A 72,089-nucleotide genomic window follows, 5' to 3' on the forward strand; every position below is an offset into this window, starting at 1 on the left:
AAGACTCTCAGACTGGATCTTTATTGTTCTTCACTTTAGCCTTTACGTGTTTGAGAGGTTCGGCTGGTTCGTGTGTCCAGCGTTAAACACTCGTCAGGCTTTAGTTAATGGTCATCATGTGATGTTCAGTTGTGTGTTTGTGTTTTGGGTTGTCAGGGAGCGTTTGATTCGCCTGCAGCACGAGAATAAGATGCTGAAGCTGGCTCAGGAGGGCTCTGATAACGAGCAGATCGCGCTGCTGCAGAGTTTACTGGAGGACGCCAACAGCAGGAAGAACGAGCTGGAGACCGAGAACAGGTGACCGCTTTAGACGGATCAATGTCTGTAGTGGTGAACTGAGACTACAACAAATATAATTTACCTTCCCATTTGATCCAACAGCAAAAACAATCCACATTAGCATATCTGTGACTCTCCAAAAGAGGAAAAACGGCAGCGCTGACTAGCTTACTGTAATTTAATATAATCATTTTTGAATGAAAATATAAATGCTTTGCTAAATTTTATTACGGTCTGGGAAAAGAGTCCATTATCACACAGATCTAATGTTGTAAATACAGTTCACTCACTTAAAGCGATATATATCAAATCTCAGCTGCTTAATTGTTTATTTAATCTCATAATGTAACTATATTCAGCTCTAATCTGATCATGTGACTATAAGACATGAAAACATTATAAACATTAACATCATGATTTTCTGTAAAGCTGCTTTGAAATAGTGTGTGTTGTGAAAAACAAAATACAAATATTGGACACACTGTCACACACACACACACACACACACACACTCACACACACACACTCACTCACTCACACAGCAGGTTACACAGGTGAATGAACTGAAGTGTGTGTGTGTGTGTGTGTGTGTGTGTCAGGCTGGCCAATCAGAGGCTGCTGGAGGGTCAGTCTCAGGTGGAGGAGCTGCAGAAGTCTCTTCAGGAACACGGATCCAAAGCAGATGATGTGAGTCGAACGTTTCGTGACGTCAGTAGAGTTAGTCGTGCTGCTGATCTGAGTGTCTGATGGAGCCGGAAGCGCGAGCAGCTCATCATCCATATTCACTAACGCATGCCTCACACACCACATGACCAGACACAGCTTATCTGCAAAACAGTTCCTAAAGAGATCAAAGCGCTGGAGAGTCGAACCAGAGCTGCTGCATTTCACATTCTTGTGATTCTGAACACTTCCTCAACCTAAACTTAACTTTAACTTTTCAATTTTTTTTAATGTTTTCTTTTCTTTCAGCTTTATTTCAGTGAACAACAATGTTTTTGATAGTTATAGTTCAACGATAATAACCCTGGTCTAACACACACCTGACTGTGTCACGGCTCCATCACGCGTGTGTCGCACTAACGCCCTGCTGTGTGTCTTCACTAACCTCTTTCTCTTCACTGTGATGTCACTCGTGATGTAGCATGATCCAGGCTTGCCATTGGTCGTCCTGCCGGGTGATGCCATCATCATCGTCCTCATCATCGTCTTCATCAAAAGCACATGTGTGTGTTACTTTAGTCTGACCGCCTGCTTCATTTGATCATCCCTGTGTGTGTGTGTGTGTGTGTGTGTGACAGGCGTCTGTTGACTCAGGTCTGCTCTCTTCTGTCTGTCCATCAAATCTCTCTCAGTCTGCTGTAAGTACAGTCCAGCATTTTGCAGCTTTGTGATTGATTGTTTCCGCTCGATCGCATGCGCAGCTCACACACGCGTGTCACAGATCTGCTGCCGGATCCACCAGACGAGTCGTCTGAGCATGATCGATCCATGCGTTGATCATTTGTAATGCTCTCGCTGGGTTTTTCTGTTGAATGTGAGTTTCACGAGACCGAATGCTGATCTGGAAGCTGTTGCTCAGATGATCAGGTGTTTGAATCGTCCTGCACTGCATTTTCAGTTTGATTTCCATAAATAGTTACACTGATGAGGTTTATGTCAATACAGAGTAAAGTTAGATTTATTATAGTAGCCTCGACAGGTGTTTAATCTTCACAGCAGGTTGACTGAACAACTAGTCAGCTGGTTCATGTTCACCAGAGACTCTCTCTCAAAACTACAAATAACACATAAATTCACTAGCCGACCTCACTAACCCACTAGTCAGCTGCTTCATAACTAGTATGACTATAATCTGATCACATTCGTACAGTGTTTATATGAAACATTATCCTCTGTGTGTTTGTCTGGTGTTGGTCGCTGGTGATTTTGAGCTCGTCAGCGCCCTCTGCTGGATCACTGCAGTGTGAACGACATCCGGCTCTCTTCAGCACTCTCAGTAGTGATCACTGTGAAGGGCTCGTGACGCTGCAGTGTGTGAATGCGGTTTGTGTCCAGCAGGAGGCGCTGCAGTGTTTCACTTTAATGCATCGTGACAGTGAATTTGTGTTGGACCAACTTTAACATCATCTTCTTCTTCAGATGGTGTTATTGAAGAGGAAGCTTCAGGAACATCTGTGAGTATCAGCAGATATTGATGGTGTTTATCACCGTGACGGACTTCATCATGAGTGTGTGATTCTTCTTGGTCTTCAGAGAGAAATTAAGGGACGCCACTAACCAGCTTCAGGAGAAGAGCGCAGAGATCGAAGAGCTGGAGAACAAACACAGCTCCAGCGGTGAGACTCGTGATCAACACACAAACATCTAAACGCTCTTAAATCAAGATGCATTTACTGGAGAAGAACAATGACTGAAGATATTAAGACTCGATTAATGAAAAATGTGTCAGTGTGCGTCTCGATCAGATCAATCAGTCGTGTGCATGAATTCGGGCACTAGTAAGAGCGCACGAGGACACTGACGACTCTTTTCCCAGGGACATGACAACGTCCTCGATGTACAACGTCAAATAAACGGATCTTGATTTAAGAATGTTTAGATGTTTGTGCTGAAAAACACGACAGAAACACTGAGGAAGAACATGATTTTCTGCAGTGTATACATGTAAACGTGTGTGTGTGTGTGTGTGCTGCAGTCCGTTTAAACGAGAGTGTGTTGAATCATTTCAGCTCAGAGGATTGAAGAGCTGGAGGACGCGCTGAAGAAGAAAGATGAAGACATGAAACAGATGGAGGAGAGATACAAGAAATACCTGGAGAAAGCCAAGAGCGTACGTCTGACACGCCTGTGTGTGTGTGTGTGTGTGTGTGAGTGTGTAAGCGTGTGTGTGATGCTGATGTTGTGTGTTTGTGTGCAGGTCATCCGTACGCTGGACCCCAAACAGAATCAGGGTTCTGCTCCTGAAGTTCAGGCCCTGAAGAACCAGCTGCAGGAGCGCGAGAGGATGCTGCACTCGCTCGAGGTCAGACACACACACACACACACACACACACACACACACACACACACTCACACACGCTGTTATGTGACTGTTCTGTGTTTGTCTGTGCAGAAGGAGTACGACAAGACAAAGTCTCAGAGAGACCAGGAGGAGAAACTCATTGTATCTGCCTGGTACAACATGGTGTGTATCAACACGACACACACTGACACACACCGACACACACCGACACACACCGACACACACTGACACACACCGACACACACCGACACACACCGACACACACCGACACACACCGACACACACCGACACACACTGACACACGGCTCAACAGTATGGATGTAATGCACTAGGTGGCGCTGTTACACTAAGCTCAGCTCGAGTTTGTCTGACGGATATGAAAGTTTAAATACTGAACACTAGTCTCCACATCAGTCACGTCAGCTTTACACAACACCGTGATGAACAGGAAAATAACCACATGACGTGTGTTTCAGGGAATGGCTCTGCAGAAGAAAGCGGCGGAGGATCGGCTGGCCAGCACCGGCTCGGGTCAGTCCTTCCTGGCCCGGCAGAGACAGGCCACCAGCACCAGACGGTCGTATCCGGGCCACGTGCAGCCCACCGCAGCCAGGTAGAGCGTCACCACGGCGACCTCAGCACAGCCAATCAGGACGCCCGACTCCACCCCTTAATGTCCTCTTCCTCCTCTCTGCCCATCTGATGAATCAGGGTCTCTGGACGCTCCTGCTCGCTTTAATTATATCAGCATTAATTAATCAACACACTCCCAACAAACGTGTAATTTCCCATCGGACACTTTTTAAAGGAGGCTTTGCAGTATTTTAAGGGTTATTATCGACACACAGGAGACTTTTGAGTGTTTTTATTTGCTACACGTTACGTCACGTCTTTAAGCTGTCCTCTTTATTATCTATGCATTGAAAGAGCTACATGTTGCACCATATGTTTGTATCTTGTGTAGGTCGTCGTGACATTTAGAGGCGCTTCCTGTTGTTTGTTTTTGTTGATTCATTCCCGATGCCTTAATACAGACTCACAGCTGCTGTCGATCACTGTCTGTCGCGTCCGCTGTCGTCACACGAGAGTCCTTCGAAACATGACGCTCTTCCTCGGCAGCACAAACCCGCTTCTTTTTGATGCATTTTTCATTAATCAAGTCTTAATATCTTCAGTTATTCTGTTTCTCCAGTAAATGTATCTTGATTTAAGAATGTTTAGATATTTGTGCTGGAAAACAAGACTGAGGAAGAACATGATTTTTACAGGCCAAATATTTAAAAAATAAACTAAAACTCTGATGTCGAATCAGGCGTGTTGGACGAGGAGCCGCGACTCTCCAGTGACGCTCAGCGGACGCTCGCTGCTGAATCTGTGACTGACACCTGTCAATCTCTCTTTCACAGTGATGTTAAAGCATGAGCGGCAGGGGGCGGGGCTGCATGACATCAGGGGGCGGGGCTGCATGACTGACAGTGATTTGAGCAGTTTAACCCATCGCTGCACACTAACTAACCCATGCTGTCCCAGAATGCTCTGGTCTCGCGCACCGATCGGAAGTGGGCGGGGCCGGCGCGTGTCAATCATCGGGCAGAAGAGCGCGAGCTTCGACTGTTACGCTTTAAAGACGGATGATGTTCCTCACGTCTGTTTAGTTGCTTTGATCATTGTTTCAGTATTTTCTGTAGTTTCTATGAACAAACGAGCCTCTTCATCGTCATCGCTGCATCATCAGCCATTAGAGCGAATGACGGAGGAGCCGAACCCAGTCTGTTACCCATAGTGTTGAACTCTATTTATTTGATGCTGAATCAGTAAGTGCTTTTGATGATTCTGACACAATGTTACAAACTGCTGCAGTAAATCTTCTGCTTTTCTTCATCAGCTGTTACTAAATATTCCCGTAACGCACAGCGATTGCCGGACGAGACGGACGCGTGTCTGCGATCAGTATCTAGTGTTGTTTTTAAGAGGCGATTGATTGAATGTTTGAGGCTTTCTGATCACTGTGGACCGAGTTCAGAGGTTAAACGCTAAAGGTCTCTCGCAACCGTCCATGAGCAGACTAACGCCTCGAACCGAGGAAAACGGTCGTGATCTTGCTGTGTGAGATTGATTTTATCAGAACTTTCATCTGAAGTAGCAAACATTCGTTCCATTTGCCAAGTTTTATATTGCTTGTATACAATATGTACATACTGTATGTGTGCGACGCTGGAGGAACGTTCAGCAGTTCATGGCGAGAACCGATTAGATGCGTTTCATAATGTGTCTCCATTGATGAACTTGTGCTTCCGACGCTGCAAAACTGTACAGTTGTTATTCAAGTTGTAAATAAAGCTTGTATAAAACATTCATGTTTCAAAATCACAGTTGTTCTTTGTTTTATTTGCCTTTGTGGATCTACTTTTCTTCTCTTGACAGGGATATTCATTACTCTTTCATTTCTCCCCTCCAGTGATTTCTGTTTTAGTTTAAAGGAGCCTCTTTCACAAGATGTAATATCAGTCTCTGGTGTCTCCAGAATGTGTGTGAAGTTTCAGCTCAAAATCCCCCACAGATCATTTATTATAGCTTGTCAAATTTGCCCCTATTTGGGTGTGAGCAAAAACATGCCGTTTTTGTGTGTGTCCCTTTAAATGCAAATGAGCTGCTGCTCCAGAAGAGGGCGGAGCTTTAACAGCTCAACAACAACAAAGCTGGAGAATCTCACGCAGCCAAAATGAGGATTGTCAGTAACGGTGTTCAGCCTTACATTGTTCAAACCGGAGTCGACACTGATGGAGAGACTCAGGAAGAAGTTACAACTTTTAGACGTTTCTGAATGGTTAGTGGATAAATTGATGTAGTTGCTGTGGAGTTGATTCAACTCATCCACTAGCATGTGCCGTCATGTTCATCTTTTGTGTTGAATTGACCCTCGTTTGTGAAGCAGTCCGGCGTAAAATGACGGCATGTCAACAACACTCGACTACAACAACTCTTCCTCTTCTCTAAAGCAGCCCAACATGGCTCCGCCCCCTTTGTTGCGTGTTCTCGGGGGCGGGGTTTATGTAAATTTTAGGGTTTGTGATGTCACTAACCTGGGAAGAAGCTCGTTGTAGTCCCTACCAGCCATTTGTTGTAGTCCTTAAAAAGAAAATATCTCTCTTTGCATTGAACTTTGAGTGTTGTAACTTTGCAGATGTTGTTTATGATCAAACGGCAACATTACACACTAACTAAAGTTAAAAAAGTCAAATCATTCCCCTTTAAATCTGCTGCTGTCATGCAAAACAGGGTTATTATCGTTAACTAAAACTATTAAAAAAAACATTTCTGATCATTGAGATAACACTGCTCTTCATGTTCTTCGTCTCCTCACTGTAACATGTAAAGCGCAAATGAATTATGACCCTTGACCCCATGACAGGTGGGCATGTGAGACTGGCTTGACCTTTGACCTTTCGTCCATGAGCGCTGACCGAACATTCGTTCACACTGCGATTGCACGATAAACATCAGTGTTCCTACATGAGAAGACGATCTCCGGCTCTCCTACACCATTACTAGAGTTTCACACCGTTGTTTCTCTGTTATTGTTGAAAACTGAAAACTGCTTGTAAACTTTGGGTTCGTTTGTGTTTGTCAATGGAAGGTCTGAAGTCAGAGATTCAGCATGTGAAATTTCTCCAGATCCTCCAGCTTGGCTTTTGTTTTAAGTCATTAACTCACTCTTTTCAGTGTTCTAGATCAATACAGTTAAACTTGAACAGAGAAAAATAGTAATTGACAAGCTGGTCGTAATCTGATCTTCTGAATCTCTGCAGGATGTTTTTCCGTTCATATGATATTCGATGAAGTTTGTCTTCTCTGTTTATTAAACTCAAACTCTCATCAGGTGTTCACACTGTTTCCACGATCATTACTGATAAAACATCAGGTCTGACGCTCTCATATTCATACACAAACTGAGACTCAGTTTCAGGTCAGCTAGAATGATCGTTTGTCTTTCTTCTGTGGAGCACAAGAGCAGTTTCAACAGTATTCATGCTGCTTTTTCCGTTCACAGTGAGAACAGCACGAGGCCTCGAGGTTCCTCCGAGCGAATTATTGAACACAGATTCACTCGAGCTCATTTGAGTTTTTTCTCATGCAGCCAGAACATAAATATTAGACAAAGGGTTAAGTTCGGCCTGTCAGACGCGTGTTCGGCCCACAGGCGTGTTTAACTTTCCTCGCTCTAATCCGACACCGAACTGATGTCATTTCAGAAACACTCCAAACAAATTAGTGCCGTCATTCAAAGCGTGGCCGAGTAATTATTCTGATCAGTCCAGCCTCAGGAAAACTGGCCTCACAATGTGTGCATTTATGAAACGCTCGGATTTTAATTTCAAATGACCTGAAGCTGACGACAACACAAAGCGCTTATTGACGATCTGCTCGACTGCTGTTGTCTGGCTCTCTGCCTCGATTTCGAAAACACAGCTGAGAGACGCAGGTCCTTTCCACACATTTTCTCTGGATTCGACTCGATTCGAAATGTCACACGCTGATGTTCAAATGAACCAAACCAAAGTCCCTTTAAGACAAGTCATTTCACTCGGCGGCCATCTTAGAAACGCCTCTCGGGCATCCTGGGCATCATGCAGCTCCTATCTCTTTGAATGGGGAAACATCAGATTCTCCAAAACTGTTCGCCAACCTTACGATTAAATTTCATATTTGAAATCACCAATGAAATCTAACAACAACCGACTCATAAATTTAGTTTCTAAACGCTCGAATCATGACAAAAAAAAAAACTTTATTTTTTCAGGCTGGATCAAGCTAATGCGCATGCGCAGACCTAAATGCGCGTCTCTTCGGAGGCGCGCGTCTGACTGTTTCTATAGAAACCGGTGATTCTAACTGCCGCTGAGGTGACGCGATGACTTTAGCAGTCGGCGATTGGCTCTTGGCTTTAGAAGGCGGGACTTATTCCGCCATATTGCGCGTTACACTTTCTCCCATTCAAGACAATACAAGTGACACTTATTGTGTTATTCTATATTCTTTGACCAAACTGAACCAGTGCGTGATCCTCCACTGCCATCAGCTCTTCACATGATGAACACTAGATTCTAGAGGAAGTGAGGTCATGTAGCTAATGTGTTTCCTGACCAGGATGAAGGACGCTTCATCACATCATCTTCAGTCAGTTCATTCAGGTGTAGGTTCTCTGAGGAACTCGTCCTTGGCTTCAAACTCGCCGTTAGCGTGGATGAATGTGGGAAATGAATCGCTTTGTGGCCCAGTTCTGTCCGATAGGAGCGAGGGAGTTTAAAATGCATGGGTAAAAACGATGAATGCATTCCATGGACGACGCTGGGGTTTGATGTATTGTGGCTCCACAGGGAAAACGCTTGCGCTGATCATTCATATGAAGAACACGCGTCTGCAGCCAAACTCTATAATGAAATGAATGGATTCACTAACAGCTCAAACATCTGCTCGTCCTCTGAGCGTTTATAAACTCCATCATCGCTGCCAACAGCAGGTCTGTCCGGTCCGAGAGAGATCCATTAGCGTTGTTCTCCTCTGGCTAGACAGCGTGAACAGCGATGCTAGATAGCTCAGTTTATTAAAGTCATATATAAACTCAGCGGTGTATTTGATAGTCAGCGGTGACAGAGCAGGCAGGCATCTAGTCAGGACAAAAAATATTGTTTTCTGTTATCATAGATCATTTATTTGTGGGCTTTACAGAACATACATTTGGCATCTCTTGTATTGCATATATTCCAATTCATCTTCACGACTTTGATCATACTCGATGACTTACTTATTATGCGGCCTCTGAAAAGAGCCAATCACCGATTGGTAAAGTCATCGCATCATCGCAGCAGCCGTTAGAAGCTCCGGTTGCTGCACATGCGCATTGGCTGGCCCAAACTTAAAGGGTTAGTTCACCCAAAAATTAAAATTCTGTCGTTAATTACTCACCCTCATGTCGTTCCACACCCGTAAGAACTTCATTCATCTTCACAACACAAATTAAGATATTTTTGATGAAATCCGATGGCTCAGTGAGGCCTGAGCAATGACATTTCCTCTCTCAAGATCCATTAATGTACTAAAAACATATTTAAATCAGTTCATGTGAGTACAGTGGTTCAATATTAATATTATAAATCCACGAGAATATTTTTGTTGCGCCAAAAAACAAAATAACGATTTATTTAGTGATGGCCGATTTCAAAACACTGCTTCAGGAAGCTTCAGAGCGTTATGAATCAGTGTGTCGAATCAGCGGTTCGGAGCGCCAAAGTCACGTGATTTCAGCAGTTTGACACGCGCTCCGAATCATGATTCGACACAAAAGATTCATAACGCTCCGAAGCTTCCTGAAGCAGTGTTTTGAAATCGGCCATCACTATATAAGTCGTTATTTTGTTTTTTTGGTGCACCAAAAATATTCTCATCGCTTTATAATATTAATATTGAACCACTGTACTGTAATACACTGTAATAAATGACATTATTTTAATTTTTGGGTGAACTAACCCTTTAAACATATACGCGACACGCGATGATAAAACAGTTTGTGTTTTATTGACATGACATCGCGGATGGAACAACATCTGACAATGATCATCTCTGATCATGTGCTTTATTTAATGTTAGAAGAATTTGATGCGAGTTTTATATCAGTTTACACGATCTTTGTAGTCATATTGAAAGCAACAATAGATAATTTACCTCAGATCTTGAAAATAAAACTAAAGGAAACAAGAACGTTTAAAAGTGTATTCTGACAAAGAATGTTTCAGTCACACAGTATGTATTTTTAATAATGTTAAAATGGCTTAATATTTATTAGTTGATGCACTTATTCATTTGGTCGCAGAGAAACTCCGCCCACACGCTCTTCTGATTGGCTGTGATTTGTGATTGATTTGGTGTCATCTGGTGTGGACAGACTAATTGCTTGTTACTGGAATCTTATCAGACATGGTGTCAGAAACAACACTTATGGGAAAGTTCATGTCAGATTTTGTTGATGATTTGAAATATGTCATTTAAATATTATTGTGGACACCAGTACTGTCCTTCAGAGAGTAGATCCGGATCTAGAAAGTTTACACCAACAGTTTGGAGAGTTGGAGATGATGGCCAAACGAATTTCTGCTACACAAGAATAAAGGACAGCAATAAAAATAAAACAAGCGCAGATGAATCCTGATCGTATCCTCACAGGCAGTGAACCGTTTGTGTTTCTTCTCATTATTGATGACCTGATCATCATGTTACATAAAAGGTGCATCGCACACGAAGAAACCTTCCTCTGAAGAATGAGGCCTGTCGCAGTCTCACGCATGAACACTGAAGACCTACAGAACTTCATGATGAACTTGTTCAGTTTGTTGAGTTTTCCATGACCCCTCGCCTCGAAATGTGCTGCTCCGGTGTGCTCTTCCCAATGTGGAAGCTGCATGAAGGATCTTCTGTGTCTAATGCTCAGGAGGTCATTCACAAAATTGGGGCGTATAGAAAATGGATTGAGGACATCAATGCATGGACACGCTGAACTGTTTGACCGTCAACAACATGATTTGAAGGACTGAATCGAGGAATTCCCTTCGAAGAAGAAGTGGTGAGTGAGATTTAATTCAGTCTATTTGCTGAGCTGTTTCTGGTTTGTTAAACGATAACTCAATACCGTTGTTTAATTTATGTGTTTTTAGCCAGTATGGGTTGATGACATGCGCTCTGTTTCTCTGTGTTTGATCAACACATTTAGTGCGCTCGTTTGAGTGTTTTGGCGAGTGTGATGTGCCTTTAGTGGCTCTTTGATTGATCAGTTGATTGATTACAGGAGCCCGAGGGATGTGTTCGGTCCGGGCCCCGCAAAGACTTCACGCGGCACGGCTGGCGAGAGTTTCTGAGATTTCAGGATTCCTGCATTCGAGTAGATCCAAGTGTTCTTGGATGCCTGGAAACAGACTTCCCTAAATCAGGAATGTGATGATATGAGGAAAGCTTTAGTATTTCAATGAATGTGCAACACTGAACACACGACTTTATTTAGCACTTTTCACAATATCGTTTCAAAGCACGATAAATATTGTAATCTCAGGACGGCATCCCGTAGAAAACAGAAAAGCAAATGGAGAATAATTAGCGTAGCTGCTGTTCCTAACATTTCAAGCAAAGATAGTCATGTGCGTTTGATCTGGTATGAGATGCATTATGTGAATGCTTGGCTAAAGAGATGCGTCTTTAATCTAGATTTAAACTGGGAGAGCGAGTCTGAGCCCCGAACATTATCAGGAAGGCTATTCCAGAGTTTCGGAGCCAAATGTGAAAACGCTCTCCCTCCTTTAGTGGACTTAGATATCCTAGGTACAACCAGAAGTCCAGAGTTTTGTGATCTTAAAGAGCGTGAAGGATTGTAGGGCAATAGAAGATCGGTTAAGTACACAGGAGCTAAACCATTTAGAGCCTTATAGGTCATTAGCAATACTTTATAATCGATACGGAACTTAATGGGTAACCAGTGTAGAGATTATCAAATTGGTGTTATATGATCATATTTTCTTGACCTGGTAAGAACTCTAGCAGCTGCATTTTGTACTAATTGTAGCTCGTTTATTGAGGAAGCAGGACAACCAGCTAATAATGCATTACAGTAATCTAGTCGAGACGTCATGAAAGCATGAACTAACTGAGGTTTCTGAGGTGGAAGAAGGGTAATTTGACACGTTTGAACAGGTTTGTGCTTATTATCAGTCCAGTTTTGATTTCTGGTTTTGACATTAATTAATATATTACTGTTGCTGAATAAATACGATACACTCTTAAAAATAAAGTTTCTGAAAGAATCGCAGTGATGCCGTAGAAGAATCATTTTTGTGCTTTCACTGATCAGTTCTTAAAAGAACCATATTTTCTTTTCATTTTCATAATCTTTTCCCTCTTTAAAGAAGCTTCAGTGGAAAGATTTCATGGATGTTAAAGGTTCTTCATGGAAAGAAACTTTATTTATAATCATGTGCTTTTCATAATGAATCATAGTTTGCAAATTTTAATGATTTCTTTGATAGTATAACAGTAAATGTGAAGAAAGCAGAAGTGATCATCATGTTTTTTGTACCCATTCAATAGACGTCTGGCATTTATACGCGTTATTTACTGTGGTTTTGTGTTTAATTCAGTTTTGATTCACAAAAGCTGTTGTGCATTTAGGGTTATTTGTTCAGAAACGGTCATTATCCTCGCAGGAATCTCAGCGTCCAGACATGTGATGTGGTCGTCCGTCCGGCTCGACTGATTCAGTCCGATTACTGGAAGTTTTCTTTCATGTGGTCGACTCGGACATGACAGCGCTTTAGCTCCAGTGTTTCTTCACGCACGACACTTCATTTATCCTTGTGAGCAACATTTCAAATATGTTTTTCTAGGTTTTACAAGCATGAGCTGCTGTTATACAGTACAGTAAAGCGTGACAGACGGGAGGTCGTGTGTGTCTGAACCCCAAACCTCTGATGACGAGCCTCCGTTACATTCCTGACACACCAGATCAAGAGTTTCCATCTGAAAGTCAGCAGCCGTTTCTTCGAGTCTCTCAGAAGTGTATCAATATTCATCTGTGGGTCAGTGAATATTCTCTCTGTGTCATGCTGAGCTTTTCCATACTGCTGCTCTTTCGAAGGGAAAATCTTTGGCTTTTCCTTCAAGCGTAACTTTAACTTCAGGAGTGAAGGATTAACTGGCTGAATTACTGCAGAAATGATCCCATCTCTCTAGTCTCAACAGCGCTGATTAAATCAAAATGAGATGTTTTTAGTCCGTCTTCACCTTCGAGCACATCTGTATGCTAGTGTACTAGTAAACGCTAACAAAGTTCTTTTGTCAGATTTACACATTTTCATTTGTGGGATAAAAAAAAATACTGATGACTCATCTTGCACTCATGGGCGTGTACTAATTTCATCCAATAAAATGCTCTGTTGAGTGAGCAGGCCCCTCCCCCCACAAACAGTCATAAAAGTTCACTGTATAACAGGGAATGTCATGGAATTTGCATAATTTTGGATGAATGAATCAAAAGTAGGGCTGCACACTGAATCACAGTATGGACTAGTGTCTGTCTGTGTCTGAAATCACCCCCATACCCTCAAACGGCACTGTTTGAAGGGACAGCCATTTCTAGTGTCCAAAACCATAGTGGACATTATCAAGTGCACTTATTCAATCCCATAATGCACCACAATAACGAGTGTCCAATCACTAGACAATACCCATAATGCACTCTGAGGGTCGTGCCGAATGAATTCCCACATCTAGCCAGAAGATGGCGCCGCAGCTGAATCATCCATCCATTTTCCAAACCGCTGGTTCAATGTGGCTACAGCGTAATATTACACAGGTATACATTGCTTTGTGATTGATTATTAAAAGGTTTATACTTGCTAGTTAGTGAATGATGGTATAGGAGGCCATTTCGAACTGTGAATGCCATTTCAACATTTATTCTCACTTTAGAAGCATTTCATCTTTTCTTTTGAGAAAACTATCATCATAAACACACACACACAAACTCAAAGCTCTTCACAACAACCTGCCAGAAGAAACATATTACTATTGTACAATAAAATGTACTTTTCAGTGTAATAATAACAATAATGATACAGTTTATAACATTTTTTTTAAGGAATATTACACAATATCATGAAATGTTTTAATGTTAAGCTCTGTTGTGCAGCACTTCACTAAAAAACACTGAAAGGAATTGTAATTTAATTTGATAACATTTTAAAAGATTAATAAGTTAATAGGTTTATGCATTAATTTGATTACCACCATTTCTCTTAAATCATAAAACACAGAATCCAGAGAAATTAAAACCGCATGGCATTTAAAAAATAAAATAAAAACACATTTCATAGGGCACTATTTTTGTTAAAGTTAGAATCCAGTTGATTTGACTTTTTTTTTTTTTTTTTGGATTATTAAAATGTATTAAACCAGTAAAACAAAATCCATAAAAAATAAAATGGAAAACACAGAATTTGGTAAAAAATAAAACTGATTTCATAGGGCACTATAAAAGGGCAGAACCCTTAAAGAGACAACTGTACCTCATTCACAGGTGTGTATTAGTACCTTAGACTGGTAATGTGTACCAATAAGGAATTATTTTGAACCTCTTTGGGGTAAATACGGTGGAAAGCTTTGGGTTTGGGTTAATGTACTGACCCTGTGACAAACTATTGTACCCCTGAAGCTATAAGTTGTGCTCATTATATCTGATATTGTGTGTTTAAAGTCCCTCATGAGTGTGAGCGAGTGAGAAAGCAAGAGTGAGTGTGAGTGAGGACTACACCCATGATGGCAGACACAGTTTACAATGAAAACTTTCAGACATTTCAGCTTCTTTTAACTGAATAATGATGGAGATGAACTGAAGCTCTGAGCTGAATGTTGTGAGCATTAATATTTCTGCTTTCATCTCGTGCACCTGCGGCTACAGACGTGTGTTTCTCTTGAGTTTTCTCTTCACACACGTGTGTTTGAACATACAGATGTTTCCGTCTGTCCAGATGAAAACAAATCAAACAGATCAAACAGATTTGTTCTCTTTGATGTGATCAGAGTCACAATAACATCTAAAACAATCAGCATCACGTGATTTTTACAATAAATAAAATTCTCATTCCATTAATTATATATATATATATTCACTTGATAACTAATTATATCATTGTAGGACACCAAAACAAATCAGTTTTCAGCTTTCACAGGAGAGGAGGAAACATAAGCTCTGTTACTGATGTCAAAGGTTCATCGATCACTTCATAATCTGGCATAATATAATGTTTGTGTCATGTGTAAACCACATCTGCTGTTGTTTATGCATTTACTGTCAGTTTCCATGTCATGTTAATAAAGTTTAATGCAGTTGATAGTAATATTTATTAGTAATATCAGTGAAACGATGGTACCTTCAAACAGACTGATGGTGGAAATGGCTGCTCTGAATATTGTCTAATATGCCAAGTTCAAGGATCCATTAAACAAGATAGGTACAGTAAAAACTGCCCGAAATGTGGATTATGTTAGAGCAGTTGCCCTACTTTAACATCCAGAAGTCTGCTGTAACACACTCATGAAGAAAGGAAGTAGTTGTCTTTCATTCAGTGACCACGAGTTCACAGCCACTGGTGTCGCTCTGGCAGGCCGTACTGCCATCATCTGTTTCTCTGAGCTCCTGGACCTCCACGATTCTCCAGGTTTGCTCTCAAACAGCCTTCTGTGTGTTTTCTTTCCCAGTAGGACTGGAAAAATGTGTTTCAGAGCCGCTCTTGTGCGATCCGTCATTCAACAGTCACGTCCATTTGGCCTGCGGTCCTCACAACTCTCGCCAACATGTGATCGCTTATGAAGTGGACGGTAATAACGGCACATCAACGCTGCCATCAGGAACTTCTGTAACACGTTCAGAAACTAAATTCACCATTCTGTATTTATTTGAGGTGTGTAATGAAGATTTGTGTTTGATGTGACGCCAATGGACAGCTGATGCATTCTGGGATTGCGCAGGACAAATAAACACCAGTGCAGAAAGTCGACGTGTGACATGACGTGACCTCAGCGCGCCGATAACATACATGCAATAAAAGCATCAGCAGGCGTCGGTCATGTAAATGTGGCGTTTGCTCCAACAGGAATCTCTTTCAGCAGTCGATCGTTTGATGTTTTAATGTTTCACAGCGTTATGTATGTAAAAATCACACGGACCTCCTGCGAGTGCTTTATGAGCTGTAAGCGAGAGCAGATACTGAGCCCGTGTTTTTCACCTGCTTTAAAGCATTTAAAGGGACAGACGTCAAACTGCAGTGCTTATAACACCAATACCGTCCTCTCAGAACAATCCACACACACATCTACAGTAAAGGATCGGACTGATCATTAATATTCGTCTAACTGTATCCTGTTTGTATTTGACATCCGTTAGACACATCTATGTTTGAAAGATCATGTACAAAAACATCTTTCACACATTTCATTGGAAACCAGCAATAAAGAGTCCAGTTCAAGATCATAAATCTGAGCGTAATAAAAGATCCCTTCCAAAGCGTCGAGGCGCCAGTCATTGTTGAAGCAGAACCTGTAGATCCAAACGTCGAGGCCTTGAACCGCAGCTTCATCCAGAATGAGATGATGTGGATCACGAACACCGGAGTCGCGTCGCCGTATTCGCTGCGATGAGCGTCAGGTGACGTACATCAGACCGACAGCCCTTCTGCCATGACAGCTGGTTTAGCACAACATCTGAATTCATCTTCCATCTGGATAAATAGTTTATTGTTTGTAAGATCACAGACAAACAGATTACTGTAACGTCTCAGGAATACGAGTTACACGGTGTCATTCTGCCACAAACACACACATTTACAGCAACTAAAACTATCTATTCAATAAATTAAACGAATCATTTCTAGGTCGTACACAAAAAATGTAAACAATCATCGAAAAGGCATGAAGTACAAGAGGAAAAACACCACCGGCCTCATTCATATCAAATCCGCTCCTATAAACTCACTGAACTGAAGGAAATGATTGTGATTTCTAAGTTGTTTGATGATTAAGGCCGTTAGTAATCTTGTTAGTAGCTGATTTAGTCACAAAAATATAATGACTCTTATTTATAGATATATAATAAGTAAACAAATGCTTTATTAATAAATCTAAATTACATCTATGATACATCTGATATTTACATGGAAGTGATTCTTCAGGAAATGAAGAAACAAAGTGTTTCGTTTGTCCAGAATGACGCAGGAAGTGGTTCAGAATCCATCATTGTTAAAGCAGTCGCGTGACGATCATCTGAACGCACAGAGACAACGCCGTGAAGGCGGGGCTCGTCCACAAGGAGGAGGAGCCTGAAAACGTCCTGTCGTGATTGGCTCTGCCATGCTCCTGTGGGTGTGTCTGGACAGTGATGTAACCGTTGATGATGCGGACGAGAGGGGGTGGAGCCTCGGCCGTCACACTGTGAGAGAGAGAGAGAGAGAGGGATCAGTTATGATGGAGTGAGAGAACTGATGAACCGCAGAAACACGACAGACACGTGTCCCGTTTTCCAGCACAAACATCTAAACATTCTTAAATGTCTGAAAAAAGTGTCAAAATGAAGTGAGTTTGTGCTTAAAGGTGCCGTAGAACATGTTTTCAAAAGATGTAATATAAGTCTAAGGTGTCCCCTGAATGTGTCTGTGAAGTTTCAGCTCAAAATACCCCATAGATTTTTGAATTTTTAATTTTAATTCATTTTTTTAACTGCCTATTTTGGGGCATCATTAACTATGCACCGATTCAGGTTGCGGCCCCTTTAATTCTCGTGCTCCCTCCCCCCGAGCTCTCGCTTGCCTCGAACAGCATAAACAAAGTTCACACAGCTAATATAACCCTCAAAATGGATCTTTACAAGATGTTCGTCATGCATACGGCATGCATGCGTCGGATCATGTGAGTATAGTATTTATTTGGATGTTTACATTTGATTCTGAATGAGTTTGATAGTGCTCCGTGGCTAAAGCTAACATTACACACTGTTGGAGAGATTTATAAAGAATGAAGTTGTGTTTATGAATTATACAGACTGCAAGTGTTAAAAAATGAAAATAGCGACGGCTCTTGTCTCCGTGAATACAGTAAGAAACGATGGTAACTTTAACCACATTTAACAGTATATTAGCAACATGCTAATGAAACATTTAGAAAGACAATTTACAAATATCACTAAAATATCATGATATCATGGATCATGTCAGTTATTATTGGTCCATCTGCCATTTTTCGCTGTTGTTCTTGCTTACCTAGTCTGATGATTCAGCTGTGCACAGATCCAGACGTTAATACTGGCTGCCCTTGTGTAATGCCTTGAACATGGGCTGGCATATGCAAATATTGGGGGCGTACATATTAATGATCCCAACTGTTACGTAACAGTCGGTGTTATGTTGAGATTCGCCTGTTCTTTGGAGGAGTTTGAGACTCACTGTATGTCATTTCCATGTACTGAACTCTTGTTATTCAACTATGCCGAGATAAATTCAATTTTTGATTCTAGGGCACCTTTAAAACAAGAACAAATATGGGGTCAAAAAAATCAACTTTATTCAAAGTGAAATCAAGGTTATTTTTCAGACTCCATTGGCAGATATTTGTTCTTGTTTTACGCAAATGATTTTTCATTAAACAAGTCTTAATATCTTCAGTCATTTCTCTTCTCCAGTAAATGTATCTTGATTTAAGAATGTTTAGATATTTGTGCTGGAAAACAAGACAGAAACACTGAGGAAGAACATGATTTTTGCAGCGCATGAAATATTGGAGCAAAAACACGTGCCTTCTTCATCATCATCATAATCCTCTAATGGTTCATTAATCCAATTTATTATTTGACAAGTGAATCAGTTCCAGATCAAAACCGAGACCTGAACGAGAACATCAGAAGAACTCGAGCTACAGATCCCGAGAGTCACATGTGGTTTCGCTCAAACATCACAATCTTGGAGTCTTCAGTCACATGACCGGCTGAAATCTGTACGTTTATGAAATATGAAGCCGGACTAAACGTCTGTCTTTTCCGTGAAGGAGGGAAAATAAATGGAGGTTTAGAGTCTGTCAGACTTCATGAGACGGACGGGAAACATAAATAAAGAGTTTCAGAATTTCATTCACGTCCTCCATCTGTGTCAACACGCGCTGAACATCTACAGACGGAGCTCTGGCGCGTGTCCTCGCTGGAGTCCAGACGCGCGGCGGGCGCTTCTGCTCGTGTTCTGTCAGACTGAAGCGGCCCGTTTCCCTCCACGGGTAAAAATAAATGAAGTCTATATGCAGGAGCTTCTGTTTGTTTTGAGCGTCTGGACCTGAACCGGGACTTCATAAACAGTTTATTAAAGAAATATTGCTTTTACTCAGAAATACGTGGGCGACTGTTGAAGTAAACTCAAATTTCCAGACTCGGCAGAGAACGTGTCATCTGATTTAAAGAATGAATCTGTTAGAAACGACACACACACAGCTCATAGGTTGAGGTTTCCAGCAAATCTGATATTCTCTATTATGATCTGCATGTGGAAATAAATTGGCTACATGTCTGAATTCACTCGTGCATCAGTCTGGAGCGTCGGCCGGAGCAGCAGGATGAAGAATCACGTTAGAGATGTGCATGAAGCCGGCGCGGGACGGGACGAGTCAGGACAGACGCGCTGAAGCCCTGCGGCGTCTCTCAGGAGTCTCACCTCGACTCCGGCCGACACTCGAGACCATATCTAGACATCGTTCACACACAACATGAGAACTCCAGAGGAAGCACTGACGTGTTTTAACCCGTGATCGTGTCGGGACCAGCGTTAACATCAGTAACTGAAGCCACAGAAAACATTTTCATTACTTGAAATAAAATAAACATTTACTGTCATTTCAGTAGTTGCCAAAAAAACATTTCATTAACATAACATTTTCTTTTAGACTAGGTACTAAAACACTTAAAACTAAAGAAACTACACCTTAATAATACAAACTAGATCTATTTTTAAAAAAAAGTAATATTATTTATTAAGTAATATTATTATTTGTTAATATTATTTAACGTGATCTAACAATGAAAAATACTTCTAAAGCATTTATTCAGCTATTTTTGAGATTTACTAATACATTATTACAAACAAAAGTTATTAATATTATTTAATAAACCTGAGCTGAAGTGAACTAACAATGAACAACTGTATTTTATTAACTAACCTTAACAAAATTAATAAATACTGTAACAGACGCATTGCTCATTGTTGAACTAAAGTGACTTCACTGTAAAGTGTTACAACAAAAATAGTAAAAATGACAAAAACACATTTTCATTATTTGAAATATTAACTGAAATAAATTAAATATTTTTAAAAATTATTTTACAACTTATTTAAGTTAATTCAACTTAAGTACTAAAATAACCTAAACTAAATAAATGAACTAAAAACTACATACACATTTAAAAAACAACAAAAACTAAAAAAAATTACAAAAACTTTAAAATTAAAATGAAAAAAATAAATATTAAAATCTAATTCAAAATATTAACCTAAACTTATAAAAATGACAAAACTGTAACTAAATAAAAAATAAAATCTAATTCAAAATATTAAAAAAACTAATAAAAATGACAAAACTGTAACTAAAACAATTTTTTTTATTTTTTTACACATTTTAAAACCTATAATAATATATGACAGGGAGTAAAATAACTCTGGTGGTGTGCCTGTACTCGTGTGCGGGTCGTGACCTCATCTCACCTCTCCTCCATCCGCACCCAGAGGTCGTTGAACTGCCGGTGCCGCTGCTTCTTCTGCTTGTTGCGGCGTTTCTTCTTCAGCTTGTGCTCCACCTTCTCCAGCAGCTCCAGGCTGTCGGCCAGCAGCAGCTCCTCGTCCTCCTGCAGGCGCGGCTCGCGGCTCTCGTGCAGGAACGGCTCCAGCTGTGCGTCTGCGTCCGCCGGCTCTCCTGACCTCCAGCTGGACCTTCTGCCACTGCAACACACCACAAACCGCTTTATCATACCTGAGAGACTCGCGCTGAATCTGAATGTTGAAAAACTGGAACTGGATTGATCTGAATAATGACTCTATTGTGTTTTTAGAGCAGAATTAGTCTCATATTTGATGAAGTTTGCATCATTGATTCTGTTTATCACTCTGAAGCTGCTTTGAGAAAATCTGTACTGTATAAAGCGCTGTAGAAATAAAGCTGACTCGACTTGAGCTTCTACTTCAGTCATTTGCAGAGAAATCAAAAAACACACATCGATTAGAGTCAAAGTCGTTCCTGTGTCCGGCGTTACGATCGTCAGACGGCTGGTTTCTTCACAGCATCTGCTCCTGATCAAACCTCCACAGACCTGCTCATTGACTGTTGAAGCATCGCAGGAATTTATTACAAACGCTCCGATGCAAATGACCGCCGGAGCCAAACTGCACATTTTTATAATGGAACTTTCCAGATCTCGGGTTTCCAGTGTCTCCTTCAATCTGCCAATCCATTCATTTCACAGAGCCACTGCGTGTGTGTGTGTGTGTGTGTGTGTGTGTGTGTGTGTGTGTGTGTGTGAGAGAGATGGAAACACATTCCAGTCCTGAATATTCTGGATGATGGTTTGATAACAGGACAGGATTGGTTCTGTTTGACACTCGTTCACACCGGCTCCGTCTGGATGCTGTTTTGGTGTTGATGGACAGAGTTAATCTGACGTGAAAAGAGCACAATGAAGGAATTATGAGCTCTGATCACGACTGATAACCACCCATGAGATGAAGAGCAGCGCGGCTCTAAAGATGATCAGCACAGAAACAATCCGTCATCACACTTACAGTGTCAGTCTGTGGGTCAGTGAACCGGACGCTTTAGAATCAGACGCGGACGTTCTTACATGAGTTCATGAGTATAAAGGGCCAACGTTTTTTTGTTTTTTTGTTACAAGATTTAAATGTCGCTCGGTTTTGTTGTTACAAGATTTAAATTTCGTTCGGTTTTGTTGTTACAAGATTTAAATTTCGTTCGGTTTTGTTGTTACAAGATTTAAATTTCGTTCGGTTTTGTTGTTACAAGATTTAAATTTTGTTCGGTTTTGTTGTTACGAGATTTAAATGTCACTCGGTTTTGTTGTTACAAGATTTAAATTTCGTTCGGTTTTGTTGTTACAAGATTTAAATTTCGTTCGGTTTTGTTGTTACAAGATTTAAATTTCGTTCGGTTTTGTTGTTACAAGATTTAAATTTTGTTCGGTTTTGTTGTTACGAGATTTAAATGTCACTCGGTTTTGTTGTTACAAGATTTAAATTTCGTTCGGTTTTGTTGTTAAAAATATTTACATTTTGTTCAGTTTTGTTGTTACAAGATTTAAATGTCACTCGGTTTTGTTGTTACGAGATTTAAATGTCACTCGGTTTTGTTCTATTATGAGATTTAAATGTCGCTTCGTTTTGTTGTTACGAGATTTAAATGTCACTCGGTTTTGTTGTTACGAGATTTAAATGTCACTCAGTTTTGTTCTGTTACGAGATTTAAATGTCACTCGGTTTTGTTGTTACGAGATTTAAATGTCACTCGGTTTTGTTGTTACAAGATTTAAATGTCACTCGGTTTTGTTGTTACGAGATTTAAATGTCACTCAGTTTTGTTCTGTTACGAGATTTAAATGTCACTCGGTTTGTTGTTACGAGATTTAAATGTCACTCAGTTTTGTTGTTACGAGATTTAAATGTCACTCGGTTTTGTTCTGTTACGAGATTTAAATGTCACTCGGTTTGTTGTTACGAGATTTAAATGTCACTCGGTTTTGTTGTTACGAGATTTAAATGTCACTCGGTTTTGTTGTTACGAGATTTAAATGTCACTCGGTTTTGTTGTTACGAGATTTAAATGTCACTCGGTTTTGTTGTTACGAGATTTAAATGTCACTCGGTTTTGTTGTTACGAGATTTAAATGTCACTCGGTTTTGTTGTTACGAGATTTAAATGTCACTCGGTTTTGTTCTGTTACGAGATTTAAATGTCACTCGGTTTTGTTGTTACAAGATTTAAATGTCACTCGGTTTTGTTGTTACGAGATTTAAATGTCACTCGGTTTTGTTGTTACAAGATTTAAATGTCACTCGGTTTTGTTGTTACAAGATTTAAATGTCACTCAGTTTTGTTCTGTTACGAGATTTAAATGTCACTCGGTTTGTTGTTACGAGATTTAAATGTCACTCGGTTTTGTTGTTACGAGATTTAAATGTCACTCGGTTTTGTTGTTACGAGATTTAAATGTCACTCGGTTTTGTTGTTACGAGATTTAAATGTCACTCGGTTTTGTTGTTACGAGATTTAAATGTCACTCGGTTTTGTTGTTACAAGATTTAAATTTCGTTCGGTTTTGTTGTTACAAGATTTAAATGTCACTCAGTTTTGTTCTGTTACGAGATTTAAATGTCACTCGGTTTGTTGTTACGAGATTTAAATGTCACTCGGTTTGTTGTTACGAGATTTAAATGTCACTCGGTTTTGTTGTTACGAGATTTAAATGTCACTCGGTTTTGTTGTTACAAGATTTAAATGTCACTCGGTTTTGTTGTTACAAGATTTAAATGTCACTCAGTTTTGTTCTGTTACGAGATTTAAATGTCACTCGGTTTGTTGTTACGAGATTTAAATGTCACTCGGTTTTGTTGTTACGAGATTTAAATGTCACTCGGTTTTGTTGTTACGAGATTTAAATGTCACTCGGTTTTGTTGTTACGAGATTTAAATGTCACTCGGTTTTGTTGTTACGAGATTTAAATGTCACTCGGTTTTGTTGTTACGAGATTTAAATGTCACTCAGTTTTGTTCTGTTACGAGATTTAAATGTCACTCGGTTTGTTGTTACGAGATTTAAATGTCACTCGGTTTTGTTGTTACGAGATTTAAATGTCACTCGGTTTTGTTGTTACGAGATTTAAATGTCACTCGGTTTTGTTGTTACGAGATTTAAATGTCACTCGGTTTTGTTGTTACGAGATTTAAATGTCACTCGGTTTTGTTGTTACAAGATTTAAATGTCGCTCGGTTTTGTTCTGTTATGAGATTTACATGTTTTGTTCTACTGGGTGATTTTTTTGTGTTGTTGACAAACTGAATCACAGCATTATTTTCTGTGGTCAAACAGCAGGACGCACGTTATGTACTGAAGCCAGATGACTCTTTTCAACACAACACTAGATCTCTGTGGAACTGGTGTGTTTGTTGTGCTGATCATGTGTGTTAACTGACCTCCTGCAACCAACACATGCCTAAACAGAACTAATCACTGGCTCAAACACGCATCACTTCCTCCAGACGAGTTTGACGCTCACTGCGTTCAGAGCACACTGACTTTAACTGTAACACACTCACGCTCTTCATATTTCTGCATATGTTGTGATGAAACCCATGAGCCCTTCACACAATGAGCCCCATTCTGACCGCGGCGGAGACCCGGGGGACCGTCATTATGAGCTCACTGTGTGTGTGAGTGAGTGTAGTGAGTGTGTGTGTGTGTGTGTCTGTCTGTGTAGTGTGTAATGAGTGTGTGTGTGTTACCTGTGGAGCGGCTGTCCAGCAGGTGTGTGCTCCACCTCATATCCTTCACGCCGTAGAACGTCTATCACTGTGTTGTTTCCCAGAAAATGGCCTGCAACACAAACACTTGACCTTTAGTCTCTGAACTCTGTGTCTGAAGTCTGTCACACACACACACACACACACACACACACACACACACACACACACACACACACACACACACACACACACAGCCTGCAGTGCGGAAGGAGTCTGTAATGTTAGATGACTTTACTGTACTGATATTTCCTGCTGTCACTTCACATGAAGAGTGTGTATTGTGAGAGTTTCAGGTGATCAGATGCTGTGATGTCAAACACTGGCAGATTAAGTGTCAGTCACTGATCTGGAGGGTTTGGGTTTTTGACGGTACGCAAGATTCCAATTCCAGTTTGTTTATATTATATGATATCCTAATAACCTCTCTGACTTACGAAAGTGAATCAGGTCAGCGATATATGGAGGGTCAGTACAATGCAATTAAATAAATTAAAAAAGAATTAAAAACAAACATTAAAAGCTTAAAATTAATTCTGTAAGAAACCAGTAACCAATGCAGCGTTCTTAAAACGGGGGTAATGTGGTCATATTTTCGAGTTCTTGTCAATCTTGCAGCTGTGGATCTGGATCATCTGTTCAAGATTTAGTTTTGAGCACCATAACAGAGTTTCAGAAGTGTAATCAAGTGAAAATAAACGCATGAATAACATTTCCCAAATCCTTACGGGCTAAAAAGGCTTAATCTTAGAGATCACTGACTTCAGCTGAAGCGCCCAATCTCCCATCATGCATCTGGAACACACTGAATCAAGAGTTCATTCAGTCAACACTGTCTTATAGAAGAGACGGTTCTTACCTACTTTATCATTAATGGAAAACACTGACTAAGATGTTAAAGTCGCATAAAAACTGAAGTTGCACTGGTTTTTTCTTCTCTATTGTGTCGTATATCCGAGTGAAACGCTTCTCAAACAAGAGCGAATGTAGGGAGGGGCTTGATTCTGTCCGTGGGGGATTGATTGGATGGTTGTGGTTTGCTATTGGTGGATCTCATGTGAGTGACAGGTTGCCCCGCCCTCGTCATCAGAGAAGAGAAGAGATGCTGCAAGAGGAAGATATTCTGATTCAAGATTATGAGGAGCATGAGTTGAACACAATAATGATAAATCATTTAGAATAAACACTGCAATATTTCATAAAAAAACGAGAATCATCTATTTTGATTTCATGGTGACTTTAGGCAGCAAGTTTCGTCGTTGTACGGGAAACACACCCCTGAATGGCTGTATTGATCCGTTGAGCAAACGCCAAAGTCAATCTGCAGAAAGCGGCGTCCCTCTCACGTGTAGCTGATGGACGGCTGAGATAAGGCCTCTAACCACCTAAAAGCTTTTATTCAAAACTTCCTGAGCTCAGGCTTTTAGCGCGCTTGTTTTCTTAAGGGGCCGTGGGCTCGGCGCTATACTGAGCGTATTCATGCTGTCAGCTGGCGACGCTCCACAGACACCCGTCCATTCAGAGTCCAGGAGCCTCCAGAAAGACGCCTGTGTCCTTCAGCCTTCACTCCAATTATTAGAGCAAATGGCACGTCTTAAACTGAGCTTCTTTTCCATACGCCGTCATATTTATATTAGAGATGTTGAGCTGGAGCGGAGAGGTGCGTGCTGGGTAAATAAACGCGGCGGTGTGTGGAAATCTCCCTGAACACACAGAGCCGCTCGTGCTGCTGCTAAACACTGTGATTGACACCATTAACCGGTCTTAACCAGGCCTCGTTCAAATACGGTTATCAATCCTTAATACGGTCACAAGACTTAATATCTTCAGTCATTTCTCTTCTCCAGTAAATGTATCTTGATTTAAGAATGTTTAGATATTTGAGGAGGAAGAACTGAGGAAGAACATGATTTTTTGCAGTGTAATGTGCAACTAGTATTTGTTTAAGCAGATTATTAATATTAATATTAAGCAGATGCTGCTGTTTTCAATGAGAGAAATAAAGCAGCGATCCGTTTCATTCACCCGCAGAAACCTCAGAGTCAGTAACCAGAGAGGACGTTTCCAGCTAATACTCGTCTCGTGTCTCATTCCTCTTATATTTAGCCTCCGCTTATGGGCAGATTATGGACTTACTAAACCACGGCCGTCATTTGTCTTTGTCCACAGACACGGAAGGCTTTTACATTTACATGTATTCATTCAGCAGACACCTTTATCCAAAGCGACTTACAAATGAGGAACACAACAAGCGATTCAACTGGAATTAAACTCAATGAAGAACAAGAAGAGGGAGCGTACGATTACACACGCTTCATGCATAAATAAAACACTCTATTACTATCATTAGCCTGTAACTATTATCTGATACCAGCAGTTAACAAACCCGAGCGGCATTTAAATCTCGTAATAGAACAAAACTGAGCGACATTTAAATCTCATAACAGAACAAACCCGAGCGACATTTAAATCTCGTAATAGAACAAAACCGAGCGACATTTAAATCTTGTAACAGAACAAAACTGACACACATTTAAATCTCGTAACAGAACAAACCCGAGCGACATTTAAATCTCGTAACAGAACAAAACTGACACACATTTAAATCTCGTAACAGAACAAACCCGAGCGACATTTAAATCTTGTAACGGAACAAAACCGAGCGGCATTTAAATCTCGTAACAGAACAAAACTGACAGACATTTAAATCTCATAACAGAACAAAACGGACCGAAATTTCAATCTCGTAACAGAACAAAAATGACACACATTTAAATCTCGTAACAGAACAAAACTGACACACATTTAAATCTCGTAACAGAACAAACCCGAGCGACATTTAAATCTCGTAACAGAACAAAACTGACACACATTTAAATCTCGTAACAGAACAAACCCGAGCGACATTTAAATCTCGTAATAGAACAAAACCGAGCGACATTTAAATCTGTAACAGAACAAGACTGACACACATTTAAATCTCGTAACAGAACAAACCCGAGCGACATTTAAATCTCGTAACAGAACAAAACTGACACACATTTAAATCTCGTAACAGAACAAACCCGAGCGACATTTAAATCTCGTAACGGAACAAAACCGAGCGGCATTTAAATCTCGTAACAGAACAAAACTGACAGACATTTAAATCTCATAACAGAACAAAACGGACCGAAATTTCAATCTCGTAACAGAACAAAAATGACACACATTTAAATCTCGTAACAGAACAAAACTGACACACATTTAAATCTCGTAACAGAACAAACCCGAGCGACATTTAAATCTCGTAACAGAACAAAACTGACACACATTTAAATCTCGTAACAGAACAAACCCGAGCGACATTTAAATCTCGTAACAGAACAAAACTGACACACATTTAAATCTCGTAACAGAACAAACCCGAGCGACATTTAAATCTTGTAACAGAACAAAACTGACACACATTTAAATCTCGTAACAGAACAAACCCGAGCGACATTTAAATCTCGTAACAGAACAAAACTGACACACATTTAAATCTCGTAACAGAACAAAACTGACACACATTTAAATCTCGTAACAGAACAAACCCGAGCGACATTTAAATCTTGTAACAGAACAAAACTGACACACATTTAAATCTCGTGACAGAACAAACCCGAGTGACATTTAAATCTTGTAACAGAACAAAACTGACACACATTTAAATCTCGTAACAGAACAAACCCGAGCGACATTTAAATCTTGTAACAGAACAAAACTGACACACATTTAAATCTCGTAACAGAACAAACCCGAGCGACATTTAAATCTCATAATTGAACAAAACTGAGTGACATTTAAATCTCATAATTGAACAAAACCGAGCGACATTTAAATCTCGTAACAGAACAAAACTGACAGACATTTAAATCTCGTAACAGAACAAAACGGACCGAAATTTCAATCTCGTAACAGAACAAAACGGACCGAAATTTCAATCTCGTAACAGAACAAAACCGAGCGACATTTAAATCTCATAATTGAACAAAACTGAGCGACATTTAAATCTCGTAACAGAACAAAACTGACAGACATTTAAATCTCGTAACAGAACAAAACTGAGTGACATTTAAATCTCATAATTGAACAAAACCGAGCGACATTTAAATCTCGTAACAGAACAAAACTGAGTGACATTTAAATCTCATAATTAAACAAACCCGAGCGACATTTAAATCTCGTAACAGAACAAAACGGACCGAAATTTCAATCTCGTAACAGAACAAAACGGACCGAAATTTCAATCTCGTAACAGAACAAAACCGAGCGACATTTAAATCTCATAATTGAACAAAACTGAGCGACATTTAAATCTCATAATTGAACAAAACTGAGTGACATTTAAATCTCATAATTGAACAAAACCGAGCGACATTTAAATCTCCTAATATTTAAAAGGATACTGGCGTACGATTTCACATGCGCTTCATGCAACAATAAAACACTCTATTACTATCATTAGCCTGTTACTATTATCTGATACCAGCAGTTAACAAACCCCAAAACTCAGTAAAGGTGGTAATTATGTTGAAATTGTACAGACTCGCCCGCGTCTGAGAGACTAAGCTTTGATATTTAACAGCCCGGACAGACCGGCTCCTACACTAACCTTTGACTGACCCGGGATCTGGACAATACCAGAGCAAACTAAGCACTAGGTCAAAATGACAAGCCTGACGTCTGAGGAGATGCTAATCCTGCAGGACCAGAGAGAAACGTGGTGAAATAATCATTTACTGCCATTTCAGAGCAAATGAAACTAAAAATGAGTACTTGAATCATGCAACGAGTTCAATGTGAATCCAGCGAGAAATATTCTTGTTCTGGAGACACACATCTCATAAAGTCATCTGAACACATTGCTGGAATTACCTGCCTTGGAAAAGGCTGTATGTCTAATGTTATTCCCATTAAAAATGCGCTAGAAACATGCATGAATGCACAAGTCGGAAATATGTCTGATACAAAGAGCTTCCAAGGACACACCCTGGATCTTTAGTGGTGAGTTTAATAAGGTGAAATGAATGGTTAGTTGTTGTTGGAAGCTCGAGTCTTGGCTTTTTTTTTCAGTTTGGCCTATTAGTCGTGGTGCTGGAGGTAAACGCTGTATAAAGTCCAACAAAGAAGCGAAGCCAAATAAAATCTCCCAGTGTTATTTCAGCGCTCTCATTAATACTCGCTGCACCTCTGTCCAAATCTGAAGTCATGATTCCTTCAGTGAAGGAAAATCAAAATCCTGTTATTGCTGAAGGCAACTTAAAAACCGCTGTAAACCGTCTGAGGAGACTCAAGACGAGCTGATAAGTGGGCGACAGGCTAAACGCACAAATAAAACAACTTCAACACATTTTTACAATACTGTGGTATTTTTGTTGGAGTCGTATCCATGGAGGAATGTTCACTGGCAGTTAAGATCCTCAGCTTGAAAGCAGAGAGATCAGCGGCACTCGACGGCGGTTCGCTGAAAAATGACCTGCTGTCAGTCTGTAAACAAAACGCTCCGGAGTGCCGCGAGTTCCAGGAGGAGATGCGGAGACTGCCAAAACAACGACTGAACACAATAGCACGTTTTTTGAAAGAAATCTTACTATTTAATTTTTTTTATTTTAATATACTTTAAAATATAATGTATTTCTGTAATCAAAGCTGAATTTTCAGCATCATTTCTCCAGTCTTCAGTGTCACATGATCCTTCAGCTCAAAATCCCCCACAGATCATTTATTATAGCTTGTCAAATTTGCTCCTGTTTGGGTGTGAGCAAAAACACGGCGTTTTTGTGTGTGTCCCTTTAAATGCAAATGAGCTCTGCTCCCGGCCCCCTTTCCCAGAAGAGGGCGGAGCTTTAACAGCTCAACAACAACAAAGCTGGAGAATCTCACGCAGCCAAAATGAGGATTGCACAGTAAAAAAAAGTCAAATCACATTCAACCACCCCTTTAAATGATCTTCTGGGGGTAATTTCTCAGCCAAATTTGATGTGCGATTAATTTGCAATTAGATGAATTAATTGGCACATCATGTAATTAATTAGATTAAAATTTTTAATCACTTGACAGCCCTAGTAATTATGTAATAAAAATAGCACCAAACTCCCTTGATAAAACATTAACCGCAGTCAAAGAGCTCTGAGCAGAACCTCCTGTAGGCCTAAAACAGGAGATATTAAACAGTGAGCTGCAAATAAATATTATAAAATGGGCAATGCATAAGAACAGCAAGAGCACAGTAAAATCCCCTGCTCCACAGATAAATAAAAAATAAACACAAAATCTTGAATAAAACCTTGTAAAACTTCAACTCTGAGAGAATCCTGCAGATCTGAACACACAGCAGATGTTGTTCCTCACACATGAGGGCAGATACACAGATAACATCAGATCCGCTCCACACTCGTCTATAACCTGCGTGATGCCCGAATTATAATGAAAGCCAGGATTCCAGAGTCTAAAGAAAAGCAATCATTCATCGGAATCGACGCACTGGATGGAGTTTATCGCGAGGGTGAAAGGGTGAAATCTACCGCCTGCATCTCTCCAGACGGACGGAGAAGGACAACAGCCGTGATCTGGACTCAGTGGAAACGGGCCACAGCACACAAAAGCGGGAATTTGAAGTCTTGCGATGCCGAGTGAGATACGGCGGGATGTGAAACGCTTCTACAGAGACGGATCAGACGCACACAGACTTTACATGAAAACACCGGAGACGGATTAATAAAGCAAGAGCTCAACTCAAACTCATCATTCTGGCATTATTTACTCACACTACACACATGTGCTGTTATTTACAGCTGAGCTGTGTGCTATACTCACATGTGAGGAACAGACGTTACACTTCTCAGGACATTTTTAAGGCTCTTTTGTTAGGGTTTGACAGCACCGTCTGCTTTCTTTGTCTGGACATTCGAAAGTTCTGGAAAGTGGTGAGTGTGAATGATGACAGAATTTACAGCTATTCATGAATTTCCAGCGAGATGCGTGAGTTTGTGAGTTTGTGGTGGCACGGCTTCGCTCGAGTCCTCGTGGGATCGCATATCTCTGGCACGAACACACCGCGTCTCTCGCGCTGCCAACTAAAGCACAGCCAAACGCGGAGGCCGATCGTTTCAGATGAAAGCGGGAACGGGCTCAGTGTGAAAACAAACAGCTGCGCTGATGTTCAGATGTACGGCGTGTTGCGTGTCAAGACTTTTTTTAAACCACATTTAGATCTGCATCGTCAGTATAATCATGCACATACAATGCACTTCAATGTGACGCATCAAAAGATCTGAATAAAGACATTACAGTTGATACTACTCCATATAAATCACCACAAGTCCTTAAAGGGGACCGATAATAACGAGATGTAATATCAGTCTCTGGTGTCTCCAGAATGCGTCTGTGAAGTTTCAGCTCAAAATCCCCCACAGATCATTTATTATAGCTTGTCAAATTTGCCCCTATTTGGGTGTGAGCAAAAACACGCCGTTTTTGTGTGTGTCCCTTTAAATGCAAATGAGCTCCGCTTTCCAGAAGAGGGCGGAGCTTTAACAGCTCAACAACAACAAAGCTGGAGAATCTGAGGATTGCACAGTTAAAAAAGTGAAATCATAATCAACCACCCCTTTAAAGTCAGCATGAAATGGAATAAACGGCTTCTCAAACAAGAACAAATGTAGGGCGGGGCTTGATTTTGTCCATGGGGAATTGATTGGTGGATCTCATATGAGTGACAGGTTGCCCCGCCCTCATCATCAGAGGGGAAGTTATTCTGTTTCAGATTACGAGGCTGATTCTGACCACAGATTTTCAAATAAAATCAAGCGCATCATGAGGAGCCGAACCGTCTGCGCAGATCCAGCAGTCGTGAGGAGCTTCTGCAGCAGAGCATGCTGGGATTACAGACGGCTGTCTCCATTCGTCTGCTAATAAATGGGCATGCAGCACTTTCCTCTCGTTCACAGGCCCTTTATCTGCAGGCAAAAACATAAAACCGTGTTCCAGGTGCAGCACGGGGTCGCGTGGGGTCAGAGGTCGCAGGTCACATGAGCTCAGGTCTATCGCTGTTACGACACACGTTCTCCAGTTACACCAGATGGTGGGACACGGGATGGATTTTAGGGCTGAACAATGAAACATTTCATCAAGCATTTACAGTCTCGGTTCTGATCAACATGATCATCCCTCAGTTTGTAAAAACGAGCCAAATACAGACATGCCGGTTTCAGACTACACGATTTTGGCACAATCTTGGAACGACAACCGACGCTTCGCGACGTCCTGAGGGACTTGTTTCACTAGTACTTGATGACATCACACATGTCATGGCTCTGATTGGTCGGAGCCCTCCCCTCAGGCAGCACGACAAATACGCATAACCTTTACTCTGATTATATGTCAGTGTGAACTCGTGAAATCCTGTATATTTTAACATCGCCCGTGTCCTTCAGGAAAGGGAAAGTCGTGATTTTCATGCCGATGGAGCTTGAGCACGAGCGCATGCGTTCACCGAATCACATCACAGAATCGTCTCTCCGTCAGCGCTGAGTGTTTGCAGACTGTGTTTCTTCATACACGCGCTCGTAAACAGTTTCACAGTCATTCGTACCGCAGTAAATCACAGCAGCACAAAACACCCGGCTCATAAAACACAGACGGAGCGTCGCAGAGGGTCGACGGCGGCCGCTGCTTCGGTCTGAAGCTCTTGAACTGCATTCACACAACATCACACACCTGCAGCATTCGTGAGGATCGCCGGCTAAACACAGCAGTTACAAACACATCTAACTTTCCCACAGAAAACTCCCAGATCTGAGTTTACAGAAGCGCCGGTGCAGCGCGGCTCACGAGTTCGTTTACAAAAGGAAACTTAATTGTGCGTGAAAAGAAAAAAGCAAAAAATGTAAATGCTGAGTTTAATTACCGCAGTCTCAGATATTTAAATGTGTGGTTTCTGTGATGGGATGAAAAACTCAATCTCTGTTCAAGCAGGTTTCAGTAATACATAAACAGCGTCTTATTGGGGAAATAATGATGGAGGAGCTGAGATCAGTTTCTGATCATCTCCAGATGTTGCACATCATATTTCCACCATCATCCGCCTGACTCCAGATCATTCCATCAGGAATAAACAGCAGCTTATTTTTCCTAATCGCATCTTTTCATTTAGTGACGAAAAGTGAATTAACATATCGGACGAATGGAGAATCGAGTCTCCAAATAATCAAAAATGAAATTAAATTTGAACTGAGCAAATAAAATCAGTTCTTGTTTTTCCAAAATTCCTTTTTATTTTTCTCAAGTTCCATATTTTTTTTTTTAATTTTTAATAATTTAATTTTTCTGAATTCCATTTTAAATGGTTTAATTAAATTTTAATATTAAAAATGATGTCTAATCAATTGAATTTATTAAACTTTAATAATTTATTAAAATGTTAATAATAGTGCCCTATAAAATGTTTCATTTTATTTTACCAAAAATCTGTTTTAATTTTTCAGGATTCTCTGTTTAATGATTTAATACAAATTATTATCTAAAATAGTGGTTGTCACATGAAAAACTTTAGCAATTAAATAATTTTTTAATGCAATATGAAATTAGCACAATTCTTTTCATTTTTAGCAAACAAATTGCTGCACAACAAAGGTTTACTATATAATTAAAACATGGATGAAAAATTGTACGATATAACTTAAAAATAATGTTGTAAACTATATTATAATAGTAATATATTTCTGTCAAAAGTTAAACTGAGCTTTTATTTTGGCAGGTTGTCGTGAAGAGCTTCCCCACATGTTCATTATGGTTTATATATTAATTAACGTTTCACTTATGTTAATGATGTCTAATTGTTTGAGAATGTACACATCAGAGAATAAACAGGCATAATTAGTCCAAATCAGTGATTGTTTCGGTGGTGCTGAATAATTTAGAGATCGATCCAGATTCACTCGTGAGGCTCTCAGACTCGCATGAAGCTTCGGCCCCCCAGAACCAGCCGTAATGGAGCGGAGGGCTGAATCAGGATCACTTACACTCTCCTCTCTGGACGAGCGTCTGCTGAAGAACAGCATGAAACGCAGCCCTTGTTAGTGTGTGGAGCTGCAGTCGTCTCTGCTTTCACTCACTCGCTTCCTGCAGCCACAAACTCAGCAGACTGTGACCATCTGCTTCAACCTCTGCGCCCGAAACACACACACACACACACACACACACACACACACACACACACTCCATCTCATTTTCTCCTCCAACTTCAAAATCATCCGACATCGTTGTTTTACCTTTTTTTGTAAAGGCCGTTTGACTTAGTCATTGTAAACACTGGATCGGTACTTCCTCCTGCGTCACGCGTGACCTTTCCAACATGATTACGTCATGCGTGGAGCATCACAGAGCAGTGCAAGACGAGCATTTGTGGTTAAAAACTATATAATGTTTATTTTTTTATAAAATGTCCGATGGTTTCTCTAGATGAGACTCTTATTCCTCGTCTGGGATCATGTAGAGCTCTTTGAAGCTGCACTGAAACTGACATTTGGACCTTCAACCCGTTGAACCCCAGTGAAGTCCACTATATGGAGAAAAAAAAACCTTCATTCAAAGACATGAACATCTTGGATGACATGAGAGTGAGTGAATTATCAGGAAACTGAACTAATCCTTTAAGGAGCTACATCAGCCGGTGCCATCTAGAGTTTCATGCCAAAACTCTGTATTTGTCTAATAACCTTATGTTGTATATTATGAAGATTGTTGCTCTTTGAGTTGCTTTTGTTGTCTTTTGTAAGTCGCTTTAGTCAAAAGCATCTGTTGGATGTAAATGTGAGTACGTGAATCGCATTGCAACATTTAGGCTTCATATAAACAGAATTCGGATTTATTCCGATTGTTGAAAATTAGTGCATTTATTTTCTTCCTCATGTATGTATTTAAATGTGAGGAATATTCATGTGTTGCTTCATGCATTTCTGGACAAAAAACACTTTTTTGTCAAACTCGTGATGGTGAAGTCATTAGAAACATGAAACTGGCACCGAGACCACGATCATGATCCGCGGACAGCATGACGATCAGCTGCTCGAGGAGAGCTTCAGGTGCGAATCCGACGGCGCTGGTCCGCGGGGCTTGTGGGAGCAACACAAACATTCCCGGCATTCCTCGCTGTGCTAACGAGCCGGAATGCTGATTGTCTCGCAGCAGTGCTGTTGTTTTAACCCTGATCAACATGCTCTCTTTATCTTATCAGCTGCAGTCTGTGCCGAGACAAACACACAATATCTGCCACAGCAAACGGCACTGCTGGAGTGATGCAGTGACTCAAACTTCACAGTAAAGAGCGTTTCCTGCTGTTTACAATCTCCCTGTTTTCAATCTGGAGTTAAATGAAGCAGAATATGTGGCAATAAGTAGATTGCATGTGTTTATGTCCATTAGTCCAGCTTCTCTAACCCATCGCTCTGGCTCATAAAGAGCCTGCGTTTGCCGCACGACCACAATGAAAAGAATTTGAGTCATTTGTTCTAAGTGGCTTTAATCAGATTTCCACATCATTTCATTGAGCGCACGGCCGCTGATCCGCACATGACCTCGCGGTGAACCGCGCCGGAGCCGTCGCTGTGATGGACGGCCATCGAAGGCGGAATAATTACAGCTGCAAACTTTTCTTCTGAGAAAAAAGAAAATCCATTTCTCAGGGTTTTAAAAAGCCAAGATTTGCTTTTAGAAAGAGCATAATCTCATTTAATCTCTGCGACATGAGCGCGCAATTATTTTTAGCAGCAGTGTTTGCAAGTCAAAAGCTGCTGAACGCTGGAGGATATTTGCACACCGAGGTCAGAAACGAGCCGTCTCGCAGTCGTACCTGAGCTGGAAACATTTCGTTACGTCACGCCCAGACTCAACTAACCCTACGGAAATAAAAACCTGATCAAAAGAAGACTTCAAAGGCATCTGGGGAGCTTCCCGAGGGAAACTGACCTGCTCCGAAGGCGAAGAAGAAGCTCTTGTCGGGTTGCTCCTCGAGCAGTGCTTTGACGCGTCTCCCCATCCTCTCGTTACGCTTGTAGATCAGCTCCTGTCGGAAGTAGCTGTCGATCTCCTGCGCCGTCACCTGCTCGCTGGCCGGCAGCGTCACGTTCTTGAAGTTCGGGACCTGGACACACATTGGACAGATGATGTTTCAGTGTAGGGGTAGAAAAGAGTCAAGTTTTCTTCTCATCCTTAAAGGGGTGGTGGATTATGATTTGACTTTTTTAACTTTAGTTAGTGTGTAATGTTGCTGTTTGATCATAAACAACATCTGCGAAGTTACGACACTCAAAGTTCAATGCAAAGAGATATTTTCTTTTACAGAAATCACTTTTTAAGGACAACGAGCTTCTTCCTGGGTTTGTGACATCACAAACCCTAAAATTTACATAAACCCCGCCCCCGAGAACACGCAACAAAGGGGGCGGGGCCATGTTGGGCTGCTTTAGAGAAGAGGAAGAGTTGTTGTAGTCGAGTGTTGTTGACATGCCGTCATTTTACGCCGGACTGCTTCACAAACGAGGGTCAATTCAACACAAAAGATGAACATGACGACACATGCTAGTGGATGAGTTGAATCAACTCCACAGCAACTACATCAATTTATCCACTAACCATTCAGAAACGTCTAAAAGTTGTAACTTCTTCCTGAGTCTCTCCATCAGTGTCGACTCCGGTTTGAACAATGTAAGGCTGAACACTGTCGTCATTTTGTCTGCGTGAGATTCTCCAGCTTTGTTGTTGTTGAGCTGTTAAAGCTCCGCCCTCTTCTGGAGCAGCAGCTCATTTGCATTTAAAGGGACACACACAAAAACGGCGTGTTTTTGCTCACACCCAAATAGGAGCAAATTTGACAAGCTATAATAAATGATCTGTGGGGGATTTTGAGCTGAAACTTCACACACACATTCTGGAGACACCAGAGACTGATATTACATCTCGTGAAAGGAGCTCCTTTAACATCTAGAAAATAACATGAATCCCATTTTAAGGATGTTTAGATGTTTATACTGGAAAATAAGACTCAATTACTGTGTACCTGCGAGGTGTCGTGGTTGAAGACGATGGAGTTCAGATCTCCACAGTTGTAGTGCTTGATCAGGTCCTCGGTGGTGTAGGGAACCTGCAGACTCCCGGCGCGGAGACTCTCCTGCTGCAGCAGCGTCTGATTCAGAGCGAAAATCACCTGAAACACACAAACACAGCCATGATGGTTCTGCGTCTTAAAGGGACGGTTCATTCTGTCATCATTTACTCGTTCAAACCTGTGTGATTTATTTTCATCTGTTCTGGTGGACATAAATCAAGATAAGTTAAAGAATGGTGGTAATCAAGCAGTTTTGGTTCTCGTTGTGTTTTTTGTTCATGCAGTGGAACCTGTTGATTATCTCTTTTATGTTCAACAGAAGATTACGGAGTCAGTCATACGGGTTTGGAATGACATGAGGGCGAGTGGATGATCATTTTTGGGTGGACTGTCCCTTTAAGAACTTAGCAGTTAGTCGAGGGCAAATCAGTCTTGCTTTTTAGATTTAAATTAGACCAATCTACTTTATGTGACAGACTTAAAGTTAAATGTCATTACTAACTTTTAAGACAAGTCTAAGCGGTTTATGTAAAAAGTGCGTTGTGGACCTGAAACCATCTTAAACCAGCAGAAAAACTATTTTATTTACTACTTAAAAAACTATATTTTTTACTTTATCAGAAAATGGAAACACGTTCTGAGTGATTTCTTACCATCAGATCACAACAACACGTGATTTGAGGAATCATTGATGTCTGGAGCACAAAAGCGCTGCACTTACACACTCCTGACGCAGTGAACAGAAGCGCAGTGTTTCTGTCTGATGTTCCTGAATGAGCTTCTTCTGAAGCGTGAGTGAATCTCTCTCAGATCAAAGGCTCAGCTGAGAGTTTCTCTCAATTAGTTCTAGCTGACGCTTTTTGTTGCTTCTGCTGCTGCAGCTCACTATTGAGTCACCATGAAATTCCCTAGTGTTTACACACACACACACACACACACACACACACACACACACACACACACACACACACTGGTTCACTATCCTTGTAGGGACTAATGGTTTTTATACTGTACAATCTGTACATTCTCTCCCCTACAGTAACTCTAACCATCACAGGAAACATTCTGCATTTTTACATTTTTAATAAAACATCATTTAGTATGTTTATTAATCCATTTCCCCCATGGAGACTGGTCCCCACAATGCAATATAAACACACACTCACACACACACACTCTTGAGCTCTTTTCATCAGCGCCGATGACACTCTCCGGCCGTCCCTCATTGTTCGCGGGGCTCGTCCGAGAGAGGAGGGCAAAGCCCAGCAGATGCCTTCATGTCTGGGACAAAGAGCCGTCGGCCGCCGCGCTTTCATCCCGCGCTCATCAAAGCCTCCTGCTCTGCATTTGAAAGCGCGCCGGCTTTATGCTGCTCAAATTAGCCTATCGCCACCCCGCTAGCCTCACAAACCCCGCGGCACAAAAACCCTCTCCATCTGCTGCGGCCCAAGCATCTTCACCCCCTCGACCAGCCTTTCAGCCCCTTAAATTACGGCACGGAGGAGGAGGAGGAGGCCGTGAATGAAAGAGCTCCGAAAGTGAGAAGGAAGAAAGACGGGGCTGAACGAATGCTGTGCCGCGGCTCCGTTCTGTGGGTCACTGGACACATTCACACACACGGAACCAGAGTGAGTTCAGATCAAAGCACTGCGGCCCTATGAAAGTCAACAATTCTGCTTTGTGATGGAAATCAGCCCGTTACGTTACGACGGACGCACAGGAAACACTCCACAGTTTGCTGAACAGTATGTAACAGAATCACAAAAATAATAATGATGAAATTCAGACAGGTTTCCCAAACTGCGATTCAGACAGACGGACGCTCCCGGTCTTCACTGCAGATCAGCCGAAACGCTAAAGTGTAGCAGCATCATCACGGTGACGGCTGAAGTAATGTCTTTATGAAGCTGAAAATAACAGAATCAATGATGCAAACTTCATCAGTTATGAGTCAGGAGGAGACCGTGGCATCACTGACGGATTTACAGTGTTTTCTATATATAAATCAGACGCTGGGTGTCAGAATCTGTAGCTGTTATTGTGAGATGTCAGACAGCGTCGGTCCGTCTGTGATGGACAGCCTCTCAGTCCGGCGCTAATGGACTTAACCTCGTTTCTCATGACATCATCCGTTCTCTGTTTTCCCACCAGTTAAGAACACAAACAAAGCCACAGCTCACAGCGCACCGCCGGCGACATCACCGTATATTTGTGAATGGATTCTGATCAGCTGGGAAACTTTCCCACGATTAAACGGCAGAAGAGTAAAGCAGCGCCTGACGCCGGTCTGCGGCTCCAAACACACGCCGGGATCAGAAATTCATTCAAAACAGACAGAGAAGATCCTCTCCGCATGTTTTCTGTCATTTATTACACATATTCTGTGACTTTAGATCAGAACGCACTTTATAAACTTACCAGATATGAGTTACGTTTACAAGGTTTCGTGTTGACAGACTTCTGAGGAAGAACTGGTTTCAATCAACCCAGCTGACAGGGAACGTTCTGACAAGGTATAAACAAACGTTCTTCCAGTAACGTTAATAGAACGTTCATTTAAAGTTACCTCATCTTTGATAATGTTCTCAAAACGTTAGCACAAAAACATTATTTATTCATGGAATGTTTTTCTGAAATGTTTTAGTTTGTCTAACATTTTTTAAATGTTTCTACATGTTTCAGAGAACATTCAAAAGTAACGTTCCCATAATGTTAAAACAATGTTTTTTAAATGTTGAATGTTAAAACAACTGAATCGCTGGGATAAAACTCATTTTAAGCAAACAATACAGTAATTTTTAAACAATAGCAGACATTTAACCCATCCACTGGGTTAAAACAACCCATTCGCTGGGTTAAAACAATAAAATCGCTGGGTTAAAACAATAAAATCGCTGGGTTAAAACAATAAAATCGCTGGGTTAAAACAACCCATTCGCTGGGTTAAAACAACCCATTCGCTGGGTTAAAACAACCCATTCGCTGGGTTAAAACAACCCAATCGCTGGGTTAAAACAACCCATTCGCTGGGTTAAAACAACCCAATCGCTGGGTTAAAACAACAAAATTGCTGGGTTAAAACAACCCATTCGCTGGGTTAAAACAATAAAATCGCTGGGTTAAAACAACAAAATTGCTGGGTTAAAACAACCCAATCGCTGGGTTAAAATAACCCAATCGCTGGGTTAAAACAATAAAATTGCTGGGTTAAAACAACCCATTCGCTGGGTTAAAACAATAAAATTGCTGGGTTAAAACAACAAAATTGCTGGGTTAAAACAACAAAATTGCTGGGTTAAAACAACCCAATTGCTGGGTTAAAACAACCCATTCGCTGGGTTAAAACAACCCAATCGCTGGGTTAAAACAACCCAATCGCTGGGTTAAAACAACCCATTCGCTGGGTTAAAACAACCCAATCGCTGGGTTAAAACAACCCATTCGCTGGGTTAAAACAACCCAATCGCTGGGTTAAAACAACAAAATTGCTGTGTTAAAACAACCCATTCGCTGGGTTAAAACAATAAAATTGCTGGGTTAAAACAACAAAATTGCTGGGTTAAAACAACAAAATTGCTGGGTTAAAACAACCCAATTGCTGGGTTAAAACAACCCATTCGCTGGGTTAAAACAACCTGGGTTAAAACAATCGCTGGGTTAAAACAACCCATTCGCTGGGTTAAAACAACCCAATCGCTGGGTTAAAACAACCCATTCGCTGGGTTAAAACAACCCATTCGCTGGGTTAAAACAACCCAATCGCTGGGTTAAAACAACAAAATTGCTGGGTTAAAACAACCCATTCGCTGGGTTAAAACAATAAAATTGCTGGGTTAAAACTGGGTTAAAATAACCCAATCGCTGGGTTAAAACAACAAAATTGCTGGGTTAAAACAACCCAATCGCTGGGTTAAAATAACCCAATCGCTGGGTTAAAACAATAAAATCGCTGGGTTAAAACAATAAAATCGCTGGGTTAAAACAACCCAACTGCTATCTCTAGTTAAAACAATTCAGTCACTGGGTTTGTCCATTTTCAACCCAACTTGGGTTGTTTTTAACCCAACAGCTTTTAGAGTGTACATCTAATGTGAAAATGCATCAAGTAAAACCTTCAAGAGTAAAACATTTGTCTGTGAAATAATCATCAGCGCGTCCAACGTTCAGATAAACAGAAATTCCACACACTGACTTTCATCTGAGATTTCACTAAACCTCAGTTATTTTCAGCCCCTGTGGAGATTCTTTATCTTCAGTTTCGTCTCCAGACCAGCTCAACAAGCGTCACTAAAAGCATCTCAAACTCCGTCTAACAGCCATAAACATTCGTCTGCCGCTCGCATTAGCAGGTTAAACATCAACATGTTAAACGTCCTCCTGACAGCGGCGGCTCCAGCCTCCCTGCGGACCAGCTCTTTAAACCGCCTTAAGAGGGAAATGGAAAGAATCGGGACACACCGGCAGCTCCAGGCCTCCGCGTTATTCCTCCTCCTCACACATATACATATCTGTGTGTATATATACACACACACACACACACACACACACACAGAGAGAAAATGTTTATGCTGTCTGACAGAATCAGTGTCACACGCTAAAGTGATTGTGCTTTGATTGACAGCTTCATCCGGCCCACACATGCAGTCTCAGCCAATCAGCTTGCAAGAAAAACAGGATATTATAAGCAGTTCATGTTTTAATGATGGATTCTAATCATATAATGGATGTCTAATATTATATACAACGAATATGAGCACATTAACACTGCATGTGATTAGATTAAACAGAAAGTGATGTTTCAAATGTTCAGCATGTCACACTGCACAACTACCGTAAAATCATCTAAAAGACACGCTTCGCTTCAGCTCAAGCCATGAATGTGGCGTCTCATGCTGAAAATCTTCATGTCCCACCATGTAAAAATGTCCCTGTAGTGGAAAATATGTGCGGATAACCTCTCAACCCCAGAGAAATGGATCCGCATGTGGCCGCGAGCCATCGCCCGTTTGTGGTTCTTCCACCGGCTTCAAAATTAATGTAGACACGGGAAAAAGAGTCCATCCAGCAGACCGCAGCGGCCCGAATACACACACACACACACACACACACACACACACACACACACACACACATATTTCTAAACATATTTGAAACAGAGTTTCTTCTCAATGCATCCATGTGATTACGGAGGAGGGAAACTGATTCCATGCAAGAGGAATTTCAACTAGGAATTCTGATTAACGCTGGGAAAAGAGAAGAGCAAGAAGAAAAGAAGTAATAGAACATGCAAAACAGGCAAAGAGGTGCTCAAACACAAGACGAATGTTGCATGAGTGAAGTCAGTACTGGCTGAAAATTGTAACTATCAAAATGAGTTTGTGCTTAAAACAAGAACAAATATCTGCCAATGAGGTCAGAAAAATAAACTTGATTCAAAGAGAAAACCAGTTTATTTGTTCTTGTTTTAAGCACAAACTCACTTCATTTTGACACATTTTTCATTAATCAAGTCTTAATATCTTCAGTCATTTCTCTTCTCCAGTAAATGTATCTCGATTTAAGAATGTTTAGATGTTTGTGCTGGAAAACGAGAACATGATTCTCTGCGGTGTGAGAGACGCTGCTTGTCTGTGCGGTTTTTATGAGGTCAGTGAGCAGCGACAGACAAAGAGCCCCATCCCCAAAGACAAACACTCTTTGGGTGCAAATGACCCTGAAAACGCGGCCGTTTCATCCGAGCGAGTGGAATTCTCTCCCAGCCGGGACAAAAAGTAAACAATACAGGGGGCGCAGGCCGCGGGAGAGCGAACTTTCACTCGCGAGACCCACAAACCCAAGAACAACAAGCCAACAATACGGCGCTGCGCTCGCGTGATTCGCTCTGCGGAGAATCGGGGAGACTTCAAAGGCCGGCGGATCCGAGTGACCGACAGCGTAAAAGAGAGTTTGACAGGAGCGTCTTTCATGTGCTCCAGCAGGGGATTGTGGGAGTGCGATTACATCACCGACGGCACAAACGCCACACCGTAATGTTGGCCACTTTAAATACAGCCACAAAATACAATCTGTGCACAAATAAAGCAGCCGGATTCTTGGATTCTGCTGTTGACAGAGACGTCTGCTAAAGTGCCTCCATCAACAGTCTGAAGTGTGAATCCACCATCTGCTTTTCACAATCCCTGCCGCTCCGCTCGTCTCTTCACGCTTGCATTAAACCCGTGTCAGATCCAACGCTTTTCCCGTATCCTATTAATCATGCTGAGTAAGTTGTCTGCTCAGAGATTAAAGCCCTCGCTACCCACAAACCAGCTCTCTCAGGACGGAGAAACGCTGCACAATGCTGAAGAGTTTAGCAGGAAGAAATAAGAAGATGAAGCTGATATTAAAACAAGGAAAAAATCTACAAGCGTATTCTATGGAAGCTTGTTTCCGCCATGAAATAAAAAATAAAAAAGGTTTTTGTGACTTTTTATCTTGCAATTCTGACTTTATATCTCGCAATTCCGACTTCATATCACGCAATTCCGACTTTATATCTCGCGATTCCGACTTTATATCTCGCGATTCCGACTTTATATCTCGCGATTCCGACTTTTATATCTCGCGATTCCGACTTTATATCTCGCAAATCTGACTTTATATCTCGCAATTCCGACTTTATATCTCGCAATTCCGACTTTATATCACGCAATTCTGACTTTATATCTCGCAATTCTGACTTTATATCACGCAAATCCGACTTTATATCTCGCAATTCCGACTTTATCTCACGCAATTCTGACTTTATATCTCGCAATTCTGACTTTATATCACGCAAATCCGACTTTATATCTCGCAATTCCGACTTCATATCACGCAATTCCGACTTTATATCTCGCAATTCCGACTTTATCTCACGCAATTCCGACTTTATATCTCGCAATTCCGACTTTATATCTCGCGGTTCCGACTTTATATCTCGCGATTCCGACTTTATATCTTGCGATTCCGACTTTATATCTCACAATTCCGACTTTATATCTCGCAAATCTGACTTTATATCTCGCATATCTGACTTTATATCTCGCAATTCCGACTTTATCTCACACAATTCCAACTTTATATCACGCAAATCCGACTTTATATCTCGCAATTCCGACTTTATCTCACGCAATTCTGACTTTCTCACGCAATTCCGACTTTATATCATTATATCTCGCAATTCCGACTTTATATCTCGATTCCACTTTATCTCATCAATTGACTTTATATCTCGCAATTCCGACTTTATCTCACACAATTCCGACTTTATATCACGCAATTCTGACTTTATATCACGCAAATCCGACTTTATATCTCGCAATTCCGACTTTATCTCACGCAATTCCGACTTTCTCACGCAATTCCGACTTTATATCACGCAATTCCGACTTTATCTGACGCAATTCCGACTTTCTCACGCAATTCCGACTTTATATCACGCAATTCCGACTTTATCTCATGCAATTCTGACTTTATATCTCGCAATTCCGACTTTATCTCATGCAATTCCTACTTTATATCTCGCAATTCCGACTTTATATCTCGCAATTCCGACATTCTAACTTTATAACAAGGCATGAAGATATTAAGATATTATAACGAGGCCGTTTTCTGCCCTTTTGTTTTGTGCTCCACTAGAACAGGTTGATTATTTTCCTCGTATTCTCCATTGTTGCAGCTCCTCTCTTCCCAGTCTGTCAGTAACGCTCTGTTTAGTTCCTGTCTCTATGAAGCCCCTCCTTCTGAAAAGCACAGTGTGCTCTGATTGGTCGGCTGGAGCAGTGTGTTGTGATTGGTGTTTGGGAAATGTCCCGCCCCTTTCAACACACTACTAACTAAATCAACCAGGCCCCGCCCCTTTATTCTGCGCATGAATTATTCAAATGAGGAATATTGTGAAGAAAACTCAAGATGGAGTTCAGAAACACTGACACTGATATAGAGAAGAACTCTGTGAATGATGAACATGGAAAAATGCAGAATAGATTCCCATTAACATCATGCTTTTCAGTTGCTTTGAAACATTGTGTGTTGTGAAAAGCGCTACAACTCTTGCCGCAGGTGTCTAAACACCAGTGTGTTCCTGTCCATCAGAGCCTCAGAAACACTAACACAAGATTAACAACCCGTTTGATTCAGTTAACACCTCTCTGATACTAATGCATTAGCACATTAGCAGGGACAATAGCGGCTGTAATTGCTCACACACACATGCTAATGGAGGCTTTCGCACAAACGAATCCCTGAGTAACCGTCAATGATGGCAGGACAGAACAATAGCGGGGAATGATGGGTATTAAAGAGCTTAAGCTACTGAGATACACTTTCACACAAACACCACTGGAAACAACACGCACAAACATCCTTCTGGAAACTGATGAAACATCACCAGCCAAGCTCAAGCACGGCTCAGTTCAAGAGTAAAGCTGAACCTGTTCCCGAGTTTCCTCATGAGCTCCAGTTCAAACCAGGAACAGGTCTGAGAGCGGAGAGACGCCTGGGGCCGATCTGCTCTAATCCAGACGTCTGTGGAGTCAGACCGACTGATGCCGACTCGCGTCAGAAGATTAGCTGAACTAATGAGTGTTTGTGAGGTTTTCCGCTGATACTGATACGGATACAGACTCCACTGGAGGAATGTGCTGCATCCGACACCTGTGTGTTTGGTCAACAGCGGTGAGGAAACCGGGCACTCCAGGGTCCCAATCACATGACATAGATTCGCTCACTTCATCTGACACACACACACACACACATAATTTCCCACTTTAGGTGACACAGTAACTCTGAGCAGGTAGAATTTCCCAGCTGCCTCGGCTGGATGAACTTAAAACAATCCGCTGTGCGTCAAACTCCCAATAACCGTGAGCGTGTGAGTGTTTGCTGAGTGGAAACAAATATGAAACACCTGCTGGTGAAGAAGACTGTACATGAGAAATACAGACGGTGACGGAAACTGTAAAAGTCTTCAGGTTTTCTTTTGGAAAATCCTGCTACCCTAAATCATGTAATGACTCTCATTACTACCGTTTCAGTCTCTGCACACCTTCTGAAAATAAACCCTGACACACACACACACACACACACACACACACACACAAATGAGAAACACAGAGATCTTTTACTGCGGTAACTTCAGCACTAAAACTCACTGAGACGGTGTGAATGTGTTTCTAAACATATAGAAACAGAGAGAGAAATGACAGTTTGATTATTTGACTCTAAAAGACACTGAATATTCAGTGATATTATCAATTTTACTTGATCTGAATAATGACACTTTTAACTTCTCCAGAGCTGCTTTACAGCTGAAACTGAATTTATTTCATAATTGATCAACTTCACGCTGTTATTGAACTGAACTGAATCAATATTGAACTGAATTGAGCTGATTAATGACACTACACTTGATGTTCTTGCTCAGTTTTTTTGTCTTGTTTTCCCGTACAAATATCTAAACATTTACTTGAGAAGCAAAATTATTTTTCTGACTCCATTAGAAGATATTTGTTCTTGTTTTGAGCATAAAGTAACTTAATTTTTATATGTTTTTCATTACACAAACTTAATATCTTCAGTCATTTTCACAGGTTTGCCCTAAAATGAAAATTAAGTAATTATTTACTCATCCTGGAGTTGTTCTAATGCTGTATGGCCTTCTTTCTTTTTTGGACCACAAAAGGAGAATTTTTTAAAAATGTCCCACACGCGCTCGTCCATATAACGCTCCTTTCTCAAGATGTAATATCAGTCTCTGGTGTCTCCAGAATGTGTGTGTGAAGTTTCAGCTCAAAATCCCCCACAGATCATTTATTATAGCTTGTCAAATTTGATCCTATTTGGGTGTGAGCAAAAACACGCCGTTTTTGTGTGTGTCCCTTTAAATGCAAATGAGCTGCTGCTCCAGAAGAGGGCGGAGCTTTAACAGCTCAACAACAACAAAGCTGGAGAATCTCACGCAGCCAAAATGACGACAGTGTTCAGCCTTACATTGTTCAAACCGGAGTCGACACTGATGGAGAGACTCAGGAAGAAGTTACAACTTTTAGACGTTTCTGAATGGTTAGTGGATAAATTGATGTAGTTGCTGTGGAGTTGATTCAACTCATCCACTAGCATGTGCCGTCATGTTCATCTTTTGTGTTGAATTGACCCTCGTTTGTGAAGCAGTCCGGCGTAAAATGACGGCATGACAACAACACTCGACTACAACAACTCTTCCTCTTCTCTAAAGCAGCCCAACATGGCCCCGCCCCCTTTGTTGAGTGTTCTCGGGGGCGGGGTTTATGTAGATTGTAGGGTTTGTGATGTCACAACCCGGGAAGAATCTCACTGTAGTCCCTACCAGCCGTTTCTGAAAAAGAAAATATCTCCCTCTGCATTGAACTTTGAGCGTCGTAACTTTGCAGATGTTGTTTATGATCAAACAGCAACATTACACACTAACTAAAGTTAAAAAAGTCAAATCATAATCAACCACCCCTTTTAAAACAAGACAGGAAAGTATCACAGAATGATCCCATGTCATATATTCCACATGTTCTGGGAGTATACAATAGAGTTTAGTGGAAAACAAACCAAAATTTAATGTATTTAATGAAAATCCTGCCGTTGGTCTTTTGTGCTCGACTGCGTTCATGAGACTCACTCCGACTCGCCCAGAAAAACACACGAGTCATGAGAAATCAAGAGTTCACTGAGTTGAACATCTCCGGACCGGAACTGATGACAGTCAGAATGACAGCTGACAAATGTGAACTCAATAACGACGAACACAACGGATATATTCACCTGAGAGAAGAAAGTACATGGATTGTATGTCATGTTTGATTTCTCAAAACTTGTGTGTTTTTCTGGGTGAACCGCAGTGAATTGTGGCCCTAATAATAGAGTCATACTGCATTAGAACAACACCACGGTGAGTAAATGAATTCATTTTCATTTCATCCCTTTAAGAATGATTAGATATTTGTACTGGTGCATATCATCGATATGAATGTGATTATTGAAACTCTTCACGTATCCTATCTGCATGGACACTGAATTTATTTCAGCAGCAATTTTGCTGTATTAATTTTTAAGAAAGCGCACTGGGACACAGATTTCTGCAGCAGAAACAGTCAGCTCTTTCATTTTGGCTGCTATGAAACAGCACTAAAAGCCTCATTCCTGTCTGAGATAGGCAGTTATCATCCCGCTATGAGCTCCAGCGGCACAAACCGCTGACAGAAACGCAGATCGTTCGGTGTGAGACTTCATTACACAGTCTGTTCGCTCGCCGGGACTTCACATGTGAGGCGGCGGGTGATTTAAACGTGCCATTTAAGGGGCACCATCTGTACAAACACCATTTATCATTATTGGCCGTGTTTTTGAAATCCAGTGCGATTTGGCTTGGAGATTATTTTCTCAAACGTTTAAAGTTATGTTTAACGCCACAAAGTGGTAAACATTAACAACACCATTGGAATTCGAGGCTGAGGCGCGCGTTAAAGGCGCCAGAAGTTATTAAAGGATTTGGCCGCTTCTTGCGATTCCTGATTTTGTCCGAGCGGGATGATCCCGAGATCCAGTTTTCACCTGAAACTGAAGCGCAGTGAAACTCTGAAGAGACTCAAACCCTGATGACAAACTCAGAGTCTGTGAGACGAGGCAGCTTTATTTCTACAGCAGCTTCACAAAGATAAACAGAATCAATGATGCAAACTTCATCAGAAATCCAAATTCAGATGTGTAAAGTTCATCGATTATGAAACGACCCAGCTAACAGGGAATGTTCTCAGAACGTTCTCTCAAAGTTACGAACAAACGTTCTTCCAGTAACATTAATAGAACATTTGTTATCTGGACTTTAATAATGTTCTCAAAACTTTAGCACATTATTTACACATCATTCATGGAATGTTTTTCTGTAACATTTCAGTTGGACGTTCGTCTAACATTTTTTAAAAGTTACTACAGAACATTCAGAGAACATTCAAAAGTAACGTTCCCGTAATGTTTGAAGAATGATACAATGGAATGTCCCATTAACATTCGCATCATCCACATATTTTTATGTGCATTTTGGAATATCCCATAAAAAATCACTGGATGGAAAAGCCGAGATGTGCATAAATTCTAAAAATGTGCATAAAAACTGAATTGATTTGAAAAATTGTATCGACAAGAAGATGCACATAAACTATGATGGAAACACATTCACTGAATAAATTCCTCTCAAACTCGTTCGACTTTTTTTTTTTTCCACACGCTCTAGATGAACTCATTTATGATGGAGGACAAAAGAGCCTGATTGAAGAAACTGACATTTTTATTACTGATATATTGCACCAGTTTCCCAGAAACTGGGATGGAAACGCTGCTTTAATCGCAAATGTTTTATGCGATATTCAAGTTTTGAACTTAGGATGGAAACATGCTGCAGAGTTGATCAATTATGAAACAAATTTAGATTCTGCTGTAATGCAGCTCTACATAATATAAATAATAATATTACTGAATATTAAATGTCTTTTAAAGCAGCACATGGAGAACCAGACAGACTCTGTCAGCCCATTTTTCACAAGAGAAACAGAGGAGATGAAAACGACGAGGCGTTCAGATCAAATAAACGAATGTAAAGCGTTCATCATCTCTACAGGCCGCTTCTCCTACTGACAGACGCAACTTTGAACGGGACGCGTCTGACAGAGAACGAGCAGATCCCGCATCAGGGCGCGTGATGTACGATAAGCCAATCGCGGCGGCGGCTCACGGTGATCACAGAAGCTCGATTTCAGCAGATCGTCTGGAGACGCTTCGACACATGCAGGAGTTTCTCTCAGGGATTGAAGAGCTTAGAGTCGATGTTCAGCTCCATTCATGTGTGCTTCAGTGCTCATAACGCCACAAAAACACACAATATTGAGAAGTTTGCATGATATAGTCTTCTATCTCATTTTGTCTTCTCTACACTCTTAGAAGAACAGGAAGGATTCCGTCAGGAGATTCATCTATAGAAGTTCCATCACTTTATGGATTTAGTTTTATTTTGTTTTCACTTTAATTAACTTTTAGGAATTAAACGGCTCGTAAACACACTAGAAAAAATTGAAATAACCCCTTAAACATGAAAGTATTATGCAATCATTGAAGACATTTCTCCTTATAAAGTGTTCTTTAAATTGAGTCAAGAACCACACTGAAGCTTTATTTCTAAGAGTGAAGAGATTATTTATAGCTGAAATAGAACTTGAATTTCATATTTGATGAACTTTACAGTTATTGAACTGAACTGAATTCAGCAGAATTGGAAGTTTGAACCCATTGATTCTGTGTGAAACGATCCGTACTGTATGAAGCGCTGTAGAAATAAAGCTGACTCGACTCGATAATAACTCTGTTTTGCTGAACACTCAGTCTGGATCAGAGGCGCTGTCGTTTGGCTCGGAGCGTCAGGTGAAATCGGCGTGCGTAATCCCTTTAGTTCCGTACGGCTTTAGCACGGACTCCAGCGGCCGCGACACGATTCCCTGCGTCTGCCGCTTTGAAGGACTGCGGTAATTGCAGAGGCCGACACCAACACGAGGATTTGAGTCAGATTCAGACGCAAACCATTACGCTCAAATCACTTTAATAGCAGAAGACACTCCAGAACAGAACGTTTGTACAGCTGACGAGAATCATTCCTGCTTCCGCACTCGGATCAGAGCGGTTCAGTGCATACCACACTCCTTTCACTCATCTCGCTCGCTGCATTAGTGTTTCAGCATTATTGTCTAGATTTCAGCCACTGAAGAACCAAAACTGGTTTTATTCAAGCCAGAAATATAATTCGATCCGCCGAAAAGCATTGATTTATACCAACAAAACTCATTTTTATGCATTAAATCAGGTAGAAATTTCTCTTTACGGCAACAGTTGCAAGTGACCGGTGTTGTTTTCTCATAAAGCAGAAATCACGTCATGCATCTCAAACTCACCTGAGAGAAGTTGAGTCCGTTCAGAGGATGGCACTGCTCCTCCACCTTCTCCACGGCTCCCGTCCTCTTCTTCATCCTCTCGGCTTCCTGCGCGAGATACAGATCCAGCACGGGAACGCCGCGCGTCTTGATGTCGGCCTCCGTCAGAGAGTTGACCATCAGCATCACCCACACGGGCCGCTTGCGCTCCCAGTTGCCGGCGATGGCGTTGAACAGGTAGTCGGCGTACAGGCCTTTGCCCCGCTGGTCCGGCGTCATCCAGGACGGCAGCATGAGCTTGACGTACTCCAGGTGTCTCTTCAGCCGCCGGTAGATGTCTCTGGGCAGCACGTCCTGCAGGTTCTCGCCCTGCGGCAGCAGCTGGCAGCTGGTCAGCGCGGAGATGGTGTACGGGTCCGTCAGGTCCAGCTCGAAGTACACGATGTTGCTCTCCTGGAAGGCCTTTTTGGAGTTCTCGGGGATGAAGTCCCACACGCGGGTGTACGGGACGTGAATGGTGCCGTAGAAATACGAGGGCGGGTCTCGCTTTATCGTCCACAGGAAGGAGTTGAGCTGGCTTTGCTGTCCGCAGAGAGAAAGACAGACGGAGAATGTTTATCAGAAAACTCTGTTGGGTCAGTCCGTGTCAACTCAACCGGAGGTCCCGGCTCAAATTTTTGATTCTGTTCATATTTTTTCTGAAGAAAGACCAACATAAATAGTGAAGAAAGCCAAAATATTAAATGTCACGGATGTATATTTACTGAGTAATGAGATTCACCTGAGATTAGAGGCGTGCAAAGATACATTTCTAGTTTCAACATTATTTATTCTTCAGACATTCTTCTTTAAATGCAATAAGTATCTACAATAACTACATTTGGTTTTTGACCACTGAAAATGTGTACAATTTACCAATTTACTCATGGAGCCGCATTGAGATCCCCATATCTCTGGGACTGAACACATCGAGGGCCTTAAAAATGAAGATACCAAAAGAAAAGTTTAAGAACCAGAATATAAAGAATATCTTTAATACTTCTTGAGTTACAGACATGCAAACTTGAGGCAAAAAATTTTTTTTTGCCATTTTTGAACTGTCACTGTTGGCATATAATGAAACGAAGATTGATAAAGTCAACAGATTTGACTAATAGATCTACCAATCTCTGTGTGAAAATAAAAAAATGATCATCTTTATAAAGTCATTTTTACACTCCTCTAATTCGGCTCCAAATCTCAGGTGAAAATGATCATTTTGACCATCCTCTACAAAACACTGATTACTCAGTAAATATTCATCTGTGACATTTAATGTTTTGACATTCATCACTGTTTATGTTTGTCTTTCTACACAAAAAAATATGAACAAAATCAAAAATTTGAGCTGGGGAAATTTCCAAAATTTGGTTGATCTGACACAGAACGACCCTGTTGTAAGTGCATGTAGTTAATAAATATTACTCAGTACTTATTTGAGTAAGTACAATGTAACTACGTCACCTTAAAACAAAGTGTATATAATATAACATAATAATTTGAAATAATTAGACTATTATATTATAATTTTAAAGTCTCTTCTGCTCACCAAGTCTGCATTTATTTGATCAAAAATACAGTAAAACAGTGAAATATTATTATTATTTAAAATAGCTGTTTTCTATGTGAATATATAGTAAAGTGTAATTTATTCCTGTGATCAAAGCTGAATTTTCAGCATCATTACTCCAGTCTTCAGTGTCACATGATCCTTCAGAAATCATTCTGATATGCTGATTTGATGCTCAAGAAACATTTATGATTATTCATAGTTCATATTTTTGTGGAAACCATCATAAATTTTATTCTTCAGGATTCTTTGATGAATAGAAAGTTCAAAAGAACAGCATTTATTTGGAATTGAAACCAAATTGAATGTCTTTACTGTCACATTTCATGTGTCCTTGATGAATAAAAGTATTAATTTCTATTTTTTTTTTTCTAAATAATTTCTATTTGTTCTTTTCTTACTCTAAACGAATCTTCATATTAGAATGATTTCAGTCAGAAACTTCAGATGACTCCTGGTGTATTAGTACAGAATGGGAAACAGCTTCTGTTTATTGTACAAGTGGACACCGATAATCTCAAAACGTCCAAATATTGGCTGATAAATGTGGCATAAATCTGTTTCTCATTCAGAAAAATCTCCAGCTGCAAAACACTTGTGAACATTCACCAGACTCTTCATGAAGTTTCAGAGCAGAAGGTTTATTTCTGAATGCAGTTCGTATGAAAAGAACCGGCGGTCCGATGGAGGAAATGACAGAAGAGCAGCTGGATGTTTATTCAGAAGCTGATCATCTCTTCAATAGACCATTAATATCTAATTAGTGCAACACTTGATGGCAATACACGTCCAGACTGACAGGAACGACTCCGAGTCTGTCTGACGCCGCAGAGACAAGAACTGTAGTTTATACTCAAACTGTCAATGAAGCACAAGTTTTATGTTCAACAGACCAATGAATCCAGAGCAAATATTACTGTTTTCCAAGAGTTTACAGCTCTTATCTTCCATGTGATTGAAATCCATTTAATGCAAAAGACAAACATTTCATCCAGAGAGTTACAGGACAGACCCAGTGTTTATATTCCATTATATCATACATGTTCATAATCAAAGAGCTGCTCGTGATGATTAATAACATCACTGACATCAAGAGTCATTCACTGTATCATTAGTGTGTATTTATGATAAATCTGCACGACATGAACTGGTTTAATGTTAAGCAATATACAGAATAGATTCATATTTCTACAGTAAATGTTCATGAACTTCTGATTATAGTGTTGATATCCAATATAAGAAAGTTTTGAGCACTTACTTCAGTGTGGATCTCACAGCTGCTGGAGTCTCTGAGGCTGAACTGGCTGCATCTCACCATCAGAATCAAGCAGGTTTGGAGAAAAGCCCAACTAACCATCATCATCATCATCATCATCATCATCATTCGCCAAACTCAAGCGTTCCTCTCTGACAATCACAATATCCCACAAGATTGAGGAAAATCCAGGAAAAGTCCGCGCGGGTTGTGATATAAATCACCCATCCTGGACTGATCCAGAAACACTCGAGGAAGAACTTCTAAGACATGATGATGGTGTTGATCTCAGATCCATGTGAAGAAGATCATGACTGTCACGAACCTCATGAGGAAAGCGTTTCTCACGCGCGCGCCTGTGAATCACTTCACACACATCCTGATGGCGCGCACACACACACACACACACACTGCTGAGGAACTCTCTCGAGTTTGTAGTTCAGCAGATCCTCTGATTTTCTCCTCAAACACGCGCTTCAGTGAAACACTCGGTTCCTCCGCGGCTTCTGTCGCTCACTGCAGCTCAACAAGTCCTGTGTGTGTGTGTGTGTGTGTGTGTGTGTGTGTGTGTGGCTCTACCTTCCCCCAGCCCCTCATTCTCCCCCACACAGGGTAAATAATGTGATTTGAGCATCTCGGACCCCCGCAGAACTCCTGCAGGAGCGCGCGCGACACACAGCGAGTCCAAACGCACGCGCGCGCGCGCCTCACGAGTCCGTCACACACAGTGTAGCCAAATAATCAAACCTGCAACCTCTCTTTAAATGCTCATTTCTGCATGCTGCACTTTACTGAACTCTAGTTAATCGATCATGATGGTGTTCTTCACACATCTGTTGTGTGATTTAATGACTTCAGAGTCTGGAGAACCACTTTATGCATATTTAGTATTTATTTTGACTGACTGATCTCCCATTGAGGATGGGTTTGTTCATGATCAGATGAAGTGTATATACTATCAGTCTCATGAGGTTTCTCATGTTGTGTTCTGGTCATTTTGACCCCGAGAGGGATTTCTCTTCCCAGTAAATGATAGTTAATGTTATCACATTGGACTGAAACTGGGTGTAACAACTTCCCTTTAAAAAAATAAATGAGTAAAAATAAAAATTTGATCATTTTTTTGGAACTTTTTGGGGTTTTCCCCACCTTGTTACACTCGTGTTGTTCTCACTTTCCTGTCAAAAATGGCCAGCCTACAAAAAAATTGTTTATAATATGTGTTTCTGCTGTGTTATTGGCAAATATTGAAGTTTGTGTTTGTTTTAGGCCTCACTGATCTGAGATTTTGGGCTGATCATGTATATGCTGATTGTTGTTGGATGTTAATGGCAGTGATTGTGCAGATCTAATGATCTCCTGTGGATGTGTTTGAAGTGTTCTCGTCTCATTTGTGTGACAATGACGTTTCACACTGAGAGCTTTAACAGGTGACGTGAAGATCACTGGAGGACAGAAAGCCACGCAAAAATAATCTGAGATGAATGTGTGTCTCCTTAAAAAATGAGTCACATCCATCATGACCAATAAAAACAAAATGTGACAATTTATTACATAAAATCATAGAAGGTCATCAGGGAGACATCATGTTCTTCCTCAGTGTTTCTGTCTTGTTTTCCAGCACAAACATCTAAACTTTCTTAAATCAAGATACATTTACTGGAGAAGAGAAATGACTGAAGATATTAATGAAAAATGCATCAAAATGAAGTGAGTTTGTGCTTAAAACAAGAATAAATATCTGCTAATGGGGTCAGAAACATAAAGTTGTTTTCTCTTTGAATTCAGTTTATTCTTCAGTCATTTCTCTTCTCCAGTAAATGTATCTTGATTTAAGAATGTTTAGATGTTTGTGCTGGAAAACAAGACAGAAACACTGAGGAAGAACATGAGTTTTATTTTAACAGTCATAGTGATATTACAAGTTAGTGTGTGTGTGTGTGTGTGTTTGGGAATAAAAATTTTCACGATTTTCCTGTCTGCTTATGACTTTGTGATGCTTAGTTTGTAATGGTGACAATATTCCTCTTAAACACTGGATGTGTTGGACACAGAAGTCCTTCATCATCATCATCATCACTGAAGCCCCTCACACTCAGTGCTCTGAGAGGGCAGGTTGCAGCTCCCTCATGTGGTGGTTATGAAATCTGCACAATCATTAGTCTCAGTATTTCAGTCGGACTGCTTCATGGATCAGAAGCTGAAGATCCATCAGATCATGATCCTGCAGCTCAAGCAATCATGAGTTTGATTTCCAGTCAATGCATGAACTCATATAATGAATATAACGTGAGTCACTTTGACTGATAAATGTGTAAAATCATCAGACGGAGTCTATCTGTGAGTGCAGTGACATATAAATACATGCAGCAATATCTTGAATAAAGACTCGATACTCCTGAAAATAAAGCTTCCTAAAGGGGTTTTATCTGAGATGCCATAGAAGAAACATTTCCAGTTTTCCACAATAAAGAAGCTTTAGTGCGATGGAAAGATGTTGAAGGGTCTTGATGGAAGCATAACGAAGCTTTATTATTAAGAGTGTGGAGTGTTTCATCATATGCTCTTATATATACAGTAAAGCAGTTAAAGCTCTGACACACTCATTCTCTATTCTATTCCTCTAAATATATTTTCCACATGTCAGAATAATAGTGAAAACTGTGAAGTTTCACAAATGAAAGTCATTCTGATAAAAACATGTGACGATAAATTGTGAGCTCATTCCTTGTAAAGAAATTCCTACTCAAACACAATTTATAATTTCCCACTAAACTGCCTTTGAATCTTTTATTTCCTTCTAGATTTGATATATTTGAGCAGCACACCTGTGAAAAACTTCAGCACAGATGACAAGAAGCTCAAACCATCATACAGCTGATTTCTGACATCTGTAAAACAAGCCCAGCGAGAGTCTCAGACGCTCCAGATGTAGATAAACAGGCCTGAACGAGCTCCAGATGTCTGTTAAAACGCCTGGAAATAGAAACACACAAACATGCGCACAGATGAAACGACACAAACACGGAGTTATTTTAGTGTTGAGAATGAAATCTGCTAATAGAAGACTAATGCTCTGATAAAGCCAAACTACCTCCAGAAAGCTCATAATTACGTCCGTCTGAGAGCAGTTCAGATCTGACGTGTGATTGCAGAATAAACACACTTGTTTGGACGCGTGCATTCACTCTTAAAATAGAGATGTCGAGTCAGCTTTATTTCTACAGCGCTTTATACAGTACAGATTGATTCACAGCAGCTTCAAACAGAATCAGTGATGCAAACTTCATCAGATATGAGACACATTCTGCTGTAAAGCTGCTCTAACAAACGACAATGATCGAGTCGACTGTGAAGGCCTCATCGACACCACAGTTCCTCAACAGACCGTCCATACCGGCGTGATGAATACGATCCTCAACTGGATGGAACTGAAATAAATACTTTGAATGTTGCGATCCTATCAGACTTATGATAGCAATTTGATTGTAATAAAGCACTGTTCGCCAGAGGAGAAGCCTGGTTTCTCCCAAGGTTTTTTTCTCCATTTTAACACCTGTTTGACACCTGATGTCACCTGTTGGAGTTTGGGTTCCTTGCCGCTGTCGCCTTTGGCTTGCTTAGTTGGGGACACTTGACATTTGACTTGACATTTATTCAACAGTGCTCTGATCTGCCTGCATTGACACTATTCTTTAAGAGCTGCTGTGCAGCCAAATTATATACCAGTTTTCAATGTAAAGCTGCTTTGACACAATCTGCATTGTAAAAAGCGCTATATAAATAATGGTGACTTGACATTATAATGGAAGAAAGTTCTTCAGAATAGTAAAACATTATGTCCAGCCTATGAAAACTGACATCTTTATATCACCTAAATATTATTAAAAATGTGTTAAAGATATTCTAATCATATTGTGTAGTTGTGCTTGGAGTTGATTGTTTTATTTGTGATAATAACACAATGAAACATGACATAACTTTCGTCCAGACTGTCATACAAAGAAATGATGAACATGCAAAAACGAGAGAACCAACCAAATATTAATAACTGATCATGCTGTAGTCAATGTCTGCTTTTTTCTGTCAGATTTTTGTGTAGTAAAATAAAACCCGTAGTTGTAGTTTGTCTTTTTTTGCCAAAATATTTTTGCCAAGTTCAGTGTTTTGTTCTTCCATCAAATAAAAATAAATAAATAAAATATATATTCCTCATATTTTGATCTCTTAATTGAACTTGTAGGGTAATTTAAAACAACGTACGTCACTTTTGGCCACTTCTGTATATTCTTCATACAAGAAAACAAACAGTTCTTGTAAGAGCTGAAGGTTTTTCAGAAGCTCAAAATGCTGCTTTTATGAAAAAACACTTTTGGAACCTTTATTTTGAAGAGTCTTTTTAAGGAAGCAGTTAGAGAATTATCTGAGCAGCTCCAAAAACAGATTATTCAGAGAAATTAAAGTCAAAGCAACATTTGCAGGCATTAAAATGTGAGCAAACAGCCATGAAGCCACTCAGAAGCATCTCTGAGACTCTGAAGGAATGAGGAATGGGAGTGAACTGTGACCCGGGAACACATGAAGGACAGACGCACTGCAAGATGCAGGAGCTTCTCAAGGAGCTTCAGTACTGATCACTCTCTAAACCAGCTGAAGCGTGTGACGCTCATACATTCATGAACTGAGATCAAATGAGACGGCAGTCATTTAGATCAGGGGTTTCAAAGTACACTCTAAAAAATGCTGGGTTAAAAACAACCCAAGTTGGGTAAACCCAGCAATTGGGTTGTTTTAACCCAGCGGTAGGGTTAAATGTTTGACCAACCTGCTGGGTAGTTTTATTTAACTCAACTATTGTTTAAAAATTACTGTATTGCTTAATTAAAATTAACCCAAAGTATGTTGGAAATGAACATTTATTAATATTCAATGAATAATTATTAAACAATAAACATTTATTAAATTGCTTATTAATAAATTTATATTAATAAATGAATAATTATTAAACAATAAACATTTATTAAATTTCTTATTAATAAATGTATATTAATAAACTATTAAACTATTAAATTTATATTAATAAAATATTAAAGCTTATTAATAAACATTCACCTTTTGTCTATTATTGTTGCCTCTAATTGCATCTGGTTTTTAATTTCCCAACTATTTTGGGTTCATTTTAAGCTATATAGCAATTATTAAACAATAGTTGGTTTAAATAAAACTACCCAGCAGGTCAGGCAAATCGCTGGGTTTGTCCATTTAACCCAATTTGGGTTGTTTTTAACCATTTTTTAGAGTGTAGAGAAAAACTGTTCTGGAAAAACAAATAAGTTTGTAATAAATAAATAATCCATTTTCAACCCGTTATGAATTAAATTTGGGTTGTTTTTAACCCATTATTTATAAAAGCATTTTAGTTTATGTTTTAGTTTAATTTTTTAGAGTGTAGAGAACATTTAAAAAACTGTTCAACTGTTCCTCTAATGTGAAAAAACTTCTTAAAACCTCTTCAACAAATAAGATTAAAATAAATAAGTAATAAATAAATAATACCCAGCTAACTATTATTTTTTTTATTAAGTTTTTATTTAAGAGTAATTTAGGAATGTTCTCCGAATCTCTTTTGTTCTGGCAATAAAAAGGAATTTTTTTTCTTTCTAAAAAAGTTACGTTATGAATTAACGTTCTTCCAGTAACGTTAGTAGAACGTTCATTCAGAGTTATCTGGTCTTTAACAATCTTCTCAAAACATTATTTATAAAATGTTTTTTTTTTTTTCTGAAACATTTTAGTTTATGTTTTAGTTTAATGTTTTTTAAATGTAACTACTTGTTTCATAACGTTCAGAGAACATTTAAAAGTAACGTTCCCATAATGTTTGAAGAATGATACAATGGACTGTTCCTCTAATGTTCATATTACCAAGAAAAAACTTTTTAAAACATTTAAAAAACTGGACGTTTCGAACATAACTTTTTCATAACTTAATGAAAAACATTCTTACAGTATATTTTTGTTTGCTGGGTTACTATAGTGAGTAAAAAATATAATAATTCTAATAATTTCAGAGAATTTTTCAGAGTGTTTATTAAAGATAGATGTGTTGATCATGATGGATCTGAAAGACTGAACAACCCTGTTTTAGATGAATGTTTCTATACGCCACATCACAAGTGTGAGTGTTTAAAAGTCACGGAAGCGTATTTCTGCCATGGAATTAATAAAAAAAGATAATTGTGACACAATTCAGACTTTTCCTTGCAATTCTGAGGGAAAAAAGTCAGAATTGTGGGATAAAAATTGCCATTACCTTTTTTTTTTAATTCCATGGTGGAAAACAAACACAGAATTGTGAGAGCTTAAACACAAAATTCCAAGGAAAAAAGTCAAAATTACAAGATAAACTCAATTCTGAGAAAAAAAAAAAAACAGTAAAAATTGTGATATAAAAAGTTGCAAATACATTTTTTAATTCAAACATCAGTTTGTAACGGAAGCACTGATGATAATCCTGATCTGATGATGAGGCTCTAATGAGGCGATGATCTCTAGATCAGCTAATGTTCTCAGAACGTTCTCTCAAAGTTACAAACAAACGTTCTTCCAGTAACATTAATAGAACGTTCATTCTATCTCAAAACAAAAACATTATTTATACGTCGTTCATGGAACGTTTTAGTTCATCTAAAGTTACTTGTTTCAGAACGTTCAGAGAACATTCTAAGCTAACGTTCCCATAATGTTTGCAGAATGATACAATGTTCCATAAATGTTTGTATATCTGAGAAATATCAACATGTTTCTGTTGTCTGGGATGATGTTCGTCTTCAGTCCGGATATGAAGGTGTTTTCAGCTCCTGATGAGTGACTGAATCCCTCTGGATCTCCTGCTCGTGTCTCTCATTCGTCTCGTCCAGCGGTCAGAAGGACTCAAAGCACAAATGTTTTCATTGTGTTGAAGAGACTGAATCTTTCCGATTATGAAAGTGCTCTGTGCGGCTCTGGGGCTTTATTGATTTCTCTGTCAACATGCTTTTCTGAGCGCTCATGACCTACATCTGTCTCTCGCCACCAGCCTTCCTGCGATTAATCACACTTCACTCGCTGAGCCTGAGTGTGTGTGTGTGTGTGTGTGTGTGTGTCTCGCCGTAACCATGGTGATTCTGCTCCGCTCTGTCCCGTGACAGGTGAAGAAACACCTTCAGCAGCCTGAATCTGTCTGACACTTAATTAAAGTCCTCATGAAATCAAAACAGACACTTCTTGTTTATTATGGAATGTTGCAGTGTTTATTCTAAATGATTTATTGTGTTAAATCGTAATCTTGAAACAGAATAACTCCCTCTTACAGCATCTCTGATGACAAGGGCGGGGCAACCTGTCACTCACATGAGATCCACCAATAGCAAACCAGAACCATCCAATCAATCCCCCACAGACAGAATCAAGCCCTCATAAACACCAATTGGTTTTTCTTTCATCTTTCAGGTATTATTTCACTTTCTCAGTGAAGTTATTATTATCTTGTGTTGCTGGTTAAAGTGTCACTGCACTTCTGCACTCAACAGGGGGCGCTGTTGATTTACCACTCACACACACACACACACACACACACACACACACACACACACACACACACACACACTCACTCTCTCTCTCTCCCCCACACACACACACATCAGACAGAAGAACACAGTGAACTAAAGGACAATCATATATAAACTTTTGGCCTGTTAATTCCCAGCAGGAGTCGATCTGCTCTTCATGATGCTGTCTATGTAGGGAGCGTGTGGAACACTATAGTGTGTTATCTGCTAAAGATCATTTCGGAGGCCTTGTCATCCCATAATGTGCCTGCTGCTAATTAATATGCGTATGTGTGTGTGGCGCTGAACTGAACACTTAATATTCACTCCAGCGTATTCATGATGTCAACATTAATCGTCCATCTATGATGGAGTGTGCTGCAGAACGGCTCAGTGACACGAGAGGATTAAGACGGACCCAAATTAAACCCTGGACAGCAAAGCGTGCGTGACATCGTACAGGGAAAGCACCATCTCTTCCACTAAATATAAATCATTAATCACCTCCAGGATGAATTTCAGCTCATGAGTTTATGAGATCCAAACGGTCCATCGTTTAATGAAACACACGATCCAGCGGATGAGAGTAACAGATGCAGTGCAGTGAACATCTGTAGATCACCACTGGATCACTGCACTGTTATTACAGTGAGATTCTGTCTTTGACTGCTGGATTGTGTGAAATTATCATTGTCTGTTTCAGGCTGTAGTTTTCCTCTGGTTATATCAGCTGCTCAGTGTGTCTCTAAACATGCTCAGTTTGTGTTTGATTCTTCCAAACGTGAGTCGAGTGTGTGATCGTCTCAGGCAGGAAATTAATCAGAGCCTCTGATATCAAATTATCTGCGGCATCACAGAGACAGACATGATGATCAGCAGAGCAATGAGAGGCTCACACACACACACACACACACACACACACACACACACACACACACTGACACTAACACACACACACACACACACACACACACACTGACACACACACACACACTGACACACACACACACACACACACACACACACACACACACACACACACTGACACACACACACACACACACACACACACACACACACACACACACACTGACACACACACACACACACAGACACACACACACACACACACACTGACACACACACACACACTAACACATGTAATCATGTTGGAAAGGTCACGCGTGACGTAGGAGGAAGTACCGATCCAGTGTTTACAAAGTGAACGTCAAAGACTAAGACAAACTCCTTTTACAAAAAAAGGTAAAACAACGATGTCGGACGATTTTGAAGTTGGAGGAGAAAATGAGATGGAGTTTTTACTTCCACCTACGTCACGCGTGACCTTTCCAACATGATTACGTCATCACAGAGCAGTGCAAGACGAGCATTTGTGGTTAAAAACTATATAAATGTTTATTTTTTTAGTAAATGTCCGATGGTTTCTCTAGATGAGACTCTTATTCCTCGTCTGGGATCATGTAGAGCTCTTTGAAGCTGCACTGAAACTGACATTTGGACCTTCAACCCGTTGAACCCCAGTGAAGTCCACTATATGGAGAAAAATCCTGGAATGTTTTCCTCAAAAACCTTCATTTCTTTTTGACTGAAGAAAGAAAGACATGAACATCTTGGATGACATGAGGGAGAGTAAATTAAAAACTAAAAACTAATCCTTTAATTTCTTCAGTCATTTCTCTTCTCCAGTAAATGTATCTTGATTTAAGGATGTTTAGATATTTGTGCTGGAAAACAAGACAGAAACACTGAGGAAGAACATGATGTTTTGCGGTGTGGAAACATGATGTGTTTCTGTCTCCATCTGTGTTACGGCTGTTCTTTCCACGTCTGTCAGTGACGATGTGTGTTGATTTGTGAAACGAGGAATCATTTGGGTTTTTAGTCCACATATAAATCAAAGTTTCAGTCATCAGACTCTGTTTTACAGTACTAATGCAGGAAGAACCATGTTTTTTAAAATGAATCCAGGTAAAGTGGGTCACTTAATATTTATTCACTTTATATTTGTTCGTCTTTGTCTGAGTTAATGTTGTCTTCAGAAGTTTAATATGCTGTTCTATGAGAAACTGAACCGCTTGTCATCATATTTTACAACAACACCAATGATAATATTGTCTGACGCCACCGGTGTTCACCCTGTTTGTAAGTACTAACTGCTGTTGATGGTTATTATGATTATTAATAATCGCCTGCTTTGCAGCCCATTAGTCAGCAGATCCTCAGTAAACACGGCAGGTGTCCTGCTGAGACACACACACACACACACACACACACACACACACACACACACGTTAGACTGCCGTCTTAAAGGGATAGTTCACCCAAAAATGAGAATTTTGTCATCATTTCCTCACCCTGATGTTGTTCCTGTCTCATCCAGCAGCTGTAGTGCCCTTCATCTCCACCAGAGGGCACTCCTCCCAACTCCTGGGCTTTTCCATTATGAACTTCATTTCCCAGTATCCATTCTCTGTTCTCATGATTGTGTGTTTATCCTTGTTAAAGTCTGCCTATCTAACCCTGGTGTTTTCATTCTCACTCGCGTACTCTTGTCTTGTGTTACACTGCGTTTCTGAGCATCTGTATCATGGTTTTCTCGTCTTGGTGTTGTTCTTCTTCCCATTGTCCTGCATATCCTTGTTTGCTTGTGTTTTTGGACTTAGATTGTTTTCTCTATGGTTTGCCTGTTTACGATTCTGGATTGTCCCAATAAAGCTGCAATTGGATCTTCAACCCAAGTCTGGGAGCAGTTAGTAACCGTTCCAAACCTGGATGAGTTCACCAGACGGTTGACGGGAGCCATTGACTTCCATAGTAGGGAAAAAATCCTGCGGCAGTCAACAGCTATCTGATACCAACATTCTTCAAAATATCCTCTTTTGTGTTCAGCAGAAGAAAGAAACTTATACAGGTTTGGAACAACATGAGGGTGAGGAAATGACAATTTTCATTTTTGGGTGAACTATCCCTTTAATTTCAATCTTTACTAATACATTATTAACATTAGTTAATGCATTCACTAACATGAACAAACAATGAACAAATGTGATTTTTAACTAACAGCCAAGGTTAAGTAAATATAGTTAATGCATTAACTAATGTTAACAAATGGGACCTTGATGTAATGCATGTTCTGAAACACGTTTAGCTGTGATTCCTCATGCAGAGCTGCAGATGAAATGAGAAAATGGAGCTGATCTGGCCGTAATTACTCCAGTAAATGAAATATGATTTCAGCTCGCGTCCCTCGCTCTCCCGCTCCTGATTTCCCGCTATTTATATGTATCTGTGATCTGCGGCCGCCATGAGCAGAGAGCATTATGGGAACTGGCGTGTTTGAGATTGTGTTTGTGTTTGTTAGATTTTCAGTGTTTTCTGGACAGCATATGTGTGTGTGTGTGAGTGTGTGTGTGAGTGTGTGTGTGAGTGTGTGTGTGTGAGTGTGTGTGTGAGTGTGTGTGAGTGTGTGTGTGTGTGTGAGTGTGTGTGTGTGTGTGTGTGTGTGTGTGTGTGTGTGTTCCAGAGCTGCAGTGATGGGGGAGGAGACGCTCGATTCATCACTGTTAGAGACACACACTACTGCTGATTACAAATGCACTTCTGTATACTGCACACACTGCGTATCCCATAATGCACTGCGCTCAACATGCTCCGCCCATTTCCAGTGTGACGAACGAACCAACTGTGATCTCTTTATTTGAACACATTGACAGGATTTTTGTAGAAATTTGGATTGAAAACGCTATGTAATCTCTAAGATGTGCCATCATTTCCAAATATGCATTGCGATGAGGTCATGTGACATTATTGTTGTTGCATTGTTTTGCATATTATTTAAATGAATAGCAGACGTATACAGTATGCATAGTAATATTCAGTGAGTAGTGCTCACTACTTCAGCAAACTCCTTCAGTGTCTGTGTCTCTGAATTGATTGTTCTGTTCCACAGAAGCTGATCTGCGTTAATCGTCTGAGGCGGCGCGTGAAATCCTCGTCAGATACGCCCCAGAAAGGAAACGGCACGTTGTCATCAAAGTTTAGGCGCTGGAGAACAGCCGGACCGCTACACATCAGCAGCACAGATATGTCGAATTGAAATGTAACGCGTGTGTGTCTGGTTTGCAACGCTGCCTCTGATCTTGAGTGTTTCATTTGAGCATATGCTAATGAGAAGGGAGGAGCTTCAGTTGATTGACAGTGTGATTTGAGCTCTGTTGATCCAGCAGGTGAGTTCTGTCACAGCCCACTTCCTGTGAATCAGCCAATCAGGAGTCTTGATCAGTGTTTTTGATTTCACTGTTACCCTGCATACTATCCACCCTAAATAGTATTGAATATTACTAATGTCACATTAGTAAATGTTCAGTACAAATGTACTGAACTAAACCGTTTTAATTTTATACAAAACATATATTTTTTACAAAATAATTTGGACTAAAATTGGTGCAAAAACATCCTTATGTCTAACCAGGTTGTGTTCCAAATTTGAAGTTGATATCACAAAAACTGAGGTACTAATGAGATTTTGTTTAGGCGCTTTATCAAAAATAGCCAGAATCCATTGAAATGTTTTGATGTGTTCTCCTGTCACAAATACATTTCTGTCACAATATCATACAGTGTCCAAAAGTGGAACCTTGATCCTCAGACCTTCCCAACAATATTCAATTTAAGATTAGAAAAATATGATTATCAAACAGGGCAGTGAATTTGGTAACGTGAAACATGGCGCCGCCCACTAGGGGGAGGAGCCCGCTAAAAGGTTTAAAGTACTGTTTCCATGGTAACAAAATGTCCAATGTCAGAACAGGTTTGACAGGATGAATTTTGAGTGTTTAAGCTTTCAAATGATACCTAACTTATGATATGTGATGGGGAAAAAATAGGCACTAAAAAAGCTCGCCAAGTTTAAATCAGCAGAATTTCATCCTAGAAAAGAGAATGTTGATGTTTTCAACACATAAAAGCTCTTAAAGGGTTCAATACGCTTCATATGTAGAACCTTTCAGGGGTTCCATCATGGAATCATTTTATGGATTTAGTTTTAATTCATTAATTTAAATTCACTTTTCAGTTTAGATGAATTTTATGAATTAAACAGCTCATAAACATACTTTATCAGTAGAAAAAATAACCTAAATGATAATAATAATAATAATAATAATAAAAAACCTGTTATACATGAAAGTATCATTATGCAATTTATTCAAGACATATTTCTCCTTCTATAGAAACGTTTTGGCATAAAGGGTTCTTTAAAATTGAGCCCTAGAGTTCTATACAGAACCTTTTTTCCAATAGTGCGCACAAATGCAGTTCCTCTGCTGTCTGATCTTGGTCAACACTATGGGCTGTATATTTCCCGCTGAGGCTGATCCTCTGGGAATGAATGGAAAAGTGTCTGTAAAAGTGTATTTTTGTGTAGTCCTGTGGTGTTTCTCAATAGCTGTGCTTGTGTCGTGTGAGAGAGCAGGCCTTACAAATGAATGAATGAATGAATAACACGCTCGTCCCGTATTTCCTGCAGAGATGCCGACACTTAGCGACTGATTCTGCTTTACCATAGCAACAGGCCTCCGAGAGCCGTTCCCTGTGGACGAGCACCCGAACCGAGGAGCGTTTCAAGCTCTGTGTCGTTCCGCATGGCTTCATTCACGGCCCTCAGTTCACGTGTTTTCGGCAGCTGGACATGAAATCAGGTTTTAATAGCTGTTGGTAACTCATTGCTGGAGCTAGCTGCAACTAATAGAGACGTTTTCATTAAACAAGTCTTCATAGCTTCAGTCATTTCTCTTCTCCAGTAAATGTATCTTGATTTATGAATGTTTAGATATTTGTGCTGGAAAACAAGACAGAAACACTGAGGAAGAACATGATTTTTGCAGTGCAGATATCTCTGTGTTTTCATTATCGGTGACATGTGCTCCGACTGGACCGATCCCATCAGAAGTCTGATCCGAGTCTGTTGTTGATGTTCTGATCTGACAGAGATGCACAAGCAGAAGAAACATGATGCTGAAAGCCGTCTGTGAGCAGGTTTGTGTTCATTTGGGGCTTGACATCATATTTTCATGGCGTGTTTGTTTAGTTCACTCTTGAATGAATGGTTTGTCTTTAGTTTCAGCAGTGAGGAATGATCCATCGAGGGACGAGACGGCCTGCCGGAGTCTGACCCTCAGCGATGGACAGGTGATGAAATCATGACTGTATTCCCAATGGGATTTCAATGGGTCTGAGTCTGCAGATGATTCTAGACACTGTATGATGATTACTAATGCAAAACTCACTGCCATATGCACATTTCTCCAAAAAAAAATGTTTTGAATATGTTTTTTCTTAACATTATGGGAACAATGTTCTCTGAATGTCCTAAAACAAGTAGTTACATTTAAAAAAATGTTAGACGAACATGATTAAGACCATTTAACTTTTGAGAGAACCTGATTTTTTCAAAAGTGGTTTCTGGTCATGTGATTTCCCTTTGTCCTGTCCCTGTTCTGCGACGGATTTGGATGAAATAATCATATTTGTGTGTGTGTTGTGAGAGAGGGCAGCCAGAGATCAATAACAGTCGTGTTTTATGTGAATTTATCAGTGTATATCGTGATCTTCTGGTCTGTATGAGACCCGTGTTCCTCCTTCTCTGGGTTTTTTTCAGCTGTTTTCTGGTGCAGCAGGTGAAAACGGTCCACCTGATTCACTGCCTCCTAGTAGAGCACAGCGCTCGCAACCACAAGGTCATGGGTTCGATTCCCAGGAAATGCATGATTTTAAAAAATGTAATATTTTGAATGCAACATAAGTGAGATTTATGAGATTTATGCAACAGTACTAATAAACCAAACCATCATCCAGTCTGTTAAATTATTATTTAAACCGTGCTAGTGCTTTAACTTTTAACTGATTAAATATAATTCTTTTCGCAATTTAGGCTGATTCTGGGTTAAAACAACAATTCGCTGGGTTTCATCGCTGGGTTAAAACAACACATTCGCTGGGTTAAAACATCCCGATCGCTGGGTTAAAACAACCCAATCGCTTTGGGTTCAACACTGGGTTCATTACTGGGTTCAACATTCGCTGGGTTAAAACATCCCGATCGCTGGGTTAAAACAACCCAATCGCTGGGTTAAAACAACACATTCGCTGGGTTAAAATCCCATCACTGGGATCGCTGGGATCGCTGGGTTAAAACAACCCAATCGCTGGGTTAAAACAAATTCGCTGGGCATCGCTGGGATCGCTGGGTTAAAACAACCCATTCGCTGGGTTAAAACATCCCGATCGCTGGGTTAAAACAACCCAATCGCTGGGTTAAAACAACACATTCGCTGGGTTAAAACATCCCGATCGCTGGGTTAAAACAACCCAATCGCTGGGTTAAAACAACACATTCGCTGGGTTAAAACATCCCGATCGCTGGGTTAAAACAACCCAATCGCTGGGTTAAAACAACACATTCGCTGGGTTAAAACATCCCGATCGCTGGGTTAAAACAACCCAATCGCTGGGTTAAAACAACACATAAAACAACCCAATCGCTGGGTTAAAACATCCTGGGTTAAAACATCCCGATCGCTGGGTTAAAACAACCCAATCGCTGGGTTAAAACAACACATTCGCTGGGTTAAAACATCCCGATCGCTGGGTTAAAACAACCCAATCGCTGGGTTAAAACAACACATTCGCTGGGTTAAAACATCCCGATCGCTGGGTTAAAACAACCCGATCGCTGGGTTAAAACATCCCGATCGCTGGGTTAAAACAACCCAATCGCTGGGTTAAAACAACACATTCGCTGGGTTAAAACATCCCAGTCACTGGGTTAAAACATCCCAGTCACTGGGTTAAAACATCCCAATCACTGGGTTAAAACAACCCATTCGCTGGGTTAAAACATCCCGATCGCTGGGTTAAAACAACCCAATCGCTGGGTTAAAACAACACATTCGCTGGGTTAAAACATCCCGATCGCTGGGTTAAAACAACCCAATCGCTGGGTTAAAACAACACATTCGCTGGGTTAAAACATCCCGATCGCTGGGTTAAAACAACCCAATCGCTGGGTTAAAACAACACATTCGCTGGGTTAAAACATCCCGATCGCTGGGTTAAAACAACCCAATCGCTGGGTTAAAACAACACATTCGCTGGGTTAAAACATCCCGATCGCTGGGTTAAAACAACCCAATCGCTGGGTTAAAACAACACATTCGCTGGGTTAAAACATCCCAATCGCTGGGTTAAAACAACCCAATCGCTGGGTTAAAACAACCCAATCGCTGGGTTAAAACAACACATTCGCTGGGTTAAAACATCCCAATCGCTGGGTTAAAACAACCCAATCGCTGGGTTAAAACAACCCAATCGCTGGGTTAAAACATCCCAATCGCTGGGTTTGTCCACTTTCAACCTAACTTGGGTTGTTTTTAACCCAGCATTTTTTAGTGTATGAATACTATAGTATATGTGATTGACTTAGTAAACAACACCAACGAACCTTTCCCCGTTAAATGATCTGTTTTCCACAGTCTAACTCTTTGGGAAAGCAGGAGTTGGGATCATCAGAGCTGTTAAACATGGCATCAGGATGCGGAGCGAGATGCGGCACATCTCTGTGATTCCCACGGGAGGCTGAGGACACGTTCACATGCATATTAATGACTGTAAATTCACATCCAGCGCAGTGATAAAAATGACTGTAATGAGAGTTTCCCTTCAGAGCGCGGCGTCTGAAAGACTCTCACTAATGCGAGCGAATCTTTCCGTTCCCTGATTGTCGCAGAAGCTCCTGCTGTCAGAGACCTTCAGCGGCACAAAGCTACAAATCATTCAACACCCGTCAGCTCTGAGCGCAGAACCAGAGACGTGTTTAATACGAGAGAGAGCGTCCTGATCCATTATGTAGAGGACGAACGGCCTCAATAATTCACAGACATGAAATCAGGACGACCCGTCGTATGTGAAAGTCACTCGACTCAAACTCTCTGTGACAGAGGTTTATTCTGAACCTGATCTGACTCCATCTGCTCTCTGCAGAGATGATGAAGAGTGATGAAGAGCACTTCAGAGAGAAACTCACTGCTTCACAGATGAAGATGAGCTCCAGCGTTTACAACCTGAGCTTCATTCCAGCCTCCACATTTGTGTGATCTGAGCTGCAGTCAGACGACGAATACAGTCGGTCACAAGTGATTCACACTCCAATCCAGAAGGGGGCGCGTGCAGTAATGCAACACTGTTTGCTAATCGCCACAACAGGCAAAAGAGCAGCAGAAGAAGAACAGACGATCTAGATATGCGCGTAATCTCTCAACCAGTGTTTCAGCCGTGGAAAAACTTATTTGAGAATAATATCTCACATAGCATTACATTTACCTCAGGCAAGTCATTTAGTGTCCACAGCATTAGTTCACTAGAGAAATCAACTCTAGAGGAGCATTTCACTACATATATGCACTATATTAGCTTATATATTCATTATATTTACTTCACCTGTTAGTAATGTCTTAATATATGTTTAAATATATAGCCTATAGTACTTTTAGTGTATATAGTTTATTTGATGACATCCAGTGCTCTGAATTACAGCAGACTGTTGAAGAGAGTCAGTCGACGCTCACCTCGTCTCAAATCATCACGTTCTCTCTTTATATTCCTCTAGAGTCTGTGAGCCCAAAACATGATCATCCTCATGCGAGGGACTCCATCCTAACATTTAAAACACATCTTTTATAAACACTCAATTTATACACTGAAAAATAATATTATAATCTGAAATTAATTTCTATTAAGTTATGATATATATTTTCTACTCACTATAGTAGTGTACTGTTACATGTATTATTTATCTGCTTGTTTATTTATTTATTTTAATTAATTAATTTATTTATTTATGTAATATGGACATAGCAATAACATTGGACAAACCAGATGCATTGTTTAAAGTGTTATAGCACATGTGCTAATTTTCAACACCTGTCCATAGGGACTTTTATAACAGAAAAAAAACACATTAACAATTTAATCTTTGTTTTATATTTATCAATATTTTTATTTCTTTATTTTAAT

At 40.4% G+C, this 72,089-nt stretch overlaps 2 protein-coding genes across 6 annotated transcripts in view; one reads left to right on the top strand and one right to left on the bottom strand.

Annotated features, from left to right (window-relative positions):
• hook3 (hook microtubule-tethering protein 3) overlaps window positions 1-5,671 on the top strand; it is a 19,887-nt gene extending 14,216 nt beyond the window's left edge. For 2 of the 5 annotated variants that reach the window (XM_048186656.1, XM_048186658.1), the window contains 10 exons: window positions 157-297; window positions 879-966; window positions 1,581-1,640; window positions 2,422-2,456; window positions 2,536-2,618; window positions 3,012-3,112; window positions 3,200-3,304; window positions 3,395-3,466; window positions 3,781-3,917; window positions 4,711-5,671. In XM_048186656.1, the coding sequence (XP_048042613.1) occupies window positions 157-297; window positions 879-966; window positions 1,581-1,640; window positions 2,422-2,456; window positions 2,536-2,618; window positions 3,012-3,112; window positions 3,200-3,304; window positions 3,395-3,466; window positions 3,781-3,917; window positions 4,711-4,726 (838 nt within the window). In that variant the 3' untranslated portion in view covers window positions 4,727-5,671. Of the gene's footprint in view, window positions 1-156; window positions 298-878; window positions 967-1,580; window positions 1,641-2,421; window positions 2,457-2,535; window positions 2,619-3,011; window positions 3,113-3,199; window positions 3,305-3,394; window positions 3,467-3,780; window positions 4,074-4,710 lie in introns of those variants that run through there. The other 3 variants (XM_048186657.1, XM_048186660.1, XM_048186661.1) reach the window with 2 other exon arrangements.
• A 10,943-nt stretch (window positions 5,672-16,614) lies between these two features.
• Window positions 16,615-55,073, bottom strand: trabd2a (TraB domain containing 2A). Its single transcript, XM_048186665.1, has 7 exons — window positions 54,412-55,073; window positions 51,566-52,126; window positions 37,533-37,679; window positions 36,443-36,617; window positions 24,434-24,524; window positions 20,632-20,865; window positions 16,615-17,327 (listed from the first exon to the last, which is right to left on the bottom strand). The coding sequence occupies exons 1-7, from the start codon at window positions 54,535-54,537 to the stop codon at window positions 17,138-17,140; spliced, it is 1,524 nt and encodes a 507-aa protein (XP_048042622.1). The 5' UTR covers window positions 54,538-55,073; the 3' UTR covers window positions 16,615-17,137.
• Window positions 55,074-72,089: the final 17,016 nt, after the last annotated feature.

Source organism: Megalobrama amblycephala, linkage group LG4 (genome assembly GCF_018812025.1).
Source record: "Megalobrama amblycephala isolate DHTTF-2021 linkage group LG4, ASM1881202v1, whole genome shotgun sequence".
In the NCBI taxonomy this organism is placed as follows: Eukaryota; Metazoa; Chordata; class Actinopteri; order Cypriniformes; family Xenocyprididae; genus Megalobrama; species Megalobrama amblycephala.

What these genes read in the sequence shown, in the direction of transcription:
- trabd2a (XM_048186665.1), bottom strand. Translation starts at nt 54,537, where the DNA reads ATGATGATGATGATGATGATGATGATGATGGTTAGTTGGGCTTTTCTC. An exon ending in TCAACCACGACACCTCGCAG is followed by an intron (nt 36,618 to 37,532) that starts GTACACAGTAAT and finishes ATGTGTGTCCAG; the next exon opens with GTCCCGAACTTCAAGAACGT. An exon ending in GCTGGACAGCCGCTCCACAG is followed by an intron (nt 20,866 to 24,433) that starts GTAACACACACA and finishes GGTGTGTTGCAG; the next exon opens with TGGCAGAAGGTCCAGCTGGA.